General features: G+C 42.0%; 3 long non-coding RNA genes across 3 annotated transcripts; 1 reads left to right on the forward strand and 2 right to left on the reverse strand.

Annotated features, from left to right (window-relative positions):
- The first annotated feature begins 9,417 nt into the window (after nucleotides 1-9,417).
- On the forward strand, nucleotides 9,418-47,021 carry LOC112845116 (uncharacterized). Its single transcript, XR_003217919.1, has 3 exons — nucleotides 9,418-9,673; nucleotides 39,656-39,734; nucleotides 46,631-47,021. It is a non-coding gene; the product is annotated as an uncharacterized LOC112845116 (long non-coding RNA).
- On the reverse strand, nucleotides 22,268-23,794 carry LOC112845114 (uncharacterized). Its single transcript, XR_003217917.1, has 2 exons — nucleotides 23,728-23,794; nucleotides 22,268-22,451 (listed from the first exon to the last, which is right to left on the reverse strand). It is a non-coding gene; the product is annotated as an uncharacterized LOC112845114 (long non-coding RNA).
- Nucleotides 40,738-43,621, reverse strand: LOC112845115 (uncharacterized). Its single transcript, XR_003217918.1, has 2 exons — nucleotides 42,881-43,621; nucleotides 40,738-41,130 (listed from the first exon to the last, which is right to left on the reverse strand). It is a non-coding gene; the product is annotated as an uncharacterized LOC112845115 (long non-coding RNA).
- Nucleotides 47,022-72,089: the final 25,068 nt, after the last annotated feature.

A 72,089-nucleotide genomic window follows, 5' to 3' on the forward strand; every position in this document is an offset into this window, starting at 1 on the left:
AGTCAAGTTCTTTCAGGTGTCTGTAGTTTACTTGAGTATTATTTCTGATAACCCCTTGAACATAAAACAGCATCATGAGAACTACTGACGCTGTCGCGTCGTCCTTGTTTGCTAAAGTCATTGGCTGGAACCTGACAACAGCGCCACCTGAAGGAGGCTTCTCTCTGTCTGATAGCTTGTGTTCTGACACCGGAGACCTGACTTTTGAGACCTGACACCTGACGCCTGAGACCTGACACCTGAGACCTGACGACTTTTTGTCTGACACCTGACAGCTTTTTGTCTGAGACCTGACGGCTTTTTTCCTGAAACCTGACATTTTTTTGTCTGAGACCTGAGACCTGACAGCTTTTTTCCTGAAACCTGATGATGTCCTAAAATGTACACCGTATGGCTTGGCTTAACACCCACATATACTGTCTTGATGAGTGGGTACAGAAGAGTCACCGGTGTCAAGCTCAGAAGCTCAAATCCTGGCCAGTTTATTAACCAAGTATGCAGTCTGGGGGCTGATCAGCTCATGAACATAAAAAAGTATCTCTATTATCAAAACCAATGGACACAATCTCTTTCTCCAGAGACTCAGGTGCACAAACATTATGTTCATTACTTGGCTCATAGGCAAGAAAACCAGTCTCTGAAAGGTGAGTGCCAGCCACAGGTAACATAGTTTTATTGTTATCCAGCTTAGAAGTTGAGTTAATTGATTTGTTGTCAACTGGCACAGTCTTAGGAACGTTTCTAACTGACTGGAAAACACTTGAGGATAAGTCAATTGTACTCACGGGGAACAGCAGAGCTGATATGGAGGAGGCAACACCCGTGATCTGCTCTCAACCTCAACAGACCAGTTGGGTCAACCTCTGAAGGTCTAGAAAGCGGGCAACTTGAAGACCTAACTATATGCTTTAGCAAAAAGGAATGTTTTAAGCCTAATCTTAAAAGAGATGGTGTCTGTCTCCCAAATCCAAACTGGAAGCTAGTTCCACAGAAGAGGTCCTGGAATCTGAAAGCTTTGCCTCGTATTCTACTTTTAAATACTCTAGGAACCACCAGCCCGTTGTCCGAGAGCGAAGTGCTTGGTAATATAATACTATAAGGTCATTAAGATAAGATGAGGCCTGATTATTTAAGATTATGTATGTAAGGAAGAGGATTTTTAATTCAATTCTGGATTTAACAATGAGTCAATGAAGAGAAGCAAATACAGACAAAATACGCTCTCCCTTTCTATTCTCTGTCACTATTCTTGCTGCAGCATTTTGGATCAACTGAAAGCTTTCAGGGAGTTTTTAGAACATCTTGATAATAATGAATTACAGTAGTCCAACCTAGAATAAATACATGAGCTAGTTTTTTAGTGTCATTCTAAAACAATATATTTCTAATTTTAGAGATATTTTGGAAATGGAAGAAAGCAGTCCTACTTATTTGTTTAATATGTGCATTGAAGGACATATCCTGGTCAAAAATGACTCCAAGGTTCCTCACAGTGTTACTGGAGGCCAAGGTAGTGCCATCCAGAGTAAGTATCTCTGTTAGCTATCATATTTCTCAGATTTTTAGGGCCAAGTACAATAACCTCAGTTTTATCTGAATTTAGAAGCAGAAAATTAGAGGCCATCTAGGTCTTTATGTCTTTAAGACATTTCTGCAGTTTGACGAACTGGTATGTGTTATCTGGCTGCATGGATTGAGAACTGTTTCTTGTAGTTCAGTTCCTTGGAATGGTTAATCTGCCTGCCTAATGATTCTGCTTCTCAATTTCACTGATGTCTGATGCATTTGTGTTGTGATATTATGTACAGTCTCTGTATTTTGGTTTGGAACATATTCATATCCTGCTGTTCATTTGTTAAGTTGATAATCACAGCTGTATTTTATATTAAATTGTTCATTTGAGAGAGGAATTTGTATTTTTTTAAGACAGCTTTAATTGTGTTTGAGTCAAATACAAAATGTTGGTGCATAAATTAAAGAGTTACAGAAACCTGGAATAAACCTGGGTTGACTGGCCTGAACCTCCTGATCAGAAACAATTCCAACACTTCTTGGAAATCGCTAAGTTCTATCAGCCATTTCATCTGGGACTTTAAGGGAATCGCCTCACCTCTCACTCACTTGACTACTCCCAAGGTGCCTTTTCATCAGGACCAGTCTGCCTAAAAACAAAAATTGTCTCGCATCATACTGGTTGCAAACTGCGGCCCAATTTATTCGAAGATATTTTTCCAGGGTCTAATTTTAGACCCTCTTTCTAGATCCTCTTTCCTTTTTGCACAACTGAAACAAGATGAAAAACTACTGCCATCACAGAAAACCAAATTGATGGCATATGGAGGTGAGGAAATTCAAACAGCTGGCACAGCAACACTCTCATGCCACTCTGCAGGCAAGGAATACCCTCTGCAGTTCTTTGTAGTGAAATGAGACGTATCTACCAGACTCACACCGCTTAGACTTAATCACATTGAACAAAGACATCCACCATGTAGCCATGGATGAGGAAAAGAACTTTTCAGAGCAGATCTTCTCAGAGTATTCAGACCTCTTCAAAACCAAAATAATTTTTCATGCTGTCAAGATTGAAAAATATTGAAAATGACTGGTATAGTTCAGATAGTGAAGCATCAAACTGTCCACAAAGTACAGTCCAACTCTCTGGTTTCCACCACAGAGTGCATGTTTCACAACAATGCCGTCTCTATGAGCAAGCTATTGAAAATATTCAATAGATATGTTAGAAAATGTCTAATTCTGTGAAAGCCAATCTATCTTTGTTTTATACACAGAGATGCTGAGTATAGTATGCTGTGCAGTATGCAAAAATGGATCCACCTCTGTACTTTTCATAAGTAAATGGTAAATGGTAAATGGACTGGTTCTTATGTAACGCTTTTCTACTCTATCTGAGCACTCAAAGCGCTTTATACAACTAACTATGTGTATCGCGATATATTGTGTAGGCCTTGCGCAACACTTTAACATTGTTAACACATTAGTTTTGCATTTCCAGCTGAAAATCAAAGAGTTTCTGGAAAACCACAGCACTCCCAAAGACCTGTGCAACACACCGAGTAACAGACACGTAGCCTAAAACAAAACTTGACACAGGCCCCTGTCCAGTTTCCCTGTCGCCTGGCAAGTAATGCTTACATTACACGATCTGGGAGAGTTTGCAAGCCAAACCCCAAGTATGAACACTAAGGCATAGGAGATGGACTGTAAAAAAAGGAAAAAAAAGAAAAAGAAATTCATGGAAACTACATGTAACGTGATGTTAACAAGGTCAAATGTCAAATGTTTACTATGTTCTTACCAATGACAGTTCCAGGTTTGAAGTGAATGGTTAATGTCTGGGCTATAATGTTATGGATTAGAATCTGTTGTTAATGCATTATGCTGAAGATGTTCAGATTCAGATTCATTTCAGATTCAAAAGACTTTATTACTATTAAAGTATTTATCCTCAAGGGGCAATAAGAGACTGACCTTGCCGACCGTACGTACAATACACAAACATCACACTGGGGAGACAGGTCAGGCTAGGTAGCTGGCCGGTCAGCCGCACGAGCAGCGACCCGGAACCGAACAATGGAAAAATGCACAACATGAGGAAAGACGAGGAGAAAAAAAGAACTCCCCTCAGACTGAGCTCCAACAAGGGAGATCAGTTTGAGAACAGAAAAAAACACCTCATCACCTCTCACAACATAAGCTTCGAAGGCGTTTGGAGGGGGTGGGGGGGTGAGTGTAGGTCTGTGTCAGTGTATATGCGTATGTGTGTGTGTGTGTCTGTGTGTGTGTGTGTGTTCCGTGTTCAACCGAGAGAAAGTGTCCCTTCATGTTGTTAGTCGTTTATACAGTCTTAACCTAAAGAAAGGGGACATATAACATCTGACTGGTATTGTTCAATAATGGGGGTTTCCTATTCCTGTTCAGAATAGTGCACTGCAGATGCATGCAGTAAGAAAACGCTGGAGTCAAGCTGCTTGCATGTAATGTCTGCTCAGTTACACATTAAACAAAGCTTGCAAGGAATCACAAATCCAGCGTCTTTACTAAACATCAAACATTGTCCTTTGAGATTTTAACATGAGACTGAGGATGATATAAGACTAAATATTTAAACAGTTTTAGATCCATTACACTCACAGAGCACTCTACAGCCTGGTAACACATAAACTTTAAATAAAAACTAGTGTAATTTGTTCTTTTCATGTAATAACATCATTCACATTATGATCAACAGCTAGATTCACAGTTAAGTAAATCTAATGAGGGAGACCATTAGGACCAAGGTGGGTTTCCTGGGTCCAGAGGTTTGGAGAAACTTCCTCCCTTTCTTTTATCACAGCTGTCCTGTGCCAGATGTTCTGTTGACCCACTGAGAGAGGCATAATTTCAGAAACATCAGAAAGACTTAAGCTCATCGGAGAGATCAATTATCTTCACCAGCAGCTCCCTCAGATGGAAATCTTCAGAGCTTCATTGTTGGCCCGCTCCAGAAAATGGATAAACCAAATTTCATGAACAGTGTGATGGACACCTTATGAAGCACCTTGAGGCGACTTTTGTTGTGATTTGGCGCTATATAAATAAAATTGAATTGAATTGAATTGAATTGAACACCTTTGCTTTGTGTAATGTTAGAAGTACTCAGATAATCTTCAGAGGCTCTGGACTTTTACATAAAGATATTATATTCAGTCCTGTAGAAAGTTATATATTAAATATACATTATCCTGTCTGGTTACTCTTGAGCTGTACTTTTTCAGTTTTATGTCAGTAAAGACGTTCAAGCAGTACTGACTTTTGTGTTTGATGGTTACAGCTGATTAGCTCAGTCAGTAGCGGTTTTAGATACGGGTGACATGGGCGGTTGCCCGGGGCGGCATCGTGGTGGGGGCGGCATCTCGGGCATCGAAAAAAAAAAGAAAAAAAAAGCTCGTACTCATGCTGCCCCGACGTCAGCCAGCGCATATTGGGAATGGCATAGGCACCGATGGGTTTTCTATCGCCCATTTGCTGGGAGTAAGGGCGCCCTTCGTTTGCGAGGTGCGCCTGCTGCTTGCGGCACAGGGAGGAGAGGGCGGGGCGGCGGGGGATTCTCTGGCTGGCTGGAGCAGCATCTAATAACCAACTCGCAAAATAAAACAAAATAAAAACAAACCAACAAACACGAAAACACCAGACATTATTATACAGACTTATAATTTGCACCGATGTTTTTTCGAAATTCTATACACGAAAAGTGAGCGCGAGAGCTCTCGGTGCGCCTGCTTGCTGCAGAAGTCAAAGTAAACTTTATTGTCATCTGCGCTACATACAGTCCAGTATATAGAGAGACGAGACGACGAGGCTCCAGTTACAGCAGTGCAAGTAAACAAACAATAAATATAAGAAGAGTAAGAAAATAAATATACACTTTGGGACTAGGGCTAAAGGGATCAATAACAATTTAAAATTTACAGTTTGATGATTTAAAGTCTCACACACAACAAAGGGGAGGGGGCCGGCTGCTTCCAAATAGACCACATTTCATTTATAATGTTGTAAATCCAAGCCCGTTATGTATTCATGATTTGAATCCTGGGTTGTGTGAAATCTCAGAAATGCACCTTAGACAAAGTGAATCTGTGAACTAAGGTGTAGGTGTATTAGATCATGTTGTGGTGATCCTCAGGTTGGGGGATGGGTGTTCATACTGGAGTGCAAAATTAAAACCAATGGAAGATGGACAAGAAAAGTTCAAAGCCATCAGGTCCTCAGTTTAGAAAAAAGAGAAAAGAAGAGGAGGAGAAACGAGCAAAATATACAGGTAAGCAGATGTGTCATTGGATAATGGCAGGTCATCCTGAAACAATCAGAATCAGAATACTTTATTAATCCCTAAGGAAATTATGTGGGTTACAGTTGCTCCAAGGAGAAATGGTAAAAATAGCAACAGTAACAGACTAAACTCCAAACAATACATTATGTTACAGATTTTAATATTAATTATTCATTGTCAATTGTTGATTTGTCCTGTTCTCATCGTATGACGAATTATGATGGCTGTTTGGTAGCCATTTGCATACTATGCATACTCTCTCTCTCTCTCTTCATATGTGTGTGTGTGTACAACAGCTTTATGTTAATGTGCAATCCTTAATAAGTTTTGTCTGTGTGTGTGTGTGTGTGTGGGGGGGGGGGCGTCACAGGGAGTGTTCGCCCAGGGCGCCAAACAGGCTAGGACCGCCACTGAGCTCAGTGTCAGGGTTACTGGTTTGTTTCCCAGTTTGCATTTGTCCTACCTGCAGAGGGGGAGTTCCAGGACTGAAGTTAGGTAAATGGCTGTCAGCTCTTTGCAGAGAGATGCAGACCAGCAGCAGAAACACAAAGAATTCACTAAGCTTCATCTACAATTTCATTGGGTGATTAATAAATCTTGACAACCCACAAATGCCTCTTCTTCTTCTTCTGTGTTAAAAACAAAAAGCTGAAGCAGACAATAACTGAAGAGAGACTCAGTAATCCTCTTAGCCTGCTTTAAGAGTCACATGACTAGAGGATGACATCACACTGACGCGCCAATCACTGATTGACATTTCACTGTTACTGCATCACAGTCACTGATGGACCTCTGACCCCCTTATTAATCAGTTGCCTATAGAACATCTGTTTAAATAAAGCTTTATTTTAGCAAGAGGCTTTATGTGAGGGTCCTTTTTTCCAAGAAAGATGTACAGGTCTATTTCTACACAGAACCATACACCTGTGTGTACCTAGGTGTATGTTTTCTTTCTTATTGGTATTTTTCTTTATTTGCTCTTTGCTTCACTGCATAATGAAAAGCAGTTTTATTAACTGCTTTTCATTACTTGCTGCAGCCCACTTCTGTGGCTGAAGTGTGTAAACTTATTTTAAACGAAAAATTTTTTAGTCTTACTTAGACCTTTTCAAGAATCCAAAGTCGTAGTTTTTGTGTTTAGCAGGAGTTCCTATCCGCTGTAACAGTGAACTCATTGTATCAGCCCCTGAAGTAGTCTCAAATTATCTGACATAATAGATTTGGCCCACTGCTGTCTCAAGGAGTGAATGGTGAATGGTCACTGAAGGCAGCAGTGACTCTGCACACTTAGATCTATTTTGGATTCGGACCACTCTTACACTGCTATGGAATTTATCTCAGTGACTGGACTTCACTTCAGTTCTGCTCTTAAACCACTGAATGTTACAGGACTCAGAGCAGCTTTGAAGTTAATCTCCAAGAATGAAGAGACTAACTGCCCCACAGACTCAGAATACACCTAACATTTAGAAATTTCATGTATCGCAGGGGTGTCCAAACTTTTTTCGCTGAGGGCCACATACATAAAAATATAGGAGGGGCTGGGCCACTTACTAGAAATTAGGTATATAACCTTTGCTGTTTTAAAAATCACTTAAAAATGGTCAAATGTGTTATATTGTTGAATATAATTAAAGACAAAACTGCTTTCATCACAGCTTTCCATAAATGGATCTTTATTGATTTATTCAGAAAAAGCTTTGGTAGCTCATTCTCAGAACAGCAGCAGATTTCTTCTTAGAGGGAATATTTACAGCACAGAGAAAAAACAAAGGGGAAAATGGGATGGGTACATTTCAAGCTTGTTATTTAAGTTATTAGGCTTAGCAAAACATCTATTAACGTTCGTTTGAAACGATTATCAACATTAACAGACTGAACTGGACTTAATAACAGGAGTGCATATAATTTTAGTAAATTATTCTGGTGAGTATCAGCTGCGCTGGGTATGTAAATCGGGCCATCCAGCTGCGGTGCTGATCCGACGCCACTCGTGCCAAAAAATCCGGACAAATGTCACTTGACCAAGGAGCAGATCTGCATCAGATGAGATCAGCTGACTTTGCGTGTGCGTGCGCTGTGCACAGCGGTGTGTACTCTGTGTGTTAACAAGAAAAACGCATATAAGAAAGTGGTGCGCAAAAGCAGGGTAGTGACAGAATGTATGCGCATTATTGATATTTGAAGCATGTGTACCTGCACATTAACACACGGGTACTGTGGAATATATTTTTACTCACCTAAAGTGCTCGTGCTCTCATCCACTCCCCACAAAAAATTAGCAGCTGTGCGGCGTCTGTGGCATCGGTGATCTCATCGCATGCGATGGAGTAAAAATCAAGAGCACAGCTTTATCAAACAGTTGTAGTTTAATATTGGCTGACGAGTCTTCAATGCGTCGCACAACTGTATTTCTGGACATGCTGACGTTGTTGAAGTCCTGCACTTTTTCCGGGCACATTATTTCGGTGACTTTAACGAGGCCGTGTTTTATGAGGTCTCCATCCCGACCTCATAGCTGCTATTGGAGCCTTTTCCTGGACAATTTGAGCACGAAAAAAATACTGTTGCTGACCCTGCAGGAGCGCTAGCATTTGCTTTAATTTCTGCTCTCGCCCAGCACCAGTGTAGGATGCATAGGCCTGATGTTTGGTTTCATAATGACGTCGTACATTATACTCTTTCATAACTGCCACAGTTTCAGTGCAAATCAAAACTTGGGGGTAAATTTCTTCTGTGATTGTCCTTTTTGGTAGAGCAACTGCCTTGATCAACAGCAGCTCCCCCTGGTGTTAAAACTAAGAAGTGCAATACACTCAAGCAAAAGTTGAAGTGCGGGCCATTTTCTATTCAATTTATAAAATTACTTGCGGGCCAATTAAAACTGCGGGCCGGACTTTGGACACGCCTGATGTATCGTAATAATAATGTTGCAGTGTTCACACCTATTTACACACAACGTAAAGTGTCATCAAGTATTTAAAACTATGATTAGTAAGTAACTAAAACTTACTCTCTGCAGTAGTACCCACCAAGCACCATCCACCATCAAATCAGGAGACTGGTGATTAGTATATGAGGTAGTGAAAGTTTGTTTAATTAATGTTGAGGCTACAGATGAATCTTTTCTATTCTGTGTGGATTCGCATGTAAACCTTCAGGTCAGACTTACAGCTGAATGTTTTTCCACATTCTGAGCAGCCAAAGGATTTCTCCCATGCGTCCTCAGGAGTTGTTTCAAATTTCCACAGAGGCCAAGTGTCTTGCCACACTCAGGGCAACTGAATTGTTTCTCTCCTGTGTGGCTTTTTTGTAGTGATGGGTCGGTCGCGAACGAAATGGCTCTCAGAGCCGACTCTTTGAAGTGAACGATGGGAGCCGTGAGGTTTTTTTTTTTCCTTTCTCTTGCCCTCTCTCTCACTTTTTTCGCTTCACGCTGCACGTCACTCTTGTGTTTGCGCTGAGCAGAGACAGGAGGGGCGCAAACAGAGCCTTGCATTTGCGCCCCTCCCCCCTCAGCTCAGGGCTGAGCAGAGGGGGCAGGGGCAGTAGTTACACTCGCAACAGCAGTAGCACACGAACAGAGCAGGAGGGAGAGAGACAGAAAGAGAGCCGGGAGCAACAACAAGAGACAACATCGTCACATTAGAAAGGTATGGTAAAGAAAATGAGTGACACCAAGAAAAGAAGCAAAATCTGGAACCATTTCAATTTTATTGAAAATACAAAGGCAGAGTGTAGAGTCTGCAAGAAAAGGATATCATAGAGCCGGCTCCACAAACAACATGCCAGGCACCTGAGAACTGTCCACCCATCAGTGCAATGGGAAGATAAAACACAGTAAGTTGAGTGTGATATTAATATTTCTAAATGCCAAACTTTCCCTTAATTAAAGATATGGGTGTTCATTTTTTTTCTTTTTGTTTTGCATATTTTAATCAATATTTTATTGTGTTGTGGTTTGCAGTGTCTTGTGTTGTTTCCTTTTAAATTTGTTTAAAACGAAAAATCTGAAAATTTAAATAGTTAAAAGTTAGTTAGTAGTAAATAATTTATTTTTTTACATTTTGTGTGGTGTGAATAAATAAAAGAATATTTATATAATAAACATATATAAATAAAAAAACACATTTTTTTACATTAGTAGTTCATTTTGTGCATAATTTTATATTGTTGTTGATAATAAATTAATTAAAGCAACAAAACAACCTGAAGAACCGCTTGGGAGCCGAAAGAGCCGGCTCTTTTTAGTGAGCCGAGCTGAAAGAGCCGGTTGTCATAAAAGAGCTGTGATAGGTTTGTAGCTTGAACCTATTCGCTGGAACGTTGAAGGCAATGTAATTACACAGCAAGCAAGACACGAGTAGGCAACATTCTTTATGTTTCACGTGCACGGGAGAGAACTGGACAGGTGCCGTTCCTTCGCTTGACCCCAGTTGCTCTCGTCCGCTCTCCCGTAACACTGCTCTTTTATTGTGGTTACATGAATATGCATAGGATCATTAACATATGACCTCTTTACATAGGTATACATGTGAACAAAGAATACCTTGTGTGTGTGTGTGTGTGTGTGTGTATGTGTGTATCTGTGTGTGGGGGTCAAACTGTGACCCCAGGAAGACTCCCCAGAGCCGTCCATCTAAACCATTGACTGTAGAAAACATGGACGACGCCACAGCTCCCCAAAAATGAAGCCAAAACGTCTCTATCGCCCCCTGGTGTCTGGCTGCAGTATAGCGGATGGGACTGGGGTCAGACTAAAATAAATTTATTCTCCTTAGATAATTTTTTTCCAAAGATTCTTTCTTTTGTTATCAATAGTTCTCATCATGCTGATTGATGTCCAAGGGGTCTCCTTTCCCATAAGTTTGATTCTAATTCCTACCGCGGCGATGTTAAATTGGGGTGAAACGTCATCATAGCAGCTTTGACTGGCAGCTGCAGTCACGGAGAAACTTGCATATCTCTGTTCGGGAATAGCAGATAGAGCATAGACTCTGAGAGGAGGGCCAGCGTTTGCGCTACGAAAACACGACCGAGTGTTTTAACCTGACAGCCTGAGGTGTTCTTCAGTAAACTGGACTACCCGACAGAAGGACCCGACGCCCGGCTGCACTTTTTCGGTAAGTTAATCGTGTTTGTAAGCTAATCCGTAACTACCGTCCTTAGCTATGTCCCGAGACCTAGCTAGCTAAAATGAGCACTCGGCTGTCAGGGTTCGTTTAGCTAATCTGTGCAGGTGAATGAATTTACTAAAGACATCAAGAGAAACGTTCCGGGCTAATCAGTCACTAATTACTGTACTTTTATTACAAGTATTATACTGTAAAAGCAACAGGCTGCACCCTGCTGCAGCTCCTGTGCAGAACTGAATATTAAATATGTGCAAACAACAGCATGTTTTCAGTCTCTTGCCACATCTGTAAAGACAGTAACATCTTTTTTAAAAGCTTGTACTTCAGTAACTCCTCATTAATCAGGAACTATGGATTAAAGTACTGTAGTGTACTGTAATACTGAAAAAAATGTAAGAGAAGAACTTCAGATCCTGAGTGTGTGAGGACAGAAGAATCAGCTTTATTTCAATTTTGAGGGATAAAATTTATATTTGAGTTTGATGGTTCTGTTGTCTTTGTGATTACAGGAGCTGCCCTCAGATTCAGACCTCAGCACCACCCAGTGACCGCAGACAGATCATCCAACATGTTAACTGCAAAATGAACTGATGAAAACAGTACAAAGGTTAAAGTACCACACGTGCTGTAGTGAAAGCTGCAGCTTTATTGATAAAGTTAAAGACAAAAAAACAAAAGGATTAATCACTCATGTAACTGTGTCACTATATATCAGCATTAACAGGACCTCAGTTTGTATCTCAGACCTGCACAGCTTCCGTTTTAAACACTTGATGTACTCAGCTGCATGAAGAGCATATGAGATTTTCTCTGGCACAATTAAATAAAACCTGATGAAGATCAAAGGTCATCACTTGTATGTTGAACTACAAACTTGTCATCTGGAATTCTTTCACAGTTTTTTGCAGATAATGTGTTATTTACCATAAAGTGATTCAGAGTTATTCATACCAGAGTAACCAGAGAGGGTCATATATTTTTAAATATATAACATTCTACAGGACTGAATATAATATCTTTATGTAAAAGTCTGGAGCCTCTGGGGAGTATCCGAGTATTTATAACATTACACAAACCAAAGGTCTCCATCACAGTGTTCATGAAATGCTGGGTTTATCCATCTCCTGGATCGGGCCTACGGAGGAGTGCTGAAGATTTCCCTGTGAGGGAGCTGCTGGTGAAGATCATGGCCGTTTATCAATGCCCAAGTACGCCAGTACGTACTCGCGTGCTCGGTGAGTACGTACTCGCCGAGAACGCACGGGAGTACGTACCCGCCGAGAACGCGAGCACGGACTCGTGGGCCGTTTCTCAATTCTCAAGTACGCGAGCACGGACTCGTGATTTGTACAGTCGGAACACCTGCGTACGTGATGATGTCACAGGTCCGGAGGTTTTACTGCCGTCCCCTCTTAATTTAACTGTGAGTAACATGTTATGAAGCTTAACTTTAATCACAGCCAAACCGGTTTACTCAGGAACAAATAAAACACTGAAATAAACCAAACATTAACATTTAGAAGTGATCTAAGTGACTTATATATCATTTTTAACCTCAGTAGTGAAACCTCTATTAATAAAAATAGTGTACATGTACATACGTGTACATACCTTAATAAAAACAAGCAGGTGAGATGTTAGAACGCTTTTATTTCTATTCTAGTGGACACTCAATACTATAGACAGCTGCTGGGGTTTCTTTAACCTGAGTAGTGAGAAGTCCGCGAGCGGGGGGGGACAGACGATGTGCTGGGAGTCCGCTGTTGAGTTTTGGACGAAATGCATTCTGGGATATATAGCTGTCCCAAGTCTACACCGATGCATGCTCGATAAAACGGGCGGATCGAGAACACATCCGGGACTTTTTCGCGTTCTCGGCGTGATGCGTACTTCGAATTGGAACAGTACTTGGTCTCCGACTGATGACGTATCACGAGTACACGAGAACGCAAGTACGCACAAGTACGCATATTGATAAACGCCCCATGAGTCCTGCTTGATCAATGCGATGAGCTTCAGTCTTCCTGGTGTTTCTTAAATGAAGCCTCTTTCAGTAGGTCAACAGCACCTTTGGCACAGGACAGCTGTGATGAAAGAAAAGGAAGAAGTTTCTCCAAACCTCTGGACCCAGGAAACCCAGCTTGGTCCTGATGGTCTCCCTCACTAGTTTCTCTCCAGGGTGAAAGTAGCTGTTGATATAATATGGACTCTATTATTAAATGAAAAGAACAAATTAGACTGCACTACTGAAACGTTCTGCTGATGTTTTTAAAGTCTCCATGTTACCAGGCTGTAGAGGGCTCTGAAGATTTAAACCATTTTAGATCCATTACACTCACAGTCTTATGTTAAAATCTCAAAGGACAGCATTATATTTTTGATATTAACAGTAACTCTGGGCTTCTGTAGCGTGTGCAGATGATCTCATCGCTGTCTAAAAATGGATAACAAACATAAGAAGTGCTGAATCCTTCAATAACACAGACTATTAGAGTATTAGGTGTGTAGCATCGCTAACTAGCTAACAACAAGCTTCCAACACAGTGCGTATGCTAGCGGCTAATCTAGCAAACGAATTAACAACAAAGTGATTTTAGAACTATAAGATGATAAGCTGTGCGTCTTTTTTAATAACAGTGACATGGTTGTATTTACCTTAATTAAAGAGTCGTCAGTCGCGGTAAACCAGCAAAAAAAACTCGAGCAGCCGGGCTACGTAAAAAGTGTAGGGGGGCGTGTTTGCGGTCATGTCCAGCAGGTGTGTGGGCGGGAGCGTTACACAGTCGCTCCACCTCAAGTCACTACTGCGCAGACTCTGGCTCCAAATTTGCAAGATGGCAGCCTCCACAAGCGGGATATTTTGGCTTCATTTTTGCACAATGGTAGGAGGCGGAGTCGTGTCGTCCATGTTTTCTACAGTCAATGATCTAAACAAAATGCACTTAGCCTAAAACAGATATAGATACGTTTATCCTACCATAAAACAATAAGACAAGGTACGACCTCTCCCATGCTCCTAAAATGTGGGTGTGAAAGTCAGAGAGCTCTGGAATGCACACAAAGCTTGCAGACTATTAAGGATCAAACCTCCTATCACTACACAATCAATTATATACTTCTAAGCATATATGAGTAAATATTTCTAAGCATAAATGGCAATAAACAATACAAATCTAACAAGCTGGAATTCCCATCACTACTTTTTTGATGTTGTAAAAGAAGTGCTTTGTGGTCAACTGTTTGTGTTCTTACCAAATTAACAACATTAATCAATTATCATTAATGACTTTAAACCAGATTGAGGTTCATGGCTCTCCTCCCAGTCACCTTCACTAATCTCTGTCTCTGAAAATGACAGTCATTCTTAACCCTCTGGGTTTGTTCAAAATCACTACCCTTTCAGCTTGTTCGTGGCCAAAAGTGGCCACCAACAGATTAGGTCTGTAATTTTTATTATTTTTATGTTTTTTTGCCATTTTTTCTGAATAAAGCTTTTAACTAACTTCAGTTCTTTTCATACATATTAAATAGTTATTACTTTTTTACCAGTTTGTTTGTCCACTGCACTAGCTGGAAGACAACCTCAAATCTCACAATTTTATATATTTGCATTGCTACTGGAATTTCTTGTATTATTAATAGTAGAGTGTAATTGGGACATGTAATTGATTCACATCAACATTGATTATAATGCATTGTTATTTTTGTGCAGGGAGAGCAAAAACATAAAAACTCCCTCTCAGCTTGTTCGTGGCCAAAAATGGCCACCCCTTGTTTACGTTTACAAAATGCTATAAAATTAATATATATTAAAAAAAAATTCCACTTTCATTGACTTAAATTTTTAAATTGGCATCAGTGCTGTTCATGAAAATCAAAATTTCATTCAAATTCAGAATTTTAACCCTTTACATACCAGTTAGATCACATAATCCTAGGAACTCATAAATGGAAAAAATCATAAAACCCCAATTTTTTTCCAAATAATACATGCCATCTGATTTATTTTCTAACCATGATAGAAGTTAGATGTATAGCAATAATTAACAGTATCAATGAGTTTTATGCATCTTTGGTTTTTTGTGCAGTGAAAGAAAAACAAAAAAAACTCCCTCTCAGCTTGTTCGTGGCCAAAAATGGCCACCCCCGTTTACATTTACAAAATGCTATAAAATTAATATATATTAAGAAAAAATTCCACTTTCATTGACTTGATTTTTTAGATTAGCATCAGTGCTGTTAATGAAAATCAAAATTTCATTTAAATTCATAATTTTAACCCTTTACCAGTTAGATCACATAATTTTAATGATTTACAAATGGATAAAAGCATAAAATCCCCATTTTTTTTCTAAATAATGCATACAAACTGATTTATTTCCTAACCATGATGGAGGTTAGATGCATAGCAATAATTAAAAGTATCAACGATTATATATGCATCATTGTTTTTTTGTGCAGTGACAAAAAAACAAAAAAACTCCCTCTCAGCTTGTTCATGGCCAAAAATGGCCACCCCCTGTTTATGTTTACAAATTGCTATAAAATTAATATATATTAAAACATTTTTCTGCTTTCATTGACTTGATTTTTTTAAATTAGCACCGGTCCTAGTCATGAAAACCAAAATATAATTCAAATTCAGAAATTATACCCTTTGAATACCAGTCAGATTATGTATTATTACTACGCTTTTGGGGGAAAATAGCAATAAAGTTCACATTTTTTAGCATATGAATGATGAAACCTAATATTTTTTTTGTCATCATTGCAGGTCAGTACCAGTACCAGTAACAATGATTTATTTTTACTTTATTTTATTTTTTGGGGGGGGGTGAATGGCCAAAAAGAAAATCACACATGGTGTGTTAGTGGCCAGAAAGGCAATTTAATGACCAAATAACCACTGAAATGACCACTAAAATGATCAAAATTTATATTCCAGTGTGTGTGCTTCTGTGTGCATCCTCATTAGCAGCAAGATGTGCTAACCACAGTAGAATGTTTTTTGTAGGCACACTTTCTACACTTGGTGCAAGGGGCTGCTGTTCCAATCATGGAGGTGCACCTTTTGCACCTTCTTCTCATTTTGTTGGTGGGGTGTGGGTCATACTCTGGTTCAGACTAGTGTATCTTGAGATCAATGGCAGAAGTGGCTGAGAATCAGGGACAAGAGTGTCTTGCAGTTGTTGAGGTCACCAGCATGTGCCCCAGCTCTCCCAGGATCACTCTTCATTTGTAGGTTGTAGAGGACTCCCCCACTTCAGTGAAGTTGTTTCCAAAGACATCATATCCCAAGACATCCAGGAGATTGGAGAAAAGAGCCAGCATCCATCAGTTAGTTTTCCTTCAACAACTCGAGGTACCAACATCCTGTCTAAGTTATCCAAGCTGTATTTGTGCCTATTGTAGTCCAGGATTGCTTCTTGCTTCCAGGCATCCTCTATTCCCCATCACTGACTGCTGGTCCCTGTGTCTTGCTGTCAAAAGAAGCACATTCCTCTGTTGCTTTGGCATGTGGGATATCGCCGTGGTAGTTTTGGTGAAGCCAAAGACAGACAACAAAATCTTCCTCTGTTGCAACTGGAGGAGCTCGGGAGGAAGCTCTGGGTTCTTTCCCCTGTGCCAGTTTTCATCTGAGGAGTTCCTCTGCCAAGGTGACCGAAGTAAAGACGTTGTCCTTGGAGCTCCTCTGTCAGTTGGAGTCTGAACTAGGGATGGGTATCGTTTAGGTTTTATCTGATACCGGTGCCAAACCGGTACTTTTGAAACGGTGCCGGTGCTTAAAGAATGGAGAACACAAAATTGGTCCAAAAACCTCTCATGTTCAGCTGTTTTTTATGTAAAAAGATAACAATGTTAGCCTTTTCTGCAGCTATAGGGCATATATGGTCTCACTCTTGGCTGGAAGCAGTGCTTAAACAATGGAAAAAACACAAACTTTGTCCAAAAACCTCTCATGTTTAACTGTTTTCCACTTTTTCTTTGGTCATTTTAGCCTTTTTGGCCAGGGTGAAGGGAGTATCTGCCATCAAACAAGAAGACAGCCGCATGTAACTATGACGGTGTTTGCTAGTTCACCTTACATGCATTAATGTAATAATGTGGTTAGCCTACTCAACGTTACTTACACACGAACAACATGAAGCTACTCACGCAGAGGAGAACGGCTGCTGCTGCCATCATCATCCGTCATCATTTCCGCTACACTGGCAGGGCTAGGGGCCAGGACTCTCCTCTTCAGGTTTTTGGGGAATGTTGATAACTCCGGGTCCGATAACAGGCACCACACCCGCAGTAGATGTGTACGGTGTGAGGTCTCGCAGCAAGCTATCAAACACGGCGCATTTCTCGGCTTTAAAAAAAAAAACGCTATGCGTCGCCAGGTGTTTCATCAGATTCCTTTGACAGTATCACAGCACTTGTTGCAGGCTGCTGAGTTTGCATCTTTTGCTGTGAAGTACAGCCAGACTTTTGTTGGGTCTAAACTCAGACCCCGCTGTATCCAGGACTTATTCCCATGAAAGAAAAACAAGGCAACAGTGTTCGATCGATTACTTGCGCAAGGGAGGCCTCGTCTATGTCCAGCATGGAAGTGACCCCCATGAGGACCTCCTCTCGCTGGCTTTTATTGACAAACTTCAAACAATAGTTTACAAAACACCTCCCCTCGCAACCCCCTTTGGTTACAAAGACAAGGCACTGTATGTATGTATATGCAGGTGTGTGTGTGTGTGTGTGTGTGTGTTCTCCTGCTGACCAAAGGGTCGTAAACGCAGGAAGCTTACATCAAAGGAAGTAGATCTTCCAGATAGGATGTATCTGCTATAAAACCTCCCCCAACACAAAGTGGTTAGAGGTGCTCAGGATCAAAGGAATAGCTTTGATAATACTGCTTGAACTAAGACTGTACAAATTTAAGAAACACAATGGCAACATTCAACAATTAGACCTAACATTTCCCCCCTTTTTGTCATTGTATATACTTAAATTTCAACTTATGCACCCTTTGTTTGGACAGTGACAGTGTAGATTTCATTCATACACAACTCCTCTTCATTCACCTTCTATCGATGAAAAGTTCACAGTTAATACATGTAAGCAGTTAACCTGCTTCTCATTGATCTCATACATAGTAAACTACATCCTATACATAAGCAAATCAGTATCAACAGTCCAAAAACAGGAATTAATATTTTCAAAAGAAGATGCCACCAAGGACCAGACATTCACCAAGTTATCCAGCCTTGTGGTGCATCTACTCCTGTCGTGCAATTCATTATGTATTCCTGCAAGTAAACAACTGAATGTAACAGTCAAACAAGAAGAATCAACATTCTCAAAAATCATATGTCACTACAATACAACTGTATACAGACATAAACATTCAAACACATCAGTTGACTTTATTGTTTGTCCATGTGGCTCTCAGCTAACTTCAAAGCTGTAGCCTGGTCAGCACCCTTCTTTATGACTCCTATCAACCCCCAAATCTTCTCACTGTAGGCATCCTGTGGGGGTTAGAGTCAACTGGTAAATTATCCGCATTTACAACTTCTCCTGTCCTGTTGTCACCACAGGAAAACCTTTGTAAAGGAAATTGGATCAAGGTGTTTTGATCTTCTTGGCTCAAAACCTCAACCAGCTTGATGTAGATGTAGATGATGTAGATGTAGACAAAGGGCTTCTCCGTTTGCATCCTTCTTGCAGAGGACACAAAGAATAGGTGACGTTGCACAAATTCCATGGTAAATCTCCAACTTGGACTAATCCATTGCCCTTCATACACATAGGCAACTGGCCTGTTTCCAGTTTATTTAGCTGTTCAATGTCCTGCAGCAAGTCAGATACTTGGAGTCGGACTAGCAGGTCTGTCGTACCAGAGCAGTTCACCTTCCCAGCTACTGGTGAATCAACCGTCCAGTCAGGTTCAGAAGTTGAAAAGTTGGCAGTGTTCCAAGTATGTTTACTCCTGGATGTGTTGCTACGGCAACCAAACAAACTGTCTCGCTCTCAGTGATGCTATATGGCCACAGTCCAGAAGAATGTGTAGACAGTGGCTTCACAAGCATAACCATTGGTCTCGTTCTTTATGTGAGCGGTTGTGTTCACAAACTGCCACCAATAGTTGGTTGAAAACCCCATGTGGGTACTGGGTGTGGTTTGCTCTGTCCCAGTGCGCTCCTGTCATCCCACTCTGGGTCCACAGGCACAAGAAGGCGCACAGCACATTCCCAGCCATCTGATGAGTACCTGTGGCTCAGTTGGTTTCTTCACCGGATTGAGACGAGGGGCCCTGGAGGCTTTCCCCCCCCTTTGTACCCGGTCTTCCTGCCACTTACCCCGAGCTGGCCTGGATGTGTGTCACCTTCTTGCAGTGCGCTTGATGTATCCAAGTGTTTCTTCCAGCAATCTTCACTGCTGTGGTCGTCGTCAGCAGCATCCGATATGGACCTTCCCACCGTGGACTGGACCAGCACTTCCTCTCCATGGCCTTGTCAACATCCAATTTCCAGACTTCAGACTCTGCTCCTGCGGAGAAACAGAACCATCTGGCAGATCATTTGTTCTCAAGACTTCTTTACTTTTAAACATTTTAAGCATCTAATCTGCTAATATGCTCTCTCTTCTGCTCTCCTATCATCACTACAGAAGACTAGAACTCTAAATGCTCTAACATATATAATCTCAACGAGTCAGACCATTCTCTGTTGGAGTAATCCTCATGTACATTCGTATACCTCCTAACTAATTCTATACAGTCTAACCATGTCCTGCGTGTCTCTTCCAAAGTCTTAACATTACTATTCCATTAGTTCTCTCTACCAACCCTGCACTTTGTGGGTGATATGAACAATGATGTTTTTAGTGTTATCCCTAGATGTTGTGCCATCAATCTAATCACTTCATTTTCAAAATGTGGACCATTATCACTATAAATGGTCTCAGGAATCCCATGTCCCAAATGATATTCTTACATATTGCTTTGGCAACCGAAATGGCATCTGCTTCCCTAGTTGGTACAATTTCTACCCACTTTGAAAAAGGACACACTATCACTAAACAGTACTTATAGTTATTACAGTTGGACAGCTCTATAAAGTCCATGTAAATAACTTGAAATGGGTGACTGGGTCTAGGGAATTTCCCTCTCTTAGGTCTCAAATTACCCCGAGAATTGTGCTTGAACATATCATACATGACCTACAAAAAAGTTTTTTTAAGGGTATTTAATCTTAAAGTATAAACTACTCATTATCTCCCTCCTGTTGCGACATGGCAAAGCCCATGGCGCAAAATAGCAGCAGTCTTATACAAATTCTAAGGCAGTATTGGTTTATCACACAGATAACAAACACCATCCTGCAAGCTCGCTCCTACTGTAAATCACAACTGTTTCCCTGCAGTAGATGAGTGGCCCTGCATGTCTACCAGTGCATTCCGCATAATAGCCAACGTCTGTTGGTGTTGCACTGCTAAAACGCTAACACCATGTTCTCCTAAAGTTGCCTCTTTCGCGATCTTATCTGCAAAAGCACTCCCTAATGCATCTGGATCTTTCCCTCACATGTGTGCTACACATTTACAAACGGCAATTCTACTGGGTAATAACACTGCCTCCAGCAGATTTTGCAAGAGTTTGGCGTGTTCTACAGGTTTCCCTGTAGAGGCTGTCACACCTCATCTCACCCACTGTACCACGAAGAAATGTAATGTAGCAAATGGATACTGGCTATCAGTGTATATCGTCACATCTTATTTCTCTGCAGCATTAGACACTTCCGTTAAAGCTAGCATCTCTGCTACTCAAGCAAATATAAAACATGCTAGTTGTCCTGCACAGATAACTTTCTCACTATCTACTACAGTAAACCCGTTTTAGTTTGTCCCTCTACTGTTGTAAAACTCAACCACCAACAAACCAAACCTTTCCCTCACCAAGTGGCACATCTATTAAGTCATCCCTCGGCTTACACTCCTTCTCTACGTGGTCTCTACACTCATGAGAAGTGCCCTCTTCTTTCGTTGGCAAAAGGTTTTCAGAATTGTGCATCACTTTTTGGTAATATGTGGTTGTGAGAGTAACAGTAACATTAAAGACAAGTGTCTTGTAGGTGACAGAAATGTAATTTTAGTCTGCAGTAGTAGACATCTACCTCGTGTGAAACTAACAATGTCAAAAGGTGAAATAAACTATTTCCTGAAACATTGTACAGCTTAGGCTGCTGCACATACTGATCTCACGCATGGAGGTAAAGCACAAGCAACTAGAGCTAATCTTTTAGGATAGTAAGTTACTGGCTTCACTTGTGGAAAAAAAAAGTGCTGTTAGTTATATCACAGTCACCTGGCATTTATGCTGTTCACAGAACCACAAGTCCATCGCTGGACCTCCTCTGCGCTGTCACTTTTTGGAGCTTGGCACGCTCCCTCAAATGCTCATGATTCAACGTTGCTGAAGATTTTAAAGGCAGAGCACGTCGTACACCTTAGTTGTCTTCCTCAACGTCAACGTCGAAACTCTTTCATTTTATTTTAAGATTTTGCTGTGCAGAGTCTCCTCATGACGATCTCCTGGAAGCTCAGTAGCACAGCTCTCTGTGCTGAAGGCGATCTCTGATCCTCCTGAAGACTCTCTCCAGGCCTCAGCTCCCATCTTGTGGGCGATCCTCTCAGTCACTTCTCTCGTCATGGCATCTCACGACATCTGCAAATTAAAATGACACTCCTCTCGCCACATGGCTTCCGCCATGTGTCAACTCCCCAATGAGACATGTACAAGAATGTTGCACAGTCTCCCTAAAACAATCTCCAGGGTTTGTCCCTTGGAGCAGCTTCACTCCAAGCTGTAACCCTGTGTAAAAACATTAGTCAGCAATTAAATGTTTAGCTTGTCTAACTCTCAGCTCCACCTGGAGCCTGTATCCTGGAAGACAAATCCGTTAAATCAAACTTCACATTTTCAACCGACTATAGATCAAAGGAATAATAAAGTATTCAGCATAAAAGACAAATATCATGTGCAGGTTTTCCCCAATCATTAAATCACTATTATTATCACAATTTGTCCCAAATCATGAATCATCCCAATTTATTCCACAATTTAATCGGTGACTTTCCTTAAGCAATGTCACTCCACTCATTTTATCACTATGAGCTCAGTAGTGGCCAGCTAATGAGCCCCATATTCAACTATTCTGTAACCACTGCACATTTGTTCAATTGTCACTTGTCTGTCTGTGCTGAATCCTTTACAAGCACTCTTAAAGAAAAACAAACATTAGCCAAAAACAGTTCATCCTGGTTATCAGGTGTCGGCCATTCAGATTCCAGAGAAGCTGTGAAAAGTCATAAAGTTAACACTCGCTGTGGAAAAAGTAACAATGGTTTCATCACAGTATGTCTCAAACTGTATTCACTTCTCCCCTGTAACATTCATATTTTCTCCACAACACAGTGTAATTTCATCATCAACACACAGCCTGTAACTAGTGATGGGTAGATGAGGCCTCGTGAAGCGTTTCAGCACATTCTCCAAACTGTATCGATACTGTGTCGACACAGTGTTGCTGTTTTGCGCCATACTGACACCTGCTGGACCTTAAATATCATTGCAGGCAACTTACTTGAGACTCACAACAGACACTGATTCAATGACCTAGTCATACTTGTACACTGTAAGGTATTGTACTTTCCATGGAATCATTTTATATGTTTTACATTGCAAATATTGTAGAAATCTTTAAAATATACTGTGAATTACATTAAGTGAAAATTAAATGAAAGTATTGTGAATATAATATTACCCATTTAAATGTAATTGACTCAGAGTTTATTATAAATTTCTATTCGGAAAAATAAGTTTATCCAATGTTTTTGCATTCAGTCTATTGCGTTTTGGGTTTTTTTGTTTTTTTGACACCATTTCCCCAGCTTTGGAAAACTCACAGGCATAGCTGAAGCTGGGGTACACAAAAACTGTAAAGCCAGGTGGAAAAGGTTCTGATAAGATGTCTTCCTATTCCCCCAGTACGTTAAAGGATCCTCTGATCTCGGAATTTTTCTCTCCGACACTCTCCACAATACTAAGGGGTTGACAGTCCTTTATAATAAAATTCAGGACTGCCTGGTCCAGAACAGTCTTCCTAGATGCTTGATTTCAAAATAATAAAACACATATTAATAAAAAAAATGATGATAAAGCTGTTCAGTGTCAATATAGGCCTACTTGTGTTCATTCTCGGTGTGTTTGTCGCCTCATTTTCACGTTTGGCTCTGTAATGCCTAAACACTGAGGAGGTGCTTTTGTTTGTGTAAGAAAGCTCCGCAGAACAGATGCGACATTGCATAAAATGAAATAATTTACACTGCAGGTCACATTGCTGTTTTTCCTATTCTGATAGATTACACTGAAACAAAGACAGACAAACTATTTGCAGTTAAAAGATCAAAATGATCACACACAGCAGAAACATTTCTTTTTCTTTCTCTTTCGAGCTCCATTTTGTTATGGAGAGATGTGTATTTTTATTTATCTTTGCGAGAGTAATTTTGTGGTTTTTTTGGTGGCGACTCCTTCCGTTGACAGATGCGGATGCAGTACCTTTTAAACACAGTTTGGCGCGTTGGCAATGAGCGATACAGTAGCTGTATCGATCACGTGACTTTTTCTTAAAGCGACGCACGCACCGACACAGGCTTCACTCTGTGAGCTTGATACAAGCGCCGGTGCGTCAGTGTTGCTGGACCCATCACTACCTGTAACCACAGTTTTCTTCACACAAAATCTCAGTAATCCTGTGGTAGAAAAAACACATTAAGTTGTGTCCTGCTATAAATCACATGATCAAATCACATGATTAACCATCTGCTGTAAAAAGAAATGTTAATGTTAGCGCTGCGCAGGTGTATACACTCTTTCTCACAGTAATCTCTGTGAGCAACACAAAGTAGTTAATAACACACCCATGGTGAATTCACAGACACAGAAAATTTTAAACCAAAAGGTTAAATTTGCAGAGTTCACATAGTCATGTGACCCAAGTTTCCTCCTGTGGTCTCCTTCTGCTCCTGCAACAGAGACACACACAGAGATACATCCACACCTTTGTCAGGTGGGGGTTAACTTCACACAATGGTGTTGTCAGTCAGTCTTGTCAGCTTTTGTCAGTCAGTTAGTTAGTTCCCCATTTATTTTAAAATTCTCACTCATTCACACAGTCATCCATTCTTTCTTTTTGCTGATTGTGGAATTTCATCGTCGCATTTTCATTTTCACCCACAGCAAAATAACGTCATTTCAAAAGGAAAAAGAAAAACTCCAAATTGGATTCCCTCTCTGAATCCTTTTTGACAGGGACTTGTTTTCTGATTGTCCCAAATAAGTGGCTTTCTCCCAAGCCCATTTTAATCTTTTGGAGAAACTCACTTTTGCAACAGTTTTCTCGACGACGAGTCGTATAACGCTTCTGTTCTAATCGTGCATATCTGCTCAAACAGAGATCATCAACCGAAACCTTCAGTGCACCATGAAAGTAACAAAATAAAAAAGAAAGAAAGAAAGAAAATAAAGGAAAGCAAAGGAAAGAAAGACCTTGTTAAGTCATGACACGTGTTCTTCATGCCAGGGGGATAAATCGTAACAACCCATTTGGCAGGCTCAACTTAGTAACAAAAGACAAATCAACAGCTAGATCAATCTCAAACATTCATCCAATCAGTCACACACACAACATACAGCATAACCCTGTTGTCTCATCACATAATAAGTTTCTTCTCATGTAACCAAAAAAATGTTTGCCGTGGTAAAACTTCTTCATACACCAGAAACTCACAATCAGCTCACTCAGTTAAAACCCCTCATCAGCATTCTGTTTTCCTCTATGATGCAGTCATCTCTCCTCCTATAATATTCAGTCCACTAGTCTATGTATCACTTTCATCTTACTAGTGACTTGGACAAGATGACAAACAGAATCTCATGCTTAAGATGCTGTCTGGTCTTCATGAGTATCATTTATTGTGTATATGCATGTAGGGTTAGTATGGTTGATGTATTTTCTGTATGTTTTTGTGTTCCTCTCATCACATTTCATTAATCTCATCACTGCTTAAAACCACACACATCTCTCTCTCTCTTTTAAACTGTTCTTCTCTCCAAAACAGAAAGTAGCATTATAGCTGTTTCAGGCTGAGAAACACCAAACACTCTTCGTGCTATCATTCACCACACAACTTATGTTATTTCTTTGTCCGCTGGGCAGGTGACCTGCAGAATCACGTCTGCCCCAGCTGGATACCTTTTCACACACACCGTGACGTCAGACACTCTCACACTCACTTCTGCTTAGAGCACAATTTCACTTCATTCATCAACGATCCACACACCACGTGCTGCCCAATAAAACTTTGCAGTGTATTTCATCCTCTTTCAAGGCAGACTTAAACACCATATGTTTTTTTTTTCTGTTGTATTAGGGATGGATATGTGGTTGCAACGTTTATGTTCACTTTCTTTCCTTTCTGTCTCCTCTCCTGCCTAGTCTGTTTTGGACTCAACGCTGCTCTAATGCCTCTCCATACTCAGCCTTTAGTCTCTCCTCCACCTCTGCCTCTTACGCTCTTCTCTGGCTCTTTTTTTCTGCTAACATTCTTGCTCTTTCTAATGCTTTTCCACGGTGTTGTTCCACAACTTAGCGACTGCTAACTGCAATTCCTTCCTCTGCTTAGCTGTCCCTGTTTTACCTGCTGCACTTAGAGTTATTCTTTCTACAAGCATTTTACACTGAACTTCCACTAATATCCCTTCAAATACACCAACAACCTACATACTGCATGCTGCCCGGTGAATATTTCTCCATAAATTTTACATCCCCTGCTAAGGCAGCCTTACACATTTTATTCTCACACAAGACAACAATCAGCCACACTCACGCAGACCACGTCTGGCCCGCACACACACAACATAGGCCTATCGCTTGCGTCTACACGCACAGCTAGCGCGCTCTGTTGAAAACTCTCAAACGCCCCATATGGCGGAGAATTCAACCGTCGGACACTCTCCAAACGCCCCAAATGGCGGAGATTCCAACCTTCGGACACTCTCCAAACGCCCCAAATGGCGGAGATTCCGAACACTCCTCACGGCGGAGCTACCGAACCTAGGTTATCTCCACGCCCCACACGGCGGAGAAGCCTGCGTCTCTCTCACGCGGCTAGCGCGCTCCCGTACCTGCGATCAACGCAGGGTCACGTAGCCGCTCTCTAAGGCCTTCTGTACTCACTGTTCGTGTTGTTTCCGTTCATGGGAAGAGTCTCTGTATCCCGTCAATCGCCATCCATCCCGAGGGGAGTTCAGACGCAAATTATCCGGCCTGGTGACAAACAAAGCACCAGGACTTTCCGTCCATCATCCCAGACGTTGCGGTGGCGTCCTCTCCCTCTCCCCGCGGTGGATGCGATGTGTTAGGCTCCGGCTCCGAAGGACCAAATAAATGTTGGGTCTAAACTCAGACCCCGCTGTATCCAGGACTTATTCCCATGAAAGAAAAACAAGGCAACAGTGTTCGATCGATTACTTGCGCAAGGGAGGCCTCGTCTATGTCCAGCATGGAAGTGACCCCCATGAGGACCTCCTCTCGCTGGCTTTTATTGACAAACTTCAAACAATAGTTTACAAAACACCTCCCCTCGCAACCCCCTTTGGTTACAAAGACAAGGCACTGTATGTATGTATATGCAGGTATGTGTGTGTGTGTGTGTGTGTGTGTCCTCCTGCTGACCAAAGGGTCGTAAACGCAGGAAGCTTACATCAAAGGAAGTAGATCTTCCAGATAGGATGTATCTGCTATAAAACCTCCCCCAACACAAAGTGGTTAGAGGTGCTCAGGATCAAAGGAATAGCTTTGATAATACTGCTTGAACTAAGACTGTACAAATTTAAGAAACACAATGGCAACATTCAACAATTAGACCTAACAACTTTTGATTGCTTTGCCTTGGGCATTTTTAATCTGTAGCTCTGCTCTAAAAGAACGTACATACCTGGCCCCGCCTACTATCCTCGGAAACGTAAAATGATTGGCTAGAATTGGCTCAGGAAAAAAAAAAGCACCAAAATAAAGCACCAAAATAAAGCACCGAAATGTGCGCTGCTTTTCGGTCTGGTTACTACCGTTTATGTCAGAACCGGTGCCACACCAGTACCCATCCCGGGTAATCGGAAGGTTGCCGGTTCGAGCCCCAGCTTGGACAATCTCGGTCGTTGTGTCCTTGGGCAAGACACTTCACCCGTTGCCTACTGGTGGTGGTCAGAGGGCCCGGTGGCGCCAGTGTCCGGCAGCCTCGCCTCTGTCAGTGTGCCCCAGGGTGGCTGTGGCTACAACGTAGCTTGCCATCACCAGTGTGTAAATGTGTGTGTGAATGGGTGGATGACTGGATGTGTAAAGCGCTTTGGGGTCCTTAGGGACTATTAAAGCGCTATATAAATACAGGCCATTTACCATCCCTAGTCTGAACCCCATGCCATTTTTTACTTCCTGAGAACTTCCAGTGTTGTCATCCAACATGCTATGTATTGCTTTATTCTGGTGTAGGCTCACATCTCCACTTCATCTATAATCCTCCAATCCTCACACCTTCGCCTCCCGTACAGGTTTGTAAAGGTGCACAGCAGCTAAAAGATCTCCTTTGTTATAAAAAAGTCAAAAGTAGATCTCAGGCTGCTAATGCAGGGAACTGCATACAGGGTGAGCCGTGGTTTGATACCACTGGGCACTGGATTGTAGAGCAGTCTCTCTTCAGTAGTGGGACCCACATGGTCTTCCTTTCATGAGGGATCCACTCAGTCACTGGCTCCTTGGTCTCAGAAAATGCTCCTATGTTCTTTTCCATCAACTGCTCAGCCTCCACCTCCATGCCCCACAACCCCAATCCTCCCCCAAAGAAGAGGATTCAGGCACTGTCTAGTACTCATCATCAGTGGTGATGCAGTCAGCCTCTTTGGAGATTGTCCCCTCATCTTCTGGAGAGGAAGTTTCTTCATTTTGGGCAGATGTCTTTTCTTCAAGGGCAGAGGACTGCTTGCTGTCCTTGCTCTGACCAGATCATATAGACAGTGCTTGAAGCAGTGATGACCTTCTTGCCATATTGCCAGAATAAATGATCTGGAAGTTGTTAGGGTTACTTACAGCAGTAGCAATATCTGCACCTGCATAAACTCCAGGACAAATTTACAAACGGTGTTTGTTGTTGTTTGCGCTGCAGCTGCAGCTGCAGGTTTGAACCATTGACTGTAGAAAACATGGACGACGCGACTCCGCCTCCTACCATTGTGCAAAAATGAAGCCAAAATACCCCGCTTGTGGAGGCTGCCATCTTGCATTTTTGGAGCCAGAATCTGCGCAGTAGTGACATGAAGTGGAGCGACTGTGTAACGCTCCCGCCCACACACCCGCTGGACGTGACCGCAAACACGCCCCTCTACACTTTTTACGTAGCCCGGCTGCTCGAGTTTTTTTGCTGGTTTACCGCGGCTGACGACTCCTTTAATTAAGGTAAATACAACCATGCCACTGTTATAAAAAAAGACACACAGCTTATCATCTTATAGCTCTAAAATCACTCTGTTGTTAATTCGTTAGTTAGATTAGCCGCTAGCATGTTGGAGGCTTGTTGCTAGCTAGTTAGCGATGCTACACACCTAATACTCTTAATAGTCTGTGGATTCAGCACTTCTTATGTTTGTTATCCATTTTTAGACAGCGATGAGATAAGCTGCACACTCAACACAGGCCCAGAGTTACTGTTAATATCAAAAATATAATGACGCCCTTTGAGATTTTAACATAAGACTGTGAGTGTAATGGATCTAAAACTGTTTAAATCTTCAGAGCCCTCTACAGCCTGGTAACATGGAAACTTTAAAAACATCAGCAGAACGTTTCACTAGTGTAGTCTAATTTGTTCTTTTCATTTAATAATATAGTCCATATTTTATCAACAGCTACATTCACCCTGGGGAGAAACTAGTGAGGGGAACCATCAGGACCAAGCTGGGTTTCCTGGGTCCAGAGGTTTGGAGAAACTTCTTCCCTTTCTTCATCACAGCTGTCCTGTGCCAGAAATTCTGTTGACCCACTGAGAGAGGCATCATTTAAGAAACACCAGGAAAACTGAAGCCCATCGCATTGATCAAGCAGGATTCATGATCTTCACCAGCAGCTCCCTCACAGGGAAATCTTCAGCACTCCTCTGTAGGCCCGCCCCAGGAGATGGATAAACCCAGCATTTCATGAACACTGTGATGGAGACCTTTGGTTTGTGTAATGTTATAAATACTCGGATACTCTCCAGAGGCTCTGGACTTTTACATAAAAATATTATATTCAGTCCTGTGGAAAGTTATATATTTAAAAATATATGATCCTCTCTAGTTACTCTGGTATGAACAACTCTGAATCACTTTATGGTAAATAACACACTATGTGCAAAAAACTGTGAAAGAATTCCAGATGACAAGTTTGTAGTTCAACATACAAGTGACGACCTTTGACCTTCATCAGGTTTTATTTAATTGTGAGAAAATCTCATATGCTCTTCATGCAGCTGAGTACATCAAGTGTTTAAAACGGAAGCTGTGCAGGTCTGAGTTCAGCAGCTTTGTGAAACACCAAACTGAGGTCCTGTTAATGCTGATATATAGTGACACAGTTACAGGGGTGATTAATCCTTTTGTTTTTTGTCTTTAACTTTATCAATAAAGCTGCAGCTTTCACTACAGCACGTGTGGTAAATGGTAAATGGTAAATGGCCTGTATTTGTATAGCGCTTTACTAGTCCCTAAGGACCCCAAAGCGCTTTACATATCCAGTCATTCACCCATTCACGCACACATTCACACACTGGTGATGGCAAGCTACGTTGTAGCCACAGCCACCCTGGGGCGCACTGACAGAGGCTGGCACTTTAACCTTTGCACTGTTTTCATCAGTTCATTTTGCAGTTAACATGTGAACATGTTGGATGATCTGTCTGCTGTCACTGGGTGGTGCTGAAGTCTGAATCTGAGGGCAGCTCCTGTAATCACAAAGACAACAGAATCATCAAACTCAGATATAAATTTTATCCCTCAAAATTGAAATAAAGCTGATTCTTCTGTCCTCACACACCCAGGATCTGAAGTTCTTCTCTTACATTTTTTTCAGTATTACAGTACACTACAGTACTTTAATCCATAGTTCCTGATTAATGAGGAGTTACTGAAGTACAAGCTTTTAAAAAAGATGTTACTGTCTTTACAGATGTGGCAAGAAACTGAAAACATGCTGTTGTTTGCACATATTTAATATTCAGCTCTGCACAGGAGCTGCAGCAGGGTGCAGCCTGTTGCTTTTACAGTATAATACTTGTAATAAAAGTACAGTAACAGTAATTAGTGACTGAGTAGCCCGGGGCGTTTCTCTTGATTTCTTTAGTAAATTCATTCACCTGCACAGATTAGCTAAACGAACCCCGACAGCCGAGTGCTCATTTTAGCTAGCTAGGTCTCAGGACCTAAGGACTGTAGTTACGGATTAGCTTACAAACACCTTTAACTTACCGAAAAAGTGCAGCGGGGCCTCGGGTCCTTCTGTCGGGTAGTCCAGTTTACTAAAGAACACCTCAGGCTGTCAGGTTAAAACAGGCGGTCGTGTTTTCATAACGTCGTAAACGCTGGCCCTCCTCTCAGAGCCTACGCTCTATCTGCTATTCCCGAACACAGATACGCAAGTTTCTCCGTGACTGCAGCTGCCAGTCAAAGCTGTTATGATGATGTTTCACCCCAATTTAACATCACCGCGGTAGGAATTAGAATCAAACTTATGGGAAAGGAGACCCCTTGGACATCAATCAGCATGATGAGAACTATTGATAACAAAAGAAAGAATCTTTGGAAAAAAATTACCTGAGGAGAATTAATTTATTTTAGTCTGACCCCAGTCCCATCCGCTAACATGGAGGAGGCGGGGTTTATGACCTATACTGCAGCCAGACACCAGGGGGCGATAGAGACGTTTTGGCTTCATTTTTGGGGAGCTGTCGCGTCGTCCATGTTTTCTACAGTCAATGGTTTGAACTCTGCAAAATGTCCTGTGATTGGGTTTTGGTTTTGTTTTTTTTTTTGTTTTTTTAGAGTTAATATTTTGGGTATGGTATCTTTTTATGAAAAATACAAGAGTAAAAGTAAAAAAAGTAAAAGTTCTTTTAGCATGTGCTTCAAAGCTAAGTTTGACTGGGAAGCTCAAAGCTCAATAGCCTGCATCGACAGAAATTCACTGCAGCATATGTAATATTTCATGTGTCATAATTTATTCCAGTCTATCTTGCAAATACATGTTTGTGCTGCAATATCATGCACAAACACAAAGTATTAGATCCTTAAGATCAAACCTATGTCAAAATTGTTTCATTATTTTGGTCCATTGGAGTGTGGTAAGCCATCAAAGGCCGCTACTAGAAACTAGGAATATTACATGAAATTGCTTGCTTGGCCAAAAATGGGTAAATGATGTAATTTGATAAAAAACATGAAAAACTACAATTTTCATGTGTTGAGTTTAGAATGAAAGCAATTTTACCTAAATTGGATGATATAGTACTGTCAATAACAAGGAATCAAAAAAGGTGGTTATAATCGATTTCAATTGGCCAAAAATGGCCACGATAGAGCCAAGAGGAACAATTTGGTGTATAGTGTATATTATTGACATTATTAAGGAGCTGATGTTGAAAAATAAAAAATCTGAAAAAAAATACACACCTTTGGGAAGTTTCATTCCATTTGCATTAACAGAACGAAAATGATTGAAAAAAGAAAAGTGAAGTGGCCACAAAGGATAGGGTAGAGCCCAGAGGGTTAAATATAGATCTGTGCTTGTGTAACCCGGTCGTAGTTTACATATTGTTATAATTACACAAAATGTGTTCTTTATACCTGACTGTTAGGTGCTCCGAGCCTGTAGTTATATTCATTATCAGTTAGAGCCCCTCCTCATCTTTACTTCTTCTTCTTCTTCAGTGCAACCGTATAAATACAATGTACCCCTTTGGCCTCTCCCCTTTTCTACAATTCCCCTGTGGGAGAGGTTGGTGTCATTTCTTTCCCAACACTGTAAACCCTGATGTTTCTGATTGTGATTTTAGTTCAATTATTGTCATCATTGTGCCTGTTTTTGTTAGATCCTATAAATGTGTACTATGTGTGTGCCACAAATGTGTTTTAGGCGCCGTTAACGCTACACTGTAAGAAATGTACGTAAAAATTACAGTAAATAACTGTAAAATGGCAACGGTAAATTACCATTAAATCAAAAAGAGTAAATGATTGTAATATGTATATTAAATTTCTGTAAATTGAAAAACGGTGATTTGCTTTTATTTTTACACTGCTAATATGTTGAAAATATATTAATGTACTGTAATATGGCACATTGTCTTTGAAAACAACAGGAAAACTCTGTAACATTATTTACAATTAATCACCCTACAATTTACATAATAACTCTGTATGAATGACAATCTTTCCTGCTTTTTTCATTTGAATTTACGATTTACAACTGTATATTAATTACTCAAAACATACTGTACTTTTAATTTTAACAAAATCTCAAAACATTGTTAGAATTATTGTGAAAATTACGGTGAATTTTTTTTAATATTAACAAGCTCAGACTGTTTGATAAAACAGTATATCTTAACAGTAAATACAATCAATTACTAAAAATAAAAAATGTGTATATTTCTGTAAGTTCTACAGTCTCACCAAGTATACCGCAGCTATTTACAATGAAAAAAAAATTGTGGCATAGGGAGATTTAAATCATGGATTTGCCACTGTTCAGTCCGTGTTCAATCTGTTTGAGTGTGATACCACCTGCTGAAATTAAAATTAATTGATCAAAATTAAATACAAAAAAAATGAAATAATGTTAATAAAATAATTGGTGTAGTTTGCAAGGCCAAGAGCAGTCAAAGAATGTATTATAAAAGCTGTAACAATCAGTTTCTTTGAAAAGTCTCATTTATATGCACGTTTTGGAGACAATGCATTGCGTATCTAAACCAATGACTGTAGAAAACATGGACGACGCGACAGCTCCCCAAAAATGAAGCCAAAACGTCTCTATCGCCCCCTGGTGTCTGGCTGCAGTATAGGTCATAAACCCCGCCTCCTCCATGTTTGCGGATGGGACTGGGGTCAGACTAAAATAAATTTATTCTCCTCAGATAATTTTTTTCCAAAGATTCTTTCTTTTGTTTTCAATAGTTCTCATCACGCTGATTGATGTCCAAGGGGTCTCCTTTCCCATAAGTTTGATTCTAATTCCTACCGCGGTGATGTTAAATTGGGGTGAAACGTCATCATAACAGCTTTGACTGGCAGCTGCAGTCACGGAGAAACTTGCGTATCTGTGTTCGGGAATAGCAGATAGAGCGTAGGCTCTGAGAGGAGGGCGTTTACTTTACGAAAACACGACGGAGTGTTTTAACCTGACAGCCTGAAGTGCTCTTCAGTAAACTGGACTACCCGACAGAAGGACCCGAGGCCCCGCTGCACTTTTTCGGTAAGTTAAACGTGTTTGTAAACTAATCCGTAACTACAGTCCTTAGCTAGGTCCTGAGACCTAGCTAGCTAAAATGAGCACTCGGCTGTCAGGGTTCGTTTAGCTAATCTGTGTATGTGAATGAATTTACCCTGACTAAAGAAATCAAGAGAAACACCCCGGGCTACTCAGTCACTAATTACTGTTACTGTACTTTCATTACAAGTAAAAGCAACAGGCTGCACTCTGCTTCAGCTCCTGTGCAGAGCTGAATGTTAAATATGTGCAAACAACAGCATGTTTTCAGTTTCTTGCCACATCTGTAAAGACAGTAACATTTTTTTTTTCAAAGCTTGTACTTCAGTAACTCCTCATTAATCAGTAACTATGGATTAAAGTACTGTAGTGTACTGTAATACTGAAAAAAATGTAAGAGAAGAACTTCAGATCCTGAATGTGTGAGGATAGAGAAGAATCAGCTTTATTTCAATTCTGAGGGATAAAATTTATATTTGAGTTTGATGGTTCTGTTCTCTTTGTGATTACAGGAGCTGCCCTCAGATTCAGACCTCAGCACCACCCAATGACAGCAGACAGATCATCCAACATGTTTACATGTTAACTGCAAAATGAACTGATGAAAACAGTACAAAGGTTAAAGTACCACATGTGCTGTAGTGAAAGCTGCAGCTGTTTTATTGATAAAGTTAAAGACAAAAAATCAAAAGGATTAATCACCCATGTAACTGTGTGTGTGTGTGTGTAACTGTACATCAGCATTAACAGGACCTCAGTTTGGTGTTATTTTTGATATTAATAGTAACTCTGGGTCTCTGTAGAGTGTGCAGATGATCTCGTCGCTGTCTAAAAATGGATAACAAAATCTAATTAGTGCTGAATCCTTCAATAATACAGACTATTAGAGTAACAGGTGTGTAGCGTCACTAACTAGCTAGCAATAAGCCTCCAACACAGTGCGTATGCTAGCGGCTAATCTATCAAACGAATTAACAACAGAGTGATTTTAGAACTATAAGATGATAAGCTGTGTGTCTTTTTTTATAACAGTGGCATGGTTGTATTTACCTTAATTAAACGAGTCGTCAGTCGAGGTAAACCAGGAAAAATCTCCAGCCGCCGGGCAACGTAAAAAGTGTAGAGGGGCGTGTTTGCGGTCACGTCCAGCGGGTGTGTGGGCGGGAGCGTTACACAGTCGCTCCACCTCAAGTCACTACTGCGCAGATTCTGGCTCCAAAAATGCAAGATGGCAGCCTCCACAAGCGGAGTATTTTGGCTTCATTTTTGCACAATGGTAGGAGGCGGAGTCGCGTCGTCCATGATTTCTACAGTCAATGGTTCAAATAGCTGTCTGAGTGTGAGTTACTGCAACAGCAGAGGGCACCAATACTCCTTGGAAGCGTGTAGTCCGCCAAACCAACGAAGAAGAAGATAGCGCCACTTCTCACTCCAGACTGACTCAGCTCAGCAAGGGAGTTCCAGCAGCACCATGCACTGAACCATCAACCTTCTAGTTCCTCTGTCACAGGCTTTGCGTTCAGTCCTGTTTAGTTTTCTGGAAAGTTCATGCTAATGCAGCAGGTTGAAGATTTTAGCTAGCTTTACTTTGAAACTAACACCTGTTTAATTTACCAGGAGCAGCTAAAGACAATGTTCCTTTTTGATTTCTGTGCTAAGTCAGTGAAGTCACAGGGGTTATGTATTTCATTGCGACCTGCTTCTGCCATCCTGACCATTGTAGAGGAAATTTAAAAAAATACATGAGTTGGGTCAGTCATATATTCTAAATAAGCTCACTACACTTATAAAAACTGAAACAACATTATCTGATGAGGATATTGCCAAGTTTTGTGAGGCAGTCAACGGATCCAGGGTGTTTTCTGTATGTCATAAAGGGCCAGTGATTACAACATACTCCAGAACACAGTCCTTCATATACATGTTGAACTATGTGGAGCCCAAGAAAAATTTTTTAGGACAAAGTAAGAATAGAACAGATCGGGTTGCATACCATGTACCTCTAACGGTGTGTTCACACCGAACGCGATAGACGCGAGCGAAAATGCCCCAAACGCCCCTAATTTGACGCGTGCACATTCGCACCTCAACGCGTGTCCAAGAAAAATCCATCGCGCGTCAAAATTGCATATTTTGACGCGCGTGAACCGGAAATGTGGGAGGGATGTGGGAGGAAGTTGTGCCAGACGGTATCTTTGCTAGATGGCAGCTGTCGAGCTAGCGTTTGAAGAGAGAGTCTCCCTTCTCTATTTACTGTGGAGAGCAGAGCAGCGGCGTTAAGGACGTCCCCGCCGTACCTGGGTCCATCAGGTCCTCCAGAGGCGTGAGCAGTTTGGTGAGTTTCACCACTTGCTCGAGGAGCAGCGCCTGGATGACGGCCGATTTCAGCGATATCACCGTCTTTCACTCGCCCAGTTTGAGGACCTGCTGTCCCGCGTCGGTCCCAGAATCGCCCGCCTAGACACCAACTACAGGCGCTCAATCCCACATGCAGAGCGCCTGTCCATCTGCCTGAGGTTAGTAAAAGTGTTTAATACGGTAGTCCTTTATTGATACCTGTGCTAATATATGCTAAACTATCGTTTATACACTGCTAACATGGCTGTGGTATGCTATCAGTGAATGCCGTCGGTGTTTACTGATAGCAAACTGTGGTATGGAGACGACTGTTTATAATATTTCTAGTGATACTCGACAGTTCTCATCAAGTCCCGATTTAATTCGATTTATGCTGTTATCAGTGTTAGCAATGATAGCATGGCTGTGGTGTCTATCAATGTATGCTCTCGGTGTTTGCTGATATCAAACTGTGGTATGAGGACCACAGTGGGTTAATCTTTGTAGTGATACTCACTCCTTTTTTCTTTTTTATTTAGACCTGGTTTAATTCTGGTATAGTTGAATATTTGTATATAATCCCCGCAGCTGTCAGACTCTATAACAGGGGTCAGCAGCCTTTCTTTAAACTGAGAGCTAGATAAAATTGTGAACAGTTTGGTTCATCTTAGTTATATGGTTCTATCTAGCATATTCTATCTTGATAAGCTGTCTTATCACAGGTTAATTTATCAAAAATATTAACAATGATTTAAGCAAGGAAAGGGCTACATGTCAACATACAACTCTTTATTTCTATTAATGTCTTACTTCATTCCTACCTGATTGACATGTCTAGGAATTATGAGTGATTGGCACACTGTAGTGGTAAAAGTTGTTACCAATCAAATTATGATATGGTAAAGTTAAAACAAAACACAACTGACTGTTTTATATTATATCTAATATATGTTATGTAATTATCCTTATAATTACAAAATGTTTTATGTAAGATTTATGTTTTGTAATTTAAATCTGACATCACAAAAGTATTTTGGAATTTGAATAATGTATTTTGTAACTGCAGTACACATAATACTAATTTTGAACAATTTTGTCCAGGTTCCTTGCCACCGGGGACTCCTTCAGGACCATCGCGTTCAGTTTCAGAGTCGGTGTGCCAGATCACCCCCCAGGTAGCGACGGCCATCTGGGACTGTCTAGTGGGCGACTTCATGGCTGTGCCTTCACCTGGAAACTGGCGGTCCATCACAGAGGGATTCCAGGAGCGCTGGAACTTCCCTCTCTGCTGTGGACCTCTGGATGGGAAGCACGTCCAGACAAAGGCACCCCATATATCACATAGGAGACACACACATTGATATACACTAAATATTTATTCCATTTCTTTTTTTGTGGTGCCCAAATTTATGCACCTGCTTGATTTATCACATTTAACACAAATATCACTGTGTGTGTCTCCTGTATGATATATTTAACTGACATTTTTTATTGTAACAACCAACGATTTATACAGGAAAATAATGGCTATTAACAAGGTTGCCCAAACTTTTGCATCCCACTGTATTAGTATATTCTGTCATTAGTATAATATGAAATAAATTCTACATGTGTCAAGTCGTGTGCCAACATTTGCTGTGTAGTAGAACTGAGACATTAGTCATTATAAAAATTTATTTGAAATAATATTAAAATTCACAAACAGAAAAACATTAAACATAAATATATAAAATATAAGTATTTACAGAGAGACAGGAATAAAAAGGACCCAGCTGCTCTCCAGAGCAGGAACAAGGCTGAGGAGGAAATGCTCCATTGGAGACTGGTGTGGCCTCTTCAGGGACACCAGGATGGCCAGCTCCACCACCGATGGACCGTCCTGGGACTCATCCCTCATCTGCCTCGGAGCTGTCCTCCTCTCTGGGCCTGTAAAACAGCACAAAACACAAAGAAATGAGAAGGCTGCTACTAGATTTTCATTTCAACACTGAAAAAGAAAAAAAAAAAACAGGATATAATCAGATTAGTTGTAGATATTTAGTAAAGGTGATCACAAGGGAATCCCACCGAGTAAAAAGCTATCAGTGCTGCTGTACATCTGATGCTACAATTACATACCTGTGGGTGCTGCAGCAGGAGCTGAGGGACTGGGGAGCAAGGAGAAGCAACAGGGGATGCTCTGCTGCAGAATCGGTTCTATCAAGACAATATTAAATGTTAACAGGTTGAATACAATAATCATAGAGAAAGTATATACAGTGGTCCCTCGTTTATTGCAGCAGGGGTTGTCAGAATAACTAGCCCCTCGCCATGCACTTTATACACTTTTTCCCCCACACACATGAACATTAGTCACAGTTCTCACAAGTTGTTTCTCAAAGTGCAAACCTTTGTAGATTGCAAAACGTAAAAGTATTATGCCGTGTTTTGTCTTCATCTGCCACTTTCGTGCGCCTTTTTCCCTTGCGGTGCAGGTGTCTATTTCCGAATGAGGGTCATAGTTATGGGTGTTTTTGTGCTGTTTTATCTATTGGATGTGATGGTTATCAAAACAAAACATGATAAATTTGACAAGCGCAGGAGACACAGCACGGAGGAGATTTGTCAATCAGGCTGCAGAATGCAATGCTGTACTGTGCAAAAAAAAAAAAAAAAAAAAAAAAAAAATCAGCGAAAAAGCGAGGCAGTGACGGATGAGCGGGACCACTGTGTGCTGTTTATTAATAAACAAAATATATTCCTATATGACAACATGCATAAAAGCAGAACGGTATTTGTACATCAGTGGGAAAATAGCAGTGGCTTGCTAGCTTTTGTGCGGCTTCCCCGGGTCAGTGAAAAATGTAAAAAGAGAAATTAATGAACTTACCAGGTTGCCCGATCTCTTCACATATCTTCCTCCAAGCTCGGTCCTTTATATTCCTGTCTCGGTACACAAAGCAGCTGGTGTCGTACAGCTCCGGGTTGTTTGCTACGGGGTTGATTAGCCTTCCCTCCATTAAAGAATGAAGGGCTTTGGCTGGATCTGCCCCTTTGACCTAGGTCACAGCCACGTCACCAGGCTCCTGATTGGTTGTCGCGGCGCGATTTGACGCTGGAGTTCAGATTTTCCAACTCGAGCGGCAGAGGCGAAACAGGCGTATGCACAAAATGCAACACAAAAATTCACGCGCGTGGTTTTTTTCGCGAGTCAAACGCGCCCCACGCGCTACACTGACGCGCGTTTCAGGGGTTTTGGCGTTTTCGCGACGCAAATCTGCCTCCAAATTTTCGCTTGACGCGCAATCGCGTGTCATCGCGCTCTTTCCATTGACTTTACATGTAAACCTGACGCTCTGGCCGCCTCTATCGCGTTCGGTGTGAACACACCGTAAGAGAGACTTTGAAATATTTGTTAGACTCCGATTTGTGGCAGAGATGTGTAACAGGTGAGCAATCAGCTGAGTCTTTATCAGATGTACTGTGTGACATTAGTGATGGTAAGATATTCAAAAGTAGTACTTTTTTTTTTTTTTACCAAAATCCATTATGTTTCAAACTACTGCTATACCAAGATGCCTTTGAAGTTGTTAATCCTTAAGGTTATGGAAATAAATAGATAAAACTGTAGTTAAAGGAACCTTGTTTTGCATGCTGGAGATAATTTGGGCTCACATTGCACTGGTGGCCTCTGCTTTAGTCGTACACAACATTTCTGTAGATACTGTTTAATGACACAATCTGTTTTTCAGGGTGGTGATCCAAATCAGTGTGGAGCAGAATGCACCACAGAGATGTACAACTCTCCTGTTGAACATCTCAAGACTGAAGGTACACCAGATATAGGAGGAATAAAGTTTGAGTCAGTTTTCAACAGTTTAAAATATTTTCACATCTGTCAGCCAGGTTTGCCATTTTGTTTAGGACACAACATTTTTAGGGCATTTTGTCATATGATGTTGCGCTGTTTCTTAAATTTTTTTGTGAAAAAAAAGAATGGTTCACCTACTTCATTCTGAATCGGAGCATTAAACAGTTTAAATACTCTGACACCTCTTCAAAGCCGTGTGAGGTCAGTCCTCAACAAACTCTCAGGACAGTTAATACAAAACTGGAACTTTGTAAGGCTGTTTCCTCTCATAATTGATGACGTGGTGGAGTGGAAGATGAAACAGATGATTTTTACCCCACTGCATCCAGACTACAAATGAATCGCGCATGTGCGAAGCCACTGCTGGCATGTGATGCGCAGCAACAGAAGAGAAGGCCCTTTGAGGCTCAGTAACAGCGACTTTATTAGAAAAGTACAGAAATTTGGCGCCAAAAAATATAATTTTTTTCCCAATGCATCACAATAACTTCATTTCAGTAACTTCAACAAATAAAGGAGGTTACATATAAGCTACTTTTTTTTATTGCTCAAAACTTGAACCTTGAACCTTGTCTGAACACAAACTGCACTTGTTGGTCCATTGTGATGTATGTGGCTGAAGAAAACAAATTGCTGTTATTTTTAGGTTGTACAGTCCTGATCAAAAGTTTTAGACCATTTGAAAAATGGCAAAAAAAATATTTTGCATAGTTGGATCTTAACAAGGTTCCAAGTAGAGCTTCAACATGCAACAAGAAGAAATAGGAGTAAGGCAAAACATTTTGTGAGCATGTAATTTATTAAAAAGAAAGCTTAAACTGAAACAGGCTGTTTTACAGCTAATCAAAAGTTTATGTAACCAGTATGTAACAAAATATATAAATAATGGGCAAATCAGAAGACTTCAGGAACGACAGGAGCCCAGAGGATGGGTAACCACAATGAAAACACAACTGCAAATGATGACGCAATGGGTTAACTGTATTTCAAAGTTATGCACTGTATTGCATTTGACAATAATACCCAAAATATTGTGTGCGCGCACAGATACCCAAAATAAAAAAGAAACGAATGTTAGACCCGGGTCTTTTAAAGTGTCAATAGGATCCAGATCAGGCCTGTTTGGTGATCTGGTGAGTTATTGGTGTGAGTTCAATCCACGATCGGTGTATGGTTTGCACAGTCTTGTCCTACCACAGTTCAGGCAACCAGACTTCAAGATTCAATTCCAAATGGGCTGTGGCTCGCCATCCATTGCAATGGAAAATTATTCCTCTTCTGCGGATTTCCACAAAGTCTGTAATCCAAAGTTCTCCGGGGAGTCTCGGCTCCTTTCTCCAACTCAAAAAACCTGACCTAAGAGTGAGGTCAGAATTACTTCAAATGAACATTGTTCACACTTAACTAAAAAACTTCTGTTTAAGGTATAAAGCATGAACAAAATGTGTTTCAATCTCTAATGTTGTACAACTAATCAAATTCTAAATGTTTTCATTACATGGCAATGTAGCTATCACCAATCATTAAAGCAATTCACACTGCTCATTAAAACAGCAAACTCAATATACTCTGCTCACTGTCAAGTAACAACAGTGATGAATAAAAGTCACACAATAAAACATTTCAATTCAACAGATAGACATACAGTTTTTCTAGTGATGGGTCCAGCAACACTGACGCACCGACGCATGTATCAAGCTCACCTAGCGATGCCTGTATCGGTGCGTGCGTCGCTTTAAGAAAAAGTCACGTGATCGATACAGCTGCTGTATCGCTCATTGCCAACGCACCAAACTGTGATTAAAAGGTACCGCATCCGTGTCTGCCAACGGAATGAGTCGCCACCAAAAAACCCCACAAAATTACTCTCGCAAAGATTTAAAAAAAAAAAAAAAAAAAAATACACACATCTCTCTATAATAAAATGGAGCCTGAAAGAAAAAGAAATGTTTCTGCTGTGTGGGATCATTTTGATCTTTTAACTGCAAATAAGGTAATAGTTTGTCTGTCTTTGTTTCAGTGTAATCTATCAGAATAGGAAAAACAGCAATGTGACTTGCAGTGTAAATTTTTATTTCATTTTATGCAGGTCAAATGTCGCATCTGTTCTGCTTTCTTACACAAACAAAAGCACCTCCTCCATGTTTAGGCATTACAGAGCCAAACATGAAAATGAGGAGACAAACTCACCGAGAATGAACACTGGTAGGCCTATATAGACACTGAACAGCTTTATCATCATTTTTTTTATTAATATGTGTTTTATTATTTTCAAATCAAGCATCTAGGAAGACTGTTCTGGACCAGGCAGTCCCGAATTTTATTATAAAGGACTGCCAACCCCTTAGTATTGTGGAGAGTGTCGGAGAGAAACATTCCAAGATCAGAGGATCCTTTAACGTACTGGGGGAATAGGAAGACATCTTATCTGAACCTTTTCCACCTGGCTTTACAGCTTTTGTGTACCCCAGCTTCATCTGTGCCTGTGAGTTTTCCAAAGCTGGGGAAATGGTGTCAAAAAAAAAAAAAAAACGCAATAGACTGAATGCAAAAACATTGGATAAACCTATTTTTCTGAATAGAAATTTATAATAAACTGAGTCAAATGGGTAATATTACATTCACAATACTTTCATTTTAATTTTCACTTAATGTCATTCACAATATATTTTAAAGATGTCTACAATATTTGCAATATAAAACATATAAAATGATTCCATGGAAAGTACAATACCTTACAGTGTACAAGTATGACTAGGTCATTGAATCAGTGTCTGTTGTGAGTCTCAAGTAAGTTACCTGCAATGATATTTAAGGTCCAGCAGGTGTCAGTATGGAGCAAAACAGCAAAACTGTGTCGACACAGTTTCGATACAGTTTGGGGAATGTGCTGAAACGCTTCACGAGGCCCCATCTACCCATCACTAAGTTTTTCTTTAACCTAACAACAGCTAATATGTTTTTAACACTTAACAACGGGAGTGTGCGTTTAGCTAGTACCCGCTAGCTACTTGCATAGTACCGTCACCATTAGCGTTTGTTTTGAAGCGAACAACGTTAACATTTCAGGATACCGATCAGCGGCTATAACAGTTTGGTTACTCACCAGTGCAAAGCACTTCGTATTCATAAAATTAGCTTCGGCTATCCAAATCTGGCGGCTAAGCAAGCAGATACCAACAGCTACCACGTTTTCCCCACAGGTACAGCTATGGCGCGTGTGGTCTAAGCAGTCTTAGCAGCGCAACCAAACATGAAAACACAAGGCGGGACAAACAATCCCATTGGTTGGACTGCATTTGTATCCAGGTCAAAAAATAACCTTTAAGAAACAAAAATAAATAAATAACACAAATAATGCAATTCCATACAAAATAATTTGGATTTTTCCTTTAGAGTCTCTCTCCAATTTGAGTGTTTTTAACTGAACAGAATAAAACATCTTTAATAATAATTACAATAAACAGTCTAATTGCATCTGTTTGCCACTGGGCTACATTTAGGACCACACCTCCAAAAAACATGGGTAAACCCCCAAAACAGAAATCAAAGTTCCAAACTTGAACTCAGTAATGAATAGGTTTGCTGTTATTGTTGATCACTTCATGCAAGCGTTTCCATGAGGTGAGTGGGAACATTTCTCCAAGTGGTGAAGATGGCCACATGAAGGGCGTCTACTGTCTGGAACTGTTGTCCATTCTCAGTTGGATTTAGATCAGGGGAAGACGCAGGATAGTCCAAAAGAGTGATGTTATTCTCCTGGAAGAAGCAGGGGCGGATCTAGAAGGGTGGCATGGGGTGGCGTGCCACCCTAAAATCTTCCCTTGCCACCCCAAGTGCCACCCCAGTTTTGCATATGACAGTGTTGTTTATTAACATAGCATTAACAGTTCGAGCGTAGTTACAGTCAACAGTGAATATAAATGCTAAAACTGAATATATTGAATAGTGTTACCCCCCTCCACCATTAACAAATGGTTCAGCCCATAGCAGGGACCGGCTTTTTTCTTGTTTTCAGTAGCAAGGCATGCTTATGATTGTGCCAGAGCACATTTTGAACAACACCATGGGAATTTCGGATTTTACACAGGTGGTTGGATGTTACACTCTGGAAATGGAAGCAAGGTGAGCGTTATTAACTCTCTGTGGTCCACAGACACGCTGCACCTCCAAATCACATGACTATGTTAAGCTGACACAGCAACAAGCTGCAGCCACGCTGAGTCTCTGTTTCAGCCCAGATTGAAAGTTCGCACTTCAAAGTATATACATTTTAATTACAGGCCAGTAAATCCAGAGTTATGATTATATATATATAAGCCACGCTTTTTTCTAAATACTGTCGTCACGTTTTTGTGTGTGTGTTTTAAGCGTTTTCTAAGGACAGCGCAAAAACAGTAAAGAAAGGAAAAAAAGCCACCTCTTTCCTATCGAAAATGTACCATGTCGAATTTTTAAAAAGTCAACACGTAGGATTTGGTTGTTTAGGAAGAGGGAAAGTTTTGGGAGTGACGGTAACGGCAGCGAGAGAGAGAGAGTTTTTAGATGTGGGAGATTTGTGACGTTTAGTGTGGAGTGTATACTTAGTGTGTTGTGTTGTCTTGTGTAGCTGTTCTGTTGTGTAGTCGTTTTGTGTGTCAGTGAGGGCACTAATGAACACAAAGGCACATTTGCAACGTAAACACTGTCACTAAGTAGAAAACCAGCGGAGTGATACATCTCCTGTTTTCAGGCCCGCAGGTTTATCCCTGTGCTGTTCTCCTCTGTCTTTTGGTGGACCATCTTTTTTTTTTTTTACTGTGACACATAATTTGTGGGGCATCTTATTGCAACACCTGATTGTTCTCTCATTTTGGTTTTAGTAATATTTTTAAATGGTTGTAAAAAATGAAAAAAAAAACGCAGGTGTATTGGCTGCATTTTTAGATAAATAGTTGTATATGTTTACAAAATGTACAATTTATATTTTCATTTCAAGTTATAAAAATTTACTCAACATGTCTGTGGGAGGTTTTTTCCCGTAAAAAATACTACTAGCATTTTAAGTTCTTTGTGTGATTTCAGATCAGTAATAGTACTATTAATAGTAATAGTAATACTAATGCAGTATGTCAGTGAAAAAACAACTAAATTCAGTTGAGCTGAAAAGAATGATACCAAACAAGGCAAGGAGGAAAAAATAAAATGAAACAATTTGAGGGTGAAATACAAACATAAACTCAAAAGGAGTCAAAAATGTCTGGTTGTATTTCAGACCTCAGTGGGTTAATCCAACAAATCATGAAAAATTAGGTTTAAATTTTTGTTCATGACAGTGCAGATTTCTGACATTTTGTGTAATTTAAGCATGTAACAATGTGACTGTTTTCTAACAAAAAACAGTGTGAAACTTAAGTTAGACTTGTGTTCGTAAATGAACCGTCCCATGTTGTGTAGCTTTCTGGATTTTATACTTATTGGGCTACATATTTATTTATTATACAGGCTATACAGTACATAACATCAAAACTTACATGTTTTATGTAACTAAAGTGTGTAATTATGTGGGCTACAGACAATAATTAAGTTATAGACTATATTTATATGAAAAACGTGTATACTTACTACAATTGAATCGTTTTAACCATATGTAACCACCTGCATATGTGTTTGGGGAAAAAAAGGCTTTAATTTTGCCACCCCATTTGGTTTCTCTGCCACCCTCATGCCACCCTAAGAAAATTTCTCTAGATCCGCCCCTGGGAAGAAGTCCCTTGTCCTGCAGCATTGTGTACTGTACCGTTGTCCTGTTGAAAAACCCACTCGTTACATGACTGTAACGAGTGGGTTACAGTCATGAGGGATGCTCTCTGCAACATCTGGACATAACCAGCAGCCGTTTGACACCCCTGCACCTCCTGAAGCTCCGTTGTTCAGTGGAACAACGAGGGGGCGCCACAATGGTCTGGGGTGCCTTTTCCTTCAGTGGAAGGAAAAGGCACCCCAGACCATTGTGGCGCCCCCTCGTCTGTGGTGTGTAGAAAACATGTCAGGTGGGATCTGCTTGTCATGCCAGTAACGTTGGAAACCATCAGGACCATCAAGGTTACATTTTTTTACAGGAGAAAAAAAAAAGGTTATATTTTTTTCTCATCAGAGAATTTGTTTTTGAAGCCCTTCAGTCTCAGATGCCGTTTGATGGTTATGGGGGTGCAGTCGGCACCAGTAATGGCCTTAATTTGGGTTGAGGATTTTTTAGGTCTTTCACTTCACTTTTTTGTTCCATAACCCCCAGGATTATTTAAGAAATGAGTGTCTTAACTGCGTCCCACCTCAGCAGTGATGGCGCACTGTGAGAAACCCTACTTATGCAGTTCAACAAGCCGACAATGTTCAAAAAGGAAAGTTTTTTTGCTTTTGCCATCAGAACATCCTGACAGTCTGACTGCCTGACAGAAAATGACAATGAATCCACAGTTTTGCACAGATTTGGCCTTTTAAAGGCATGTCGTCCTAAACATTTGATCAGCTGTAAAACAGCCTGTCCCAGTTGAAGTTTGTGAAATGTAAGTTAAATGTTTTGTCTCGCTCCCATTTCTGCTTGTTGCATGTTGTTGGAACCTTGTTAAGAGATCCAACCATGCAAAAGATGATTTTTTTGCCATTTTTCAAGTGGTTTTAAACTTTTGATTGGGACTGTATTTAATAATCGATTAGTTTCTTCTGAATGGATTAAGAATGCTTTATGTCCACAATGCAATGCATCACAATTGGAAATCATTATACGATTAATTGTGTCAGCTCTATTAAATGTAAGATTGTATATTTGCTTTTGAAATGGGCAGTTTGCTTTATTGAGCTTTGTATTTGCTTTCAGACTGCATGGAAAGAACGCTAATCTACACTGAGCATCTGAAGAACAACATGCAAGTCCTCAAACACATTGGATCCAAAATCTGTTCCAGTTCCTCAGACACCATCAGAGACTGTTTTGAAAGCCCTCTACTATCAAGTCTGGATAAAAAGAAACTTTGTCAACCACTGCAAGTATCAAGTGTTTTAAATTTTGTTTGACTGTTTATTATGTACTTATTTGTTTTTGGTTGTATTAAGTTTGATATTAATTAGATCAGTGCCTTTTTAGTCATTAATTTGATTATTAAATATTAACTGTTTAATTTAATCATTGTCTCTATTGGTTTTTATTAATGTTTCTAGCAAATTACAGGGAGTGCAGAATTATTAGGCAAATGAGTATTTTGTCCACATCATCCTCTTCATGCATGTTGTCTTACTCCAAGCTGTGGATGTGCATCTCTGTAATGAGAAGGGGTGTGGTCTAATCACATCAACACCCTATATCAGGTTTGCATAATTATTAGGCAACTTCCTTTCCTTTGGCAAAATGGGTCAAAAGAAGGACTTGACAGGCTCAGAAAAGTCAAAAATAGTGAGATATCTTGCAGAGGGATGCAGCAGTCTTAAAATTGCAAAGCTTCTGAAGCGTGATCATCGAACAATCAAGCGTTTCATTCAAAATAGTCAACAGGGTCGCAAGAAGCATGTGGAAAAACCAAGGCGCAAAATAACTGCCCATGAACTGAGAAAAGTCAACCGTGCAGCTGCCAAGATGCCACTTGCCACCAGTTTGGCCATATTTCAGAGCTGCAACATCACTAGAGTGCCCAAAAGCACAAGGTGTGCAATACTCAGAGACATGGCCAAGATAAGAAAGGCTGAAAGACGACCACAACTGAACAAGACACACAAGCTGAAACGTCAAGACTGGGCCAAGAAATATCTCAAGACTGATTTTTCTAAGGTTTTATGGACTGATGAAATGAGAGTGAGTCTTGATGGGCCAGATGGATGGGCCCGTGGCTGGATTGGTAAAGGGCAGAGAGCTCCAGTCCGACTCAGACACCAGCAAGGTGGAGGTGGAGTACTGGTTTGGGCTGGTATCATCAAAGATGAGCTTGTGGGGCCTTTTTGGGTTGAGGATGGAGTCAAGCTCAACTCCCAGTCCTACTGCCAGTTTCTGGAAAACACCTTCTTCAAGCAGTGGTACAGGAAGAAGTCTGCATCCTTCAAGAAAAACATGATTTTCATGCAGGACAATGCTCATCACACGCGTCCAAGTACTCCACAGCGTGGCTGGCAAGAAAGGGTATAAAAGAAGAAAAACTAATGACATGGCCTCCTTGTTCACCTGATCTGAACCCCATTGAGAACCTGTGGTCCATCATCAAATGTGAGATTTACAAGGAGGGAAAACAGTACACCTCTCTGAACAGTGTCTGGGAGGCTGTGGTTGCTGCTGCACGCAATGTTGATGGTGAACAGATCAAAACACTGACAGAATCCATGGATGGCAGGCTTTTGAGTGTCCTTGCAAAGAAAGGTGGCTATATTGGTCGCTGATTTGTTTTTGTTTTGTTTTTGAATGTCAGAAATGTATATTTGTGAATGTGGAGATGTTATATTGGTTTCACTGGTAAAAATAAATAATTGAAATGGGTATATATTTGTTTTTTGTTAAGTTGCCTAATAATTATGCACAGTAATAGTCACCTGCACACACAGATATCCCCCTAAAATAGCTAAAACTAAAAACAAACTAAAAACTACTTCCAAAAACATTCAGCTTTGATATTAATGAGTTTTTTGGGTTCATTGAGAACATGGTTGTTGTTCAATAATAAAATTATTCCTCAAAAATACAACTTGCCTAATAATTCTGCACTCCCTGTATAACAAAAAGTCAAAGAATGTAGGTTTTATGCCCGTCAGCCCTATTATGTTTATTACCTCATTTGTTGGACCTTAAGTTTTTAGACAACATTCTGGCTGCAACAGCTGCCAATAATTTTGTGTAAATATGAACTTTTGAATAAAAAAACATGTTTTGTATTATACAGCTCTTCTGTGCTTTGTCAATAGGAGACGGTAATCAAGCTTATTAAAAATGTATTTTAACTGGTTTACTTTATATTAGTTTTTTATTTCAGTGTAGTTATTGTACAAAAACCAAAGTTCACTGTGAATTTTACATTTATCAACAAAGTCTGCACTATCACTATATTTTCCACGGTGAAATTCTGGCAACCACAGCTGCCAGTAATTTACCATAATATTCAACTTTTTAGTATGATACCGTATTATTTTATACAGTTTATCTGTTGTTTTCACATGAATTACCCATAAACAAGTTTACAACTTATGTTTAAATTCATAGTCATTTACTGTAAAAAAATAAAAAATAAAAAAATTATTTGCTGTGAAATTTATGGTTACCAAAATAGGATAACGTTTTGTATTCTAAATTTACAATTTATTTTTCACGGTGAAATTCTGGCAACCACAGCTGCCAGTAATTCACCGTAAATTCTACAGGTTTTTTTTTTTACACTGTAGCATGAATATATAATTCTGGCTAGCTTGGAAGTTGTGATGGATTGAGCTAATCCTCTTCCCCACTGTTTGGATTTGGTCATAGGAGCTGGAGCGGGCAAGTTATTTACTTGGAGGTCTTTCTTTCTTTTCCTTTCTTTGTCAGGTATGTCTGATTTTGTGTTGGTGTTTTTTTAATTTTTTATCTTATGTCAAATATGTTCCATGTAAGTTCGTACTTTATGTTTAATGTAAAAAAAAAAAATGCAGCCCCTTTTCTACAATTCCCCTGTGGGAAAGACACAAGGCAGGAACACACCGGTTACACTTGGTGCCGCTGACCCATCACGTCGCCAATCCGCGATCTCCTCCTCCCCCTACTGCCGCTGTTTTCCCGCCTCCTCTCTGCAGCTGTGCGCTGTGTGTCAGGGTCCTGTGCCCTGCGCTTTGACTCACAGGTATTTATATCATGCGTATGTGTGCGATGCCCTGCAATTGAACTGCAGGCATCTCTGTCATGTGTGAACTTAAAGGGCGAATACGTAGGTAATCGTTTCTGTCCCTGTTTCATATTGGTGCCTCAAATTATACAGACACGGATTGTAACTCGTTTATTTTTTTTTCTGTTGATATTGGCCTGTTTTAATTAAGAGGAGACAACAACTTTTTATTTTATTTTCTATGATGTTTTTTTCCTCATATTTCATTGTTTTGTGAAGTTTTGCATAATTGTGTGTGGGGTTAGGCTCTTTTTTTTTTTTTTCACTGTTATACAGTGATATCTCACTTGGGTCAACATGTTAGGTGAGAAAACTGTGGATAGCTCTATTCCTGATCTGTTCTTGGCGGGGAGTAATGTGACTTTTGGTTTGGGAAGGGGTTATCAGATTGTTCCAAGATGTTTTGGGAGGGGTAGGCCAGTAGCCCCCGGTATTAGTGCCCGCACCGTAGACCAGTCAGTGATGCACTCACCATTAATGCCAGCAGCTAGCTCCAAACCGGCTGCTTGCGAACGCCAAACACACACCCAGGCTGTCACCAGTGATATGTTGAGCAGCTTGATTACTGATTTAGCAAAGCAAATTGGGGAAAATGTCACGTCCTCCCTTAACTCCATGCACCAGCCAGCCCCCACCCCGCCACAGACTCCCCAGAATATGCCCTCTAGCTGCAACGACCAGTCCCAGCTGAAGGTTGTTGTTCAGTCAGACACCAAAACGCCACCATACTTCAAGGGTGACCACACAGATCTATTCCCCATCAATGAATGGGAGGACATGATGAGATGTTATCTGCACAGAATTAGCTGTGACACAGATGAGGAAATGTTTGCCATATTAATGTCTAGACAAAGCCAGAGATGTGGTCAAGGTGTCACTTCGTTGTCGCCCTGAATTGAATGGGAATGATCTTATTAGTGCTGTGTTTGACATACTGAGGTCTAACTTTAACGACTTGACATATTCCAGCCTGCCCATGAAAGATTTCTACAGTACCATGCCATGACCAGGTGAGAAGGCCATGGATTTACAAGAAAAATGTTCGCGCCCCCCCCGCACACCCATATTTTGTTTACAAACTCCATTGTGGTTTATTTCACACCTCAAACATTTAGTAAACAATTAAGCAAATACAAGTAAACAGCAATAAATTACAGGTAGTAATAAAATAAACTACTAACTCTTTTACGCTGCGTCCACACCTACACGGGTATTTTTGAAAACGCAGCTGTTTCTATGCGTTTGGGCTTTTCGTCAACACGTAAACGGCGTTGCGATTCACCAAAAACGGAGATTATTTAAAACTCCTTTTTTGCTTTTACGTGTGGACGAGGATTACAGAGTTCGTCACGCAACGTCAAAGGTTTGTGCCTCTTTTCACGTTGCAGAATGGCAGATAGAGACAAAATACTGTTACTGTTAATCTGACTATCTTCAGGTTTTACACGCTTACATATACACACGCAGTTACTGTCCCTGCATTTAGAAAGGCAGAGGCGTCACGGTGTAATTATTTTATGTGTAGTTGTTTTTTTTCCTGTGTAATAATATTCAACATTGCTATCAATACGTTTTTCAAAAAATGTCTCTCTGTGCAAAATGGGTTTAAACACATAAACAGCTGTGGGATACTGTTTGTCCGTGATTTGAACCGGGGGAACAAATTACAGCAGGATCAGCCTGATATTATTTGTATCCCGCTGTAACTTTACTGCATAAAGAGCTAACATGTCCAAAATGTCAGGAGTAGTTAGTTATTACAAGAAGTGTTTGTGAACTAAAAATCAAGAATGTGGGATCCTGTTTGTCCGTGATTTGGAGAGCCCAGCGCTGCTCCCGACGCAGGGAAACTAATTTTGCAGGGAGACCTACCTTGGCACTTGTGCAGGTGAAGCCAAAGGGAAGATATGCTTCACCATATTTTCCTGTCTTTGGCTTGGAAGGAAGTTGGTTTGGAAACATATTTGGCGATGCTTCATCTCCTGCTTTGCGTTTGTGTGGGCGCCCCGTCAAAAACCTGTCCACAGTGTCCAAGCGCTCTTTTTTTTTTTTTTCTTTTCATACCGCGCCCCCCTGCAATGGCTCTGCGCCCCCCCTAGGGGGCAGGCCCCACACTTTAGGAACCTCTGGATTACTGGATCCGGTTGAATAAGTCTATTGACGCTGCTGATGAGTGTCTCCGCAGGCACGGCAAGCTGGTAGCGGACCCCAGTAGTGAGGTTGTCTCGATGTTCATTAATCACTGTCCTGATCATGGTCTTTCCTTGTCTTTTCAACTGAAGGCTCCTGAGGAGTGGACTGCAGCTGAGGTTCAGAGCCGTCTGGACAACTATGTGAGGAAAATGAGGCAGTCTAGTGTTTTGTCTCCTAATACAGCATGTCTGTCCATCCCACATCAGAGCCCTGTTACTGTTAACAGCCAGCCCCACTGCAGCGGTGCTCAAGCAGTCCCAGTAACACATGAGCCAGCCTCGTACCCTATGCCCTCTGTTCCCTCTGCAGCCACACGTCAGCCTCTCTATTCTGATGGCATAGTAAGTGTGCAACATCCCTCTCCTTCTCCTGCCTTGACTCCTGCTCATGTCATGCTCCCATCTTTGCCAGTTTCCGGCCATCTTCAGCTGAGCCAGGTGTTCAACAGATGGTAGCACTGTTTGACAAGGTTCTGTCCATGTGCACTGCATCACTAGCCACTGGTCCTAGGTGTTACAACCCACGGGCCATTCCCATGGGCACCGCAGTGCTCATCGTGCTTCGTGCAGAGTGTGTGGCTCACATGAACACACAACCCATGTGCATTGTAGGCTATACAAGCTATGCCACAGCTGCTTTGACCCTGGACACATGAGGCATGAATGCCCACAGTCGCACCAGAAACCAAACATGCCAGTCCCTCCTTCCACCAATGCTGCTTTAAACTAGCCAGCCCATGTAACGAGAGGGGTAGCATGGGCAGTGTTGATGAAACCCTCAAAAATGTAACAGACCCAGAAACCATATATGTTAACTGCTGTAGTAGCCTCTCTGATGAGAAGACTGTTATTGTGGGTTCACAAAGAGTTGGCAGGGCTACTGAGTTGTTTTACACTCTAGTGTCGGTCAGTGGCCGGTGCTCCCTAACAGGCATGCTTGATTTAGAAAGTATGTCATGCACACTAAGTGAAGAGGCTGATAGCAAGCTAAGAGCTGCTGGTGTTGCTCTGATTCCGCAGCATGTCCCTGAAAATGGGGTGCTGGTTGGTTGTGATGGCCTTCTCACACAACCCAAATGCATCTATGATATGGACATTGAAGTATATGGGTCTAGGTTTCTTGTGCCAACGTTTGTGGTTTCTGGGCAAAAAGATGACCTCATTGTGGGGAGCAATGTGATCCGGCCCATCATTCAGAAGATGAAGGCTGATACAAAGTACTGGGAGCTTATTAACTCCGAAGAACATAATGGTGGGGCACATTATAACACCCATGTGGGGAGATCGTTGGGTCCCAATGAAAGTCCTTAACCCAACACAGAGCCCTGTGACACTTTGTCGCAATGCTAAGATTGCTGATGTCTTCCCTTGTATTGCTGTAGAAGACATGCCCATCACTCAAGTACTCTGTGAGACTCTGACTGACCAGCATACCAGTTTTCCCCCCTCATCAGACCCTGTTCCTGACTCTGCACAGCTACTCAAAGACGCTGGGTTGGCTGATATTGACATTGAGGGCTGTGAAGTGTCAGATGGGTGGAAGAGGAAATTGGTGGAGCTTGTGTTGACTTACCAAGATGTGTTCGCTAGAGACAAATTGGACTGCGGAAGGTGAAAGACTTTGTCCATCGTATCCACCTCACTGACGGCCACCCTTTCAGGACCAGCAATCTGAAGCTGGCGCAGAAAAAATGTCATTTTCTCAGACGCTCTGTGAGATTTTTGGGTCATGTCGTGGATGCTGGTGGTGTCTCGGTTGATCAGGATAAAGTGAGGGTTATCGCCAGTTTTCAGAAGACTGACTGATCATGGATGGTGACAGTTCCACCCCTTCTCAGAGGAAAGTGAGATCCTTCCTTGGCATGGTGATGTTTTACCAGCATTTCATTCCAGGGTGCTCTCGTATTGCAAAGCCACTCTTTGCTTTAATCGCCGGTCAGAAGAGGATTAAAAGCTGCCATGGGAGTCGAAAACCTGGAAGTGGGCTGTGTGCAATAAGTTCAGCCACTGGCTCAAGGGTCACCAGTTCACTGTCTGGACTGATAACAATCCTCTCACATACATTCTGACCAAGCCAAAGCTGGATGCATGTGAACAGCGTTGGGTCTCTTAGCTTGCACCATGTTGCTTTGAGATCAAATATGTTCCTGGAAACCTGAACATTGTGGCAGACACCCTGAGCAAGGAACCGTTTGTGAGGCCTTTGGCCCAGCGCCTCCTGTCAGAGCCCTACTTTGAGCTGCTAGAGCAAGTCAGTGATGTGAAAGATGCCAGTGTCCAAGATGCCTTCCGTTTGACCTGTCAACCTCAGTCGATACACAGTGCTCCACCCTCTGCTGTGCTTGATGTGTCTCTGTCAACTGATGACGTCTCTTCTCTCATGTCCTCCCTCTGTGAGTGGGAGTGCACTTCTCGCCAGCATGCAACATCCCTCGCTGGTCACCTAACATCCATTAGTCCACCTAACTGTGATGTGATCTCCAGAGTAGCCCACTACGTTGAGCGTAAGCACAGATCCTCCAGACATGAGCGCTATCACGAGAACCAACATACATTCGGGCTCCTAAAACAATGGGATAAGCTCACATTCCTCAATGGTGTCCTCTACCATTGAGGAATGGTAGGGACCCACTGACCAAACACAAGAGATTCCAGTTTGTGGTGCCTGACTCCCTAAAACAAATGGTGCTGTCTGGCATACACAACAATGCTGGTCATCAAGGTCAACTTCGCACACTCTCCTTGGGTCGTCAGCGTTTCTTCTGGTATGATATGGAAAAGGATGTGCGCAATCATGTGAGAAATTGCCGCAAGTGTGTTCTCAGCAAGACCCCGGAACCAGCAGCTAGGGGCCCGCTGAAAAGCATTAAGACCTGTGCTCCACTGGAACTTGTGTGCATTGACTTCTGGTCAGCTGAGAACAGCAACAACAAGTCTGTGGATGTCCTTGTGATTAATGACCACTTCACAAAATTAGCACATGCATTCCAATGCCAGGATCAGGATCGCTAAGAGAGTTGCTAAAAAGCTCTGGGATAGATTCTTCTGTGTGTATGGTTTCCCTCAACACATTCACTCTGACCAGGGAGCTAGTTTTGAGAGCGAGCTGCTTGCAGAGCTTCTGGTTTTGGGTGGCGTTGGCAAATCTCATACTTCACCATACCACCCCATGGGTAATGGTACTACTGAGAGATCTAATTGCACCCTTGGAAACATGTTATGGTCCCTCCCCGCAGAAATGGCCGCAGATGATACAGATGATCCTTGACGTTTGTCTATAACTGTACAGCACACGAGACCACAGGTTTTGCACCATTCTACCTGATGTTCGGGAGGGTCCCAAGGTTGCCAGTTGACCTCATGTTTCGGGATGTCCTTCATGATGACAACATTTGTGACTATGATACTCATGTCAACTCACTGATGGATGACCTGCACTCTGCCATGCTCCAAGCCCAGGAACACAGCACAATGGAGCGGAGACACCAGTCTGACCAGTACAACAGAAAGGTGAAGGGTCTGCCTCTTTCACTGGGAGACCAGGTGTTGTTGGCAAACAAGGGAGTCAGAGGGAAAAGGAAGCTCTCTGACAAATGGGAACCTGTTGTGTACACGGTAGTATTAATATCAACACTTCACCGAGTTCTTTTGATTCCTCAGAGGCATCCGATGGAAGACAAAACACTGCTCAGTAGACCATTTAACACTTTATTTTCACTTTCACAATACTTCTAGAAGGGAGATGCGTCCTGCAAGACACGTTGCTGCGGATCTCAAAATGGTGATGGGTACCTGACAGTTTTATTACCAGGCACCCTATTCTAGTCTAAACAACAGCATTTCAGTAAGTTTCCACTACAAGATGGTTCCCTCTTATCTACTGTGCTACAGGCAAACATGGGCGAGAGTCTACGACTGAAGGACACCTATTCTAATGCCTTTATTACTCAGGGCTGTGTCCCCTTAACACTATACTATATGATTATATGGCAATTTTGATTAATATGAGATTAATATAAAGCACAGTAATAAAGCACTTCAGGTAAGATCATTCTAACAGTAGTCGACTTGGATCCTGCTCTTCATATCTGCCGTATCAGAGACAGAGAAGGACATGAGCATGGGGTGCATCACAACCTGCTCATTCAAGTTAACTTTTTGTCCTTGGACACAACATTGAATGACGATGCTGCGCATCCTGCTGTGAGCGTTGCCAGTGCCCCCTTGAGTCTGACCTGGATGGGTCTGTGACATCTCTTGGGGACACGGGAGCTGTACCTCCTGCCACCCGCACTGTGGATTCCGTCTTGAGCATTGGCGAGTGTGATGACTGCACACTATCATGGATCCATCAGCAATCCGCCGCGGACCCAGTCAAAGATGGCGTTCATGAGACCCCTTCTGTGATGGGTGCCCTTGATCTTGGTGGGCTGGCTGGTGTTGGAGCCTCCCCAGACTCCCCTGCTGCTTTCCCATCCCACAGTTTTCATTTTCTTGAACCCGAAAATGTGGACATGGGTCGTGGACTTACCACACGTTTTGGTAGAATCATCAAACCAGTTCGTTGCTTGACTGAATCGATGGCTCAACTTGAAACATTCCTTGGTGTTGAACCTGTTCAAGCAGCAGTTATTGATGTGTGAATGTGTTTATTGCTGTATGTTGTCCATTGCTATTGTTTTTGGAAAAGAATAATAGAGGCACAGAGTTGATTGTATTTTGTCAGTCTGTGCGGTTTTATTGCTTTATGGTGGCGCCCATAGATATTACGACCTGTTTCGTGTGGTGTAAATGGCACCTCATTTTGTCTATAGTGTGTCCTGGGATCTTGCTAGGCGCTGAGCGGGTCTCAGGTCTCTTATCCTCCTTGGAGGAAGCTATGTTGCTGATTTAATTCATTGTATATGTGATGTGAATTCCTTTGAGGCCAATGTATTTGTTATTCTGGGTGTATTTTTACATTTTCTTTTTTGTGTGTGTGTGCACTCTTTAGGATTTTGTGTAATTCTTGGGGGGTGAATGTAACCCGGTCATAGATTACATATTGTTATAATTACACAAAATGTGTTCGTCATACCTGACAGGACCTCCAAGCCTGTAGTTATATTCTTTATCAGTTAGAGCTCCTACTCATCTTTTCTCCTTCTTCTTCGGTGCAACCGTATAAATAGAGGCCCTTTCTCAGTTCTCAAGTATGCAAGTCCGTACTCGCATTCTCGGCGAGTCCGGCGAGAATGCACGGGAGTACGTACTTGCTGAGAACGCGAGCTCGGACTCGCAATTTGTACAATTGGAATACCAGCGTACTTGATGTCACAGACCCGGAGTTTTTACTGCCGTCCCCTCTTAATTTAACTGTGATTAATATGTTATGAAGCTTAACTTTAATCTCAGCCAAACCGATTTACTCAGGAACAAAGAAAGCACTGAAATAAACCAAACATTAACATTTAGAAGTGATCTAAGTGACTTATATATCATGTTTAACCTCAGTGGTGAAATCTCTATTAATAAAAATAATGTACATGTATGCCTTAATAAAAACAAACGTGAGATATTAGAACACTTTTATTTTTATTTTAGTGGACACTCAAAAATTACAATAGACAGCTACTGGGGTTTGGAAGAGAACTGAACAAATATTTAAAATATAATCTTGTGGTGGCCCACCAGAGGACTCCACTCACACTGTTGGGAGGAGGGCTTCTGCTGTTTTTTGGCACAATGTGTCCAGTTGTAGTCTGGAGATGAATAAAATCGGAATGAAAAGTTACAGCTCCTATGTCATCTGTACAATACCTCCACATTGGTGACCCTAGATTTGGACATGTCGCAGGCCATGGATGACGCTGGCCTTGCCATGGATGCACCAGCGACCCCTCTGCCTCCTGCTGCGGCTATGCTCGCCGTGGCGCTTCAGTTGCCGGACTTTTGGCTCCACGATCCCCCGTCGTGGTTTGTGCACGTGGAGGCTCAGTTCGCTCTTCATGGCATCTCAGCTGACAACACGAAGTTTCATCATGCGGTGGCCTCGCTCGACCCGCTAGTCACCCACCGTGCAATGACCCTCCTCCAGGACCCACACGGGAAATATGTCGCCCTTAAGGACCTGCTGCTGCGGCGATACACCCTCTCCGATGCGGAGCGAGCCGAGAAGCTTCTCTCCCTCTCGGGCCTGGGTGTGCGCACGGCTCTGAAACTGATGGAGAGGATGTTGTCCTTGCTTGGATTGGATGACGGGGGGATTCCTCTTCATCCATCTCTTCCTCCGACAGCTGCCTGTGGCCGTGAGGACCGGCATCGCCAACTCCCCGTTTCTGTCAGCGAGGGATTACCGCTCCCTGGCGTAAGAAGCAGACCACATCCTTCTGGATTCCCGCACCTTCCAAGCCCTGGCTATGGACCCGCCGACAGCACCTCCAGCTGCCTTGCCTGGAGCGGCCGATCTGGCACTGACGGCGGGAATAGCTACATGACGACACCACTGGAAAGACCTCTACTTCTATCATCAGCGTTTTGGCGCCACCCTGCTCTTTTCCGGCCCAGGAAAACAGGGCTGCCAGCGCCATAGCCGCTGCGGTCGCTAGCGATACGGAGAGGCTGCTCTTCATTGAAGACTCACGCTCTGGGAGGTGTTTCCTGGTGGACTCCAGCTCGCAGAAGAGCCTAATTCCACCAGCCGCAGCGGACAGGTTAGCGGCAGACCACAGGCCACGGCTAATAGCAGCTAATGGCTCTCCTATTGCAACATTCAGAGAAAGGTTGGTGACTGTTAGCTTCCATGGTCGGGATTTCCAGTGGAACTTTGTTGTTGCTGCCAGCTCGGTGCCTATCTTGGGCGCCGATTTTCTCTGCGCTCATGGACTGTTAGTCGATGTCGCTCACAGATGTTTGATCGATGCCCTGTCGTTCTCTTCGCTCCCCTGTTTCACCCAGACTGCCGACCCCCTCATTCAGGCTAATTTAGTGGCCTCTGGGGATGTGTTCCACCGTTTGTTGTTGGAGTTTCCATCGCTGTCCGTTCCTAATTTCTCCAGCAAGGTAACGAAGCACGGGGTTGAGCATTATATTTCCACGGTCGGGCCCCCGGTGTTCGCACGCGCACGCCGCCTCGACCCCGCGAAGCTGTCTGTCGCTCGAGATGAGTTTGCAGCCATGGAGCGCTTGGGCATTGTGCAGCGCTCGAACAGCGCCTCAGCCTCTCCACTTCACATGGTGCCCAAATAGGACGGACGGTGGCGGCCGTGCGGGGATTTTCGGTGTTTAAATAACGTTACAGAGAATGACCGTTACCCCATTCCACACATTCAGGACTTTTCCGCCCACCTCGCTGGTACCTCGGTGTTTCCCAAAACTGACCTGGTGCGGGGGTATCACCGGTGCGTGCCGAGGACGTTCCTAAGACTGCTGCATTTTTCAGTCGCACGCCGAATGCAAGTACAGCGTATTTAATAGAGAGTTGTTGGCTCTGCACCTCACGACGCGGCATTTTCATTTTTTCCTCGAGGGTTCCAGTTTCACCGCGTACGTCGACCATAAGCCTTTGCCCTTCGCTATGTCCAAGATCTTCGGCCCTTGGAGCGCGCGCCAGCAGCGCCAGTTAGCGGGCATTTCGTAGTTTACGACGGACATTCAACACGTGGCTGGTAAGTCCAACTGGGTCGCTGACTGTCTGTCCCGCGTGTTGGTTTCTCCCGTGTACATCGGCGTCGACTACGCCACCATGGCCGCTGAGCAGCGCGCCGACCCGGACGTCCTTGCACTTTGTTCTGCACAGACGGGCCTCGTGTTGGAGGACACACCAGTGTGGGCCGGCAGTCCGCGCTTGCTTTGCGATGTTTCTACTGGTCGCCCGCGACCGGTTGTTCCCCTTTCGTGGCACCGTCGCATTTTCGACTCCGTCCACGCCCTCTCTCATCCAGGCATATGGGCTTCAGTCAAGCTGGTCAGCACTAGGTTCGTTTAGCCGGGCCTGCGGAAATCGGTGAAGAGCTGGGCTGCGGCGTGTGTTCCACGCCAACGTTCAAAGATCCACAGACACACACAGGCGCCCCCTTGAACCCTTCCGCGTCCCTAGTCAGCATTTTGACCATGTGCATGTCAATCTGGTCGGCCTTCTTCCACAGTCGCAGGGTTTCATGCACCTTTTGACTGTGGTGTATTGCACAACCAGGTGGTCGGAGGCGGTCCCCCTGGCCTCCACGACGGCGGAGGCAGTAGCCAGGGCCTTCGTGTCGATGTGGGTTTCACGTTTTGGTCCCCCCGCTGACATTACCTCAGACAGGGGCCCCCAGTTCATTTCGGAGCTTTGGTCTGCCATGGCTGACGGCCTGGGGGTCAAGGTCCAGAGCACCATGGCTTACCACCCGCAGGCTAACGGGATGTGCGAGCAGTTTCATCGGTCACTCAAGGCTGCGCTCCAGGCTTCTTTAACAGGTGGCAACTGGTTGACCGTCTTCCCTGGGTTTTATTGGGATTGCGCAGCGCTGTAAAGGAGGACCTCAGGGTTTCTCGGGCTGAGCTGGTCCTTGGTCAGCCCCTCCGTGTGCCTGGGGAGTTTTTGCCTGAGAAACCCCCCCCATATTTCAATACCTCTGTGCTATCTTCCCACCCCCTGGGGGGTCCCTTTTCTGTTCCAGGCCCCGTGCACCACTGCCTGCCCGACGTTTTTGTTCTGAGATCGTTGGACTCCTCTCCTTTTGTTTTTGTCAGGCATGATGCTCATCAACCCCCCTTGCGTCCGCTTTATGACGGCCCATATAGGGTTATTAGGCCAGACCACAAGCACTTCGTTTTGGACTTCGGGGGTCTGCAGGAGGTAGTTTCAGTAGACCAGCTTGAACCTGCGCACGTTCTGCAGGATGATCCGTTGGTGCCGGCCCGGGCCCCTCGCCGCGGCCACCCATCTACAGCCGGACTGTTGGATTCTGCCCTTTCCCCGGAGAGCGCCCCGCGCCAGCCGGTGATCCAGGAACCTATGGCGGGTTCGGCCCGAGCTAGTGGGCCCTCAACCAGTTCTCCTCCCGGTTCAGCCGTTCTGGTCATTTGCTTAATCCCCGGGCCTTGGACTAGGGAACGGTTCTACTGGGTGTTCGGAAGGGGGCATGTGTGGTGGCCCACCAGAGGGCTCCACTCACACCCAGGTCGGGAGGAGGGGTTCTGCTGGTTTTTGGCGCAATGTGTCCAGTTGTAGTTTGGAGATGAATAAAGTCGGAATGGAAAGTTACAGCTCCTGTGTCGTCTGTACAATACCTCCACAATCTCATCATTTTGAAGGAGCCTTCAGAATCTCCATGTATTAACATGCTGTTTTTGTTCCCGGTGAAAATGTTTCCTCCTGAATTGAAATATATCTCAGCCAAACTGATTTACTTAGGAACAAATAAAACACTGAAATAAACCAAACATTAACATTTCGAAGCTATCTAAGAGACTTCTATATCATGTTTAACCTGAGTAGCAAAAGACCGCGGGGGGGGGACTATGTGCCGGGAGTCCACTGTTCTCACCGGCTCTAGTGATCCTCAACCTCCCGGTCTGCTATGGAGCTGGTGGGTAACAGACGTCTCCGAAAACGTTGGAGCACATTTGGAAATATATGATATCTTCATAAATCGAGCAGATATTTGAAGCTTACACAGGTACATTCTCGCTTGAAAATAACTTAAAAGTTTATTTTGTGACCCAGAAAGAGTAATATTGGACTAAAATTTTATCGATGCATGCTCGATAAAACAGGCGGGAAACACATCCAGGAATTTTTCGCGTTCTCGGCTTGATGCGTACTTTGAATTGGAACAGTACTTGGTCTCCGACTGATGACGTATCACGAGTACACGAGAACGCAAGTATGCACAAGTACGCATATTGAGAAAGGCCCACAGTGTCCCCTTTTGGCCTCTCCCCTTTTCTACAATTCCCCTGTGGGAGAGGTTGGTGTCATTTCTTTCCCAACACTGTTAAATGCTCATATAATGTATATTTATCCACCCTGATGTTTCTGATTGTGATTTTAGTTCAATTATTGTCATCATTGTGCCTGTTTTTGTTAGATGCTGTTCCTTGCACAGCGTCCCTGATCTCTGTCTAGCTGTAATGAAGCTGTAAGGACTCAGGTTTCACTTTACCCTCCCCACGCCTCACAGTCACAAAGCGCTGTACAACAAAAAAAAGAAAGCATATCAGCCAATGCAAAACAAGTTCTCCCTGCAGTCGCGCAGGGACCAAATAGACCTCAACAACAAGCCCAATACCTCATACAGCTAATGCACCCCTCCACAGGACATATCAAGTACACACATAAACAAAACAAATGCTAGCGGTTTGTGAAAACTAAATAAATAAACTAAAATAAATTGGTGCTCTACAGTTAGCCTAACAAGTGTTCTTGTTGGAAATGTTATTTTCTGTGCTCAGTTTTGATCTATGCTGTGTCACTTCACTGACTATTTAAGTGAAAGTATCCTTGGTTTCTTAAAATAAAACTCATTGCTGCAGCCAGGGCATTACAAAAGTGACTCCATTACACTGCTTTTTCATTTTTTCAACTGAGTTATCATCAGTGTTGGGACTAACGCGTTATTAAGTAACGCGTTACAGTAACTACGTTATTATTGTGGTAACGAGCACGGTAACTAGTTATTATGCCAAAATCAGGAACGCGTTACTCGTTACTGGGATTTAGATAGGCTCGTTATTCGTTACTTCGTGTGGTGGCTATCGCAGAGCTTCCACAGATTCAGTAACATTAGCAAGTGGTGGAGGCCAGCAGGTGGATGAGGGAAAGTGGAGGCAAGAGGAGAGACCCGAAGCGGCCGCCCGTCCGAGTATCAGGTGAACTGAACTTCAGGTAAGAAGTTATGACCTGCAGTCTATCTGGGTCAGATATAAACCAAGTTTAGGTGGAGTTTATTTTCGTTATGCTGACTTTTTCGTACTGCGTGCTAGCTAGCATGACGGAGTTTCTATACAGCTGTGTGGGTGCTACGTTACTGATGTTGAACTTTATTTTGTTCATACGCTTAATTATTAGAGTTGCCAACCGTGCCCTAAAAAACGGAATCGTCTCGTATTCAGAGAAAACATTATGCGTTTCGTATTGAGGTGAAAAGGAACAGTTTGTCCCGCACTTCAGCTACAATGAAAAAGACACAAAGCTGGAGTTATTCTGTGTTTACGCTGCACAGCTGCCTCTTCTTCTCTCATTCTCCCCCCTCCCTCTCCTGTTTCTACTTCAATCATGAAACTGATCAATGATCAGCTGATCGGCTTTTCTGTCTTGTTTGTTTATCGCCCACTTTGCGCCAGAAAGAGGAAACCAGCGGATGTCGCGTTAAACAAGAGCAGCACGTTTAAGCTTGATCAGCTGTTGTTAGAATTTATTTAATATTAATTTCTAGTAGCAGCTGATGTTTGCTGGAGCCACAGCTGTAAAGCTGCTGGTCATGATATCGGTTTGGATATGTGGTGAGAGGGAAACATGAAGATGAAACCAGGAGATGTCCTTACTGAATCATCAGAGCTGAACAGGTGATGGAGAAACAGGTTTACCTTTTAGGTCACATGAATGAGTTGATGTTATGAACTGTTTCTGAGAGACAAATAACATCAGGATCCTTTTCTAAGTAGCTGACAGCTGGTAACTGTGCAGGGGCGGATCTAGCAAAGTGATGCCAGGGGGCCAGGTAGGGCATTAACAGGGAAAGGGGGGCACAAAGAAATACTTTTCATTCTTATTCTCATTTAAAATGTCTAGCTTTTAATAAATAATTATCTGAGTCTTACAACAAACAGTTGATAGATTGATACATATATACCATCAAGACAGTGTACATCACTGTCACAACAGCGTTTGTTTTCATTCAAAGGCTTTATGATTTTTCCTATAATGGCGGGCCGGTCTGTAGTGAAAATGCCCGGGTCGATTTTTTTGTCCCAGTCCAGCCCTGGATGCAGCTCATCTGCAGTGTGGTGTTACCTACATCTTCCTATTCAGAAGGCAGAATTTCTGAGTTCTGAGTACAATCAAAAGCACCACAACTGCAGTTTTTGTGTTGGATGTAAAAAGCGCACATGATGCTGTGACGTAGGCTAGAATCATGGCGGCAGTCGACGATGGTCCAGGCGTGGGATTTCTCTCATGGAAATATGCACATTATTTTTTCCTTTCTATTGGTAGGTGGCACAGTGCACTTGTGGCAAGTAAGCAAGCTAGAAGACTGGCAGTCTGGCTGGGTATCCAGTTACGGAAGCAACACATTAACAAGAGAAGTCTGAGTAAAACCAAAGTTACTTTCCCTAGTAACTAGTTACTTTTAAAGTAACGAGTAACTTGAAGTAACTGAGTTACTTTTGATGGAAGTAACTAGTAATGTAACTAAGTTACTAATTTAAAGTAACTTACCCAACACTGGTTATCATCTCTGTCAAGAGCTAGCTAAGAAACTAAACTATTAAGCACAACCAACCAGCCAACCAGGTGATGTCACATCTGTACTGGCACAAGATGGTGCTAAACATGTTCTAAGGACTTTAAGCACTTATTTCTTAAAAAGCTTCACAGACAGTGTTATATCTATGTCAGTTTTTGAGAGCAGGGCTCCATGGAGGAAATTAGCCTTTTTACATGTAGTATTTCATGTCCACTTTAAAGCTTACTGTTGCACAGCCCAATAAGGCAGATGTGGAAATCACTTCAGGAGTGTGAAAGAGAGGGCCAAATTTTCAGCACATTTTCAGTGTGATGCAGATTCTCTGTTGGGGAAATCCATTGTCTATATGCAGCATGTTAAGCTGTGCCTAACTAACATCACTGGATGAAATGAAGAGGGCGTGTCGCATTGTCACAGAAAATCTGAACATTACCTACAACACCTTACAGCCATAGCTGTACACCGCTTCCTCAGCAATCAAAAACGAACAAACAAAGCATCTACATTTCCTAACAGGTTTATTAATCTCTTAAACTAAAATTTATTCTCTTCAGTAATGATTATGGTGTTATTAAAGTGAGCACAGAGCTTAAATAACCTCTTTCAACATTAGAAATCAAGAAAACATGACAAAAAGCCAGAAATTATTCACATGAAATTAAATGATTAATTAAAGCATACAAAAGAAAATTGTTGAAAATATTTGACAAGATTTGTCTTGTAGTTGTATTTTCATCTTATATATTAGGAGACTTATTTGTTTTGATATTTTTAATACATCACTTTACTGTTTTACTGATTACCATTATGATGAAAAAAGAAACAGATTTTTTTTAACTATCATGTGAAGCGACACTAAACATAGCTCTAACAAAACTACTAAAGATGGATCTAAGTTTCACCACAAACTACAGGAACTCAAACTACTTTCAAGACATTTGATCTTTAAAGTCTAAAACAACTTAAAACATCAAATATCTTCTCTTTCACTAAAAGCCACATTCTGGCCACCTATGGAGGTTTGGCTTTATTCTCTATCTCATGTGATGCCACAATGGTTTCCATCACTCAGTGGTACTTTTAGAAAGAGATGCTGGGTACACAAGCACTACCAGTCCAGTGCTTAGAGGGCGAGGCATCAGAATTTGGTTTCTGGATGGTCTACGGTTTGCAGAACGACAGACACGCTGATGGTCTTGCATGTGATGCTTCCGAGTAAACGTTTTGTGACAGAAGCCACAGCTGAAACTTTTCTCACCAGTGTGAATCTTCATGTGAGTCTTCAAGTTTGTTTTACGACTGAATGTTTTATTGCACTCTGGGCAGCTGTAGGGTTTCTCTCCTGTGTGAATGCTCAGGTGCTGTTTCAAACTACCACTGTGTGTGAAGGTTTTACTACAAAACGGGCAGCTGAATGGTTTCTCGCCCGTGTGAGTCCTCAAGTGGTTCATTAGAGTAGTCTTGTCTTTAAAACCTCGGCCACACTCAGAACAGCTAAACGGTTTCTTCTCTGTGTGAATCCCCACATGTCTGTGCAGATTTCCACTGTCAACAAATCTTTTCCCACATTGAGAGCAGATGAAGGGTTTCTCTCCAGTGTGGGTTCTCAGGTGTCTGTTAAGATTTCTGCGATGACCAAATTTTCTCCCACACACAAAGCAGTTGAATGGTTTCTCATCATTGTCACATGACATTTGAAGCAGTGCAGGTTTACAGGGCTGCTCACAGTCGGCATCACTGATGTCTGTGTCTGAAGTCTTCTCATCAGGCTGTAGATATGGATCAGGATCTGGCCATCCGACAGAATCTTTGATGTTTTCAGTCTGGCTGTGATGAGGCTGTGAAGATCCAGGTTTTTCTTCATCCTCTTCACTCTTAACAGGGAGAGCACTAAAGGTGAACTGGGTGATATCGACTTCCTCCTGTTCCTCTTTAATGCTTGGGTCCTCCTGGTCCAGACTGGAGCTCCACTCTTGCCCCTTTTCTTCACCAACAATCACTTTTCGGATGCCTGGAGGTAAACCTGAAACACAGATATTGATATTGAGCTTATGTTATCTTTAAACTACAAGTATTTTTATACATTGACTGTTTAATGTTTAACTGTTTAATTTAACTCTTTAGTTAGAAATAAAGAGATGATTCCTTTACATACTAACAGCATATGAAATTGACTTGAAAAGGTTTCACATCGGGAGATTTCATAAGCATACATTACACAAGGCTAATATTTATATGTCAAAGGAGTTAAAGAAGAACAACAACCATCTGGTTTGGTCAAGAGAAGCAGACAGTTACACAAAACTGTACCAACAGGATAACATCCACACCAGGTGAGCAGCAGAAGACCAACACACAGCCTAAGCTAGGGCTGCTCAATTAATCGAATTTTAATCTCGATTACGATCTGGGTTTTCAACGATCATTAAAAATGACTGAGCCGATTATTAGCACCTCCCTTGTGCTTTACTCTCGCGCTGCTCCGTGTGGCAAATCGAGCGCACCTCTCTGCGTTTCGAACACGTGTCACAACAATTAAGAGGACCCGAGGGAAGCTCGGAAAGCTAAGCAGAAGTTATTGGAGAGGAGAGGATAATGGCTGCTGAAGAAAGAATGCCGTTGGTTGAAAAGAGAGGTAAAACGATGTCAGGAGTTTTCCTGTATTGCAACTCAGGTCGGAATAAAAACGCTCAGACAGGTTTAACGTGTACACGGGTGAGACTCAGGGAGACTCGCACCGTGCAATAGTTGTCAGCCTTTTTATTCATAGCATTCTCAGAGACGTACAGGAAGAGATAAAATAGAACCGCAGGCTTCCTGTGTAACTTCCCCATTTAGGAGTCTGCAGAGAGTGTGACTTCCCCATTTAAGCTGAAAGAGCAAACACATTTAGATAATGAAACGTACTTTTAAGCATAACATAATAAAAATCCCAAAATCCTAAAAAATCTCTTAACATTCCCTCCTGTTGTACATATGTATATGTACATAGTCTGTGTTTGTGGCATAGTCTCGTTGTTGTGCATCCCGAAGTTGTCTGAGTGTTTTCAGAGCATCAGTCATGTTCGGTGAGTGCACATTATCTGGAATGTATGTGCAACATGTGTTGTTAAAGAGGACACCTTTCTCCTTTCTCGGCGAGAATCATGTCCAATGCTACCCTGTGTTGCATTACTGCAATGCACAGAGCGTCAATTTCCTGATCCTGTTCATTGTTGAATTTACATGAAGCATTCAGAACCTTTTGTCTTTCAGTCCAAAGTTTAAATTCCTCTGGGACATCGGAACCCCATATGGAATCATGCTGCTTGAGGTCTGGGGTGCTTCGTCTCTTCCTTGTTGTTGACGTTGATGTTGACGTGGCGTCCATGGTTATCTTGACAGTGTGGTCAGATATGAAAATGGGAGTGCACTGAGCGCAGATGTTGCTGCTCTTCACGGGCCCTCCAAGAGCGTGTGTCTGTACTGCTTTGCAGTTGGTGGTGTTTCCCATTGGCGTGGATCTGTTCTCTTGGCGGTAGCATAGGCTGTGGCTCAAATTCCCATTGTTTCCAAGAAAGACTGGGAATGATTTAGCCTTACTTCTGTGCTTCACTTTCAGGTCAACCCAGAACCATTTGTCACATGTGCCATTTCGCAGTCCTATCTGGAGAGGTTCCTCATGGTTGACCACGATTCCCTGGAATTGATACCCACGGCTGGCGTAGCTTGCGGCACACTTGGCCTGAATTATGTCCATTCCCTTCGCATACAAGGTGGCGTACTGTGTCGTTGGGGGCATATAGGAGCAAACATAGCAGTCTTTTCTGGGTGTGCTGTCATGTATATATCGATACCATGCGTTGTTCATCCATGGATGAATGTGGTCTTGTGTCATGTCACGAATATGTAAGTTGTCATGTGTCCATCTTGTCCGCAGGTGGTGTTGTTCATCTTCTTTCTTTCGGGTGAGTGTTAAGAAACTCACCAGGAGTGCAACATTAGCCACTAGGAGGACGAGTGTCTTCATGATGACCAGACACACCTGTGACCTCTGATGAGTAGACTACCGGCAAGAAGAAGAAGGCGGGGTATACCTGATCAGCCCTCCCTCCACCAATAGATCACCAGGAGTGAGTTAGGGGTGTCGGCGTCTAAACGTTTAGGTCGTCACTCACTTTTTTGCAGTGGCTTTGATGGATCCAGGACGGTCTTTCTGCTATTTTGCAGGCAGTAGGTGTGGTGAGTAGCACTTGATAAGGATGTTCCCACCTTGGTGAACTCCAATTTTTCCTTTGGAGTACTTTGATCAGGATCCAATCACCTGGTTTCAACCTGCAAGACACTGGAGAGTTGTTTAGAACAATCTCTTTATTTTCAAGTAATTTAGTCATCCATTCCTCTTATAGTTCCTCTTATTGACTTATCTATGGGCTCATTTGTGATTGGTAGTGGAAATGGTCTACCGTGAATGATTTCAAAAGGTGTGAGTTTCTGAAAACTTTATGTCAGTCTCATCCACATTTTTACTAGGCCTATACACTCAGGCCATGGTCTCCCTGTTTCTTCCATGCATTTTCTCAGTCTCTGTTTTATTGCCGTTAGTTCTTTCCACCAGTCCGGCACTCTGCACTTCCACCAGTGCACAGTGATGTTTGATGCTAAATCCTAGTGCTTCAGAGACCTTACTGATTACTTCATTAATAAAATGTGTCCCATTGTCTGATCAATCTTATCAGAGTGGGGATACCACATATTGGAATGAAATGGTTGCACAAACATTTTGCTACTGAGATGGCGTCTGCTTTTTTACAGGATAGATTTCTGGCCATTTTGAGATCACGTCTATGATCACTAGTATTCTAAGCCTTGGCATTCATTTAGCTCAATAAATCCCATGTGGATTGTATGAAAAGGATGAGGTGGTGTGCATTATGCGCATCATGTGCGTTATGTTTTTGGCAAATCATGCATGTTCCGACAAATTTCCGAAATTTTATCTACCACTCCTACCCCCCCTCCTGTTGACAATAATGCTGCTGATTTGTGTAGGGACTTTGGGAGTATTGGTTTGCTATTACAAGTCATCAAACCACTTTCTAGCTGTGCTCCACATTTTAACCACTTCTTTTGTTCTCTAGTTGGTGCGGCTTTTCGTTCATTCATAAGCACATCAAGTGGTATTTGCATTGAGGAGTCAGACATTAATATGTCTATAGCTTGTTGTGCTGCTGCTTTTGTGGCTTTGATCTGCGAAGTGCCTTCAGTGCCTTCAGTGACCTCTGAGCAGCCTTTCCGGTGTGCAGCACATTTACATAATGCTAACTGTACTGTTCAGGCAATATATCACTTCCAACAGTGCTTTTAAAAGATTTCCATGTTGCACTAACCATTCCTCTATTCTGCCAAATTTTTGCAAAATGATGTACAGCTGCAAAGCCATATTGGCTGTCAGTGTATATGTTTTATGCCCTGTCCCTCATGCAGGTGACAGGCAGGTGACAGGCACGTGTAACAGCATGAAGAGCTGCACAGAACAGCGCTCTGTGCAGAGTGTGAGGAAGTTAGTGCTTTTGCTTCTAAAATTGTGTCTACTGTGGTTACCGCATAACCTACACAGTTCCGCCCAAGGCTACCTTTGGACGCTGAACCGTCTACAAAGATATCAACGACACCAGCCTGTGGGGTGCTGTGAAGGTCAGCGCGTGATACAGCATACAGCAATTCTGATGTGTGACAGTGTAAGCTCATAGCTCACAGCTCTAAAACTAGGCATCAGTAAATCATATGCCCAAATCATTATGTGTCACTGTGATCCACAAGTATGATCACAAATTTGTTTTCCAAACTTACTAAGCAAACAAACAAAAATAAAACAAATTGCCTATGGCATCAAGGTTTTGCGTTCATATTAATTGAGTGTAAGCTGCTTTCTTCATTGCAAGTATTTATTACAATACGGTTTAATTCATGCATCTTATCACTGAGTTCAAAATTCAACCTATCTCCTCACACACACACGGTTTCCTGTCACCGACAGGCACACATTTCCTGTTTCTGCAGACTCTGTCTTTCATTGTATTTATAGTCTAAAAACCCTCTTTAATTCTGCTAAAACCAATCTAAATCTCTTGATCTAAAAACGATACACCTTTATTTCACACACACTTTTAAATTGAGCTCTTTCAGACATCAGGAATCATCACACACACTGCCTTTTCTCTCAAACTTCCACTTGTTCACTCACTCCACTATGAACCTTTGTAGTGTTATTATTACTTTTTTTTTTTTTTTTGTACAAATCACACCCAATCACTCAAAACCTACTACTCACAGCATTTACACAGTTAGAATCACTCAAAATATGCTTTCATATTGTAATGAATTCAAACTCCATTTATACAATTGTAGTGAGCAAAACCAGCATCTCCATGTGCGTCACCGCTCCTCATTAGCTTGGTAGTGTCCACATATTTATTTAATTCAGCTTCTCACTCTTGTAGCTGTTGTATACAGGGTTTGGCTCATTAGTTGTTAGTATAGGTCTTCATCTTAACAAAGTCTCATCTAAGATGACAGGTTTACAAGCAGGTCAAGTGTCTCTATGCACCTGATTAGTGTAGTTATTTCCTTATTTTCTTCATCTCATATATCATTGTACTGAGTTTGAGCAAACCTTAAGCTTGAATCAGACTACTTTTAACAATCTTCCACCTCACATCATAACTGACTGAGGTGCCTCTTCTTATTAATAGTATGTCATTATTAATGTTATCATTATATTGTTTTTCCTTTTTTTATAACAGCAATAGTATATTACAATACACTACTTCACTACTGATATACAATAGTTTGTTAGTTTATATTTTATTATGTATCCATCACAGGTCTGTGTGAATCTGCAGCTTCACACCTTCCCAAGCTGGAGACATTTTCCTTGGCTGAACAATGACACAGCCTTAATATACCTTATGCATCTCTCTTTTTTATTTGATATATTTTCGTGTGAATTATCTGGTTTCATGCATCCCAATTTTGTTTCATTTGTTTCATTTTTAACCTTAATTTAACCTTTAACCTTTTGTTTATTCCACTTCATCCCTCGTTCCATGCTTTGAAATACAACTCTTGTGTATGCTTTGATTTCTTTTTAGCATCCTCTTCAGTATTTATTTCTGCTTGGAGGGTTTCTTATAATTTAGTCAATGCATTTTCCCTCCCACGTGGGACATTTAGGTTTTCTTTGGATTTCTCCATCTATATGCACTAATTTGTCCGGCACCTGGACATTTCTTTTCTAACCACTGCTCGTCAGCAGTGAGTTACCCATTTTAATCCTCATAATTTTAATACTTTACAACTACACAACTGCGGCACCTTCTCTGGCACGAGAATCGAGAGAGGTAGTTGACACGGCCTTCTACTTTCAAGCTATTCTTGAAAGCGGTGTCATCTTTATGTGATGAAACATGACCCGTTTCTCTCTTTTCACCAGTACTTGGGTGGCCAACAGCAAACAAAATAGTGGAATAGTTCAGCCTCCTTATTGTGCTGTAAAATCAACTTATTCCACCAACAAAAATAAAACAACAACAATACCTTTTCAACGCGTACTACGTTTTATGGACGAGGTTTATCTAAAAATGCTTCCAGCCCTTTTCCAGGCGAGCGTTTACTTCTAGAAACCCTTCTAAAAATGCTTCCAGCCCTTTTCCAGGCGAGCCTTTACTTTTAGAAATCCACCTAAAAATGCTTCCAGCCCTTTTCCAGGCGAGCCTTTACTTTTAGGAATGCTACCAGCCCCTCTGGGCGAGCCTAAACGTTTTACGCGAGGTGTCTCAGAG

Source organism: Oreochromis niloticus, unplaced genomic scaffold (assembly GCF_001858045.2).
Source record: "Oreochromis niloticus isolate F11D_XX unplaced genomic scaffold, O_niloticus_UMD_NMBU tig00003213_pilon, whole genome shotgun sequence".
Taxonomy (NCBI): Eukaryota; Metazoa; Chordata; class Actinopteri; order Cichliformes; family Cichlidae; genus Oreochromis; species Oreochromis niloticus.